We start from the raw sequence: 72,089 nt of genomic DNA, 5'->3' as shown, positions 1-72,089 counted from the left end.
TCTTTTTAAGATGTCCAGTAGAGACAACTGCAGCAAAACTCTGCCCGTACCAGACACCCCGAAGGTGATGCAGGCTGCCACAAGCTGCCTTTGATCTGTGTTAGCTCTGGTGAACACCAAAACAAGTGTACCAAACCCAACCACAAGCAAACCACGAAAAGCAGCGTGCCAGGGCAGAAAGGGTAACATCAAACCATGATGGCGGCCTCTAGTGGGCCTGCAGCACAGGGGCCAACTGATTTTGCCATTGTCCCCTTTTATCCAAGGGAAAGGAAGAGTTGGTACTGAAGGGGATGCAGAGGGAGTCCTGGGGGCCAGGCACGAAGCTGGAAGAAACATTACCCCCCGCTGGCAGCCACTGATGCCATGGGAGTGTTTCAAGGCCGTGGTCACCAGCCAGCCCTCCCTCCCCTTCCCTGACTTGGGGACACCAAGGGCACAAGGTGCTGGCTGTCCGGAGGGGCCTGCTGTTGCCTCCTCCAGCTTTTCCTCCAGCCTGCCAAGGAGCAACTTGTCCCACTGGCAGCCAAAGGCCTGGGACTTTAGAAAGGCACTCCAAGTCTGTCTTCCCTGCTGCCACAGGGCAGAGCCGGAGCCTCCTGTGCCCCCAGGCTGAGCTAGCTGCTGAGCAAACTGCTCCATCCCCCGGGCTTTCTCGGGAAAGCAGCATCTGACGTGTCACAACAGGAATCAGGACCATCGTTTTGAGACTGGCTTCCTCATCTAGATTTAAACATCGCAGTGATGTTGCATTTTAGTTCCTCTTCTGTGCTCTTCCCCCTTCCCTCCCTTCCCCATTATCCCAGATGTTCCCAGGAGTTCAACCATGCAGGAATTGCCTTTATTTCTTCCCTCCACCCCATGTTTGACCACTTCCTGATTCTTAACAGGAATCAGGATTCCTGTTAACATCACAGACCTGATTCTTAACAAATTCCCCAGCTGCTGAAATACTGGGATTGCTGGCAGTGGTAAAGCACGTCCTGGTTGCTGTCATTTCCAGCTCTGTGTAGGAGTTATCACTTGCTGGAGCCGCAAGTATTGGCAGAGGAAAAAAAATCCAAACCATAAAAAGCTCAAGTCTTTAAATCCTGCAGCCTGCCACGTTCCTGTACGAATCCCCTTCTAACATTCAGCATCACCTTAGCTAGAAAACAGATACATTTACAGTCTTGTGTTTTTTTCATCTTCAAGCTGTTCACTCTCTGTTAAAATCCTTTCCTGGCCATGTTTCTGTTCTTCAAAACATTGTAGCCTCTGCACTCCCGTCTTCCACAACATTCTTTGTGCTCTGCATCTCTGGCCAGCGCTGGAAGAGCACAAATAGACAAAATTCTGGTGGCAGGAAGCATTGCTTCCTGAAGCACCTCGTTTTCCTGATACTAGTTGTCTAGTGCAGACCTGTGTGTTCTCCAGCCAGAAACAAGCCTGTCCGATGTCAGTGTCTCCCATGAACTGCAAAAACCACCAGCGGTTAAAATTGCTTTAAAAAGCATCAGCTGCAAATCAGAGGTGGGATCTAGAGAAGCCCAAGAGGCAGCAGATGCCTGGTATGGCATTACAGGTTATGGTGATGGGGGGTTGTTTTAACATATCCTGGTGTTAAAAGACAGACACAGCTCATGCTGTGACCGGTCAGCTTCTGGGACATTTCCATCTGAAGAGCTGGTGTTTTATGTGTGCTGTTGTAAAGCAGGGGCTGGGTAAGACACAAGATACGGCATGAAACATCCAGTTGCTTCTCAGCCCATTAAAGCTGGATCAATGGCACAACAACGCAGCTTTGCTGCAGCTCTGGCTCAGCTGCCTGTGGCACAAATAATTCATCGCCTCACTTTGTCATTTACATCTGCAGTTGACCATACTGTTGCACGTGGACCCTCCCTGCCAGAAAAGGGAGGTGATCTCAGCTGCCCTTGCCCCATTTTTCAGCAGCCTGCCCATGCCATGAAGGTGGGTGAAAGGCTGCTGAGGTCACCTGAGCTTCTGCCATGTCTGTGAAAATGGACTGAAGTAACATTCAATAAGCTGTCATCTGATGTTTGTGGTCAAGAGAAAATCATTTCCCCAGATTACAAAGATTTCTTTTATGCTACAGTGTTGAAAAAGGAAAAAGCTTGCAGCCTTATAATCAAGTTGTCCCTAAAAGCAGCCAGGCTGCTGGGGACACCAGCTCTGAGGAAAGCCTCCTCGGGCTTGGCAAACCTACTGCTGCCCTGAGAAGCTCCCACTACCAGAGTGGTTCCTGGGAGCAGTGATGAGCTGGTGTGATGCATGGGGGGTGTAGGGCTGCACCATATCTCCAGGCCCCATGAGCCTTCAAATAGAGACAGACAAAAAAAATTCTGCTGTGTCCAGTGCTGAAACACTAGAAGGATTTTTGGTGCTGAGAGTCTGGGGAAAATACTTCAGTTTCCATGTCGGAAACAATTTATGAAGATAATCTGTGAAATGAAACAAAGGCTAGACAGCTGTCAGGCAGAGAAGGACCTGGGGGTGTTGGTTGACTGCAGGCTGAATATGAGTCAGCAGTGTGTCCAGGCAGCCAAGAAGGCCAATGGCACCCTGGCTTGTATCAAAAACAGTGTGGCCAGTAGGTCTGGGGAGGTGATTGTGCCCCTGCACTCAGCATTGGTGAGGCTGTACCTTGAGTACTGTGTCCAGTTCTGGGCTCCTCACCATAAGAAGGACATTGAGGTCCTTGAGCAAGTGCAGAGAAGGGCAACCAGGCTGGTGAAGGGGCTGGAGGGCAAATCCTATGAGGAGCGGCTGAGGGAGCTGGGGGTGTTTAGCTTGGAGAAGAGGAGGCTGAGGGGAGACCTTATCACCACCTACAACTACCTGAAGGGAGGTTGTAGAGAGGTGGTTGATGGTCTCTTCAGCCAGGTGCCAGGTGATAAGCACAAAGCTGTGCCAGGGCAGGGTCAGATTAGATGTTAGAAACACAATTTTTACTGAAAGAGCTGTCAGGGCCTGGAACAGGCTGCCCAGGGAGGGGGTTGAGTCACCTGTGTTTAAAAAAAAGGTAGATGAGGTACTGAGGGATATGGTTTAGCTTAGGATGGGAACGGTTGGACTCGATGATCTTAAGAGTCTTTTCTAACCTTGTGATTCTGTGAAAGGTTTTCAGATTAAAGTTTATAAAAATGCCAGGTATTGGCATTGGAGCACTGATGGTCAGGGCAGGGAGGGATGGGGGAGGGAACTGTGCACAGGGTGGACACTCTTCCTCAAAGTGGACGAGGAGAAGTGGAAAACCACTCCGATATGAAAAGCTTGGTTTTGAAATGCTGAAAATATTCCACCTGAAGGGATACTCCTGTGTCCTTACCAAGTATAGAGCAGAGACAGGTAGCCAGGAACTGTGATCTATTAAATAGTTAAAGGAAAAAAACCTTTAAACCCTCCTTTCATTTCCTTATGGAGCCATGTATTTCCCAAGTGACTGTGAGGTTAAAAGTACTCATATAAATTGAAGACCTACTACAAATTTTAGACAAAATAACATGGAACCAGAGAAAGCTAAAGCTGGGTGATGTTTTTCCTGAGAAAAAGCAACACTTTGTTTAAAAAACATTTCCACTGTCATTATAAGAATTGCTGTTTAAACAACAACAACAAAACCAACAAAAACCCCACCAAAAGCTGCACTCCACTTGCTAAAGGTAAAATTAGATTTGTTCTATCAAATCATCTGTGACAATAGATGAGCGGAGGAGGAGAAGGAGGAGGAGGAGGAAACGCCACATTTGCTTAGAGCTTTATTTTAACTCCTGAGCTGCAGAGGAAAACAACAGGGAGCTGTGTGGGGAGGGAGCTGTTAGCCTGGTGATTGCAGAGGCTGTGAACCAGAGGCTTATTTTGAGCAGGAAAATGGGGCTTTGGCAGCTCAGGCTTTGCAGACCTGTGCCCAGGGTGTGTGTAAGGTCAGAAATTACCAATGTGGGCAGCGGTTCACAGCTGGACCCCGTCGGTGTCCAGTTGCTTTGTTGTTCCCGAGGCTCCCGAGTCAGCTTCTGCCCAAAGGCTCCAAGGTGTGGGAATGAACCAGAGACAGTACCGGGGTGGGGACAATGTGTGAGATGTGATCAAAGCAGCCAGACACGGGCAGATTTGGGACAACGCCGCGAGGTCCAGCAGGCAGGGGCACCTCAAGTAAAAGCAGCGCGCGTAGGCGTATGTTAAGCATCCTCTCACAGCTGGAACCCAAAGGATTAAACGCAACTTCCTTCCCAGCTGGGTTCAAAGTCACAGTTTTTATTGAAAAAAAGAAAAAAAAAAGAACAAAAAGCAGCCTTTCCCACAGTCCAAGTGTTCCAGAAGGCTCTGTGCCATCTAGCCCTGTTCTGGCTGAGAAAGATCTCCAGTGTGCTCCTGCGGGTGCCAGCCAGGAGCAAGCTCTTCAGAACACTCTCACTCAAGAGAATGATGCCAATTAATTACTTTTCCAGGGCTGGCCTGTTCCTGCCCAGTTTGTGTGATCTCCGTTTCGTCAGTGCTCTGCTAATGCCTGAACTGGGCAAATCCGGCATGTTTTAGCATGTGGGACACCCTGGTAAAGATTTGGGATGGGATGGAGGGGTTACTGGTGCTGATATATTTATTTAAATCGCCCCAGGAGCAAAATCTGGAAAATCAAAGAGGCTGGGAGTAAGGTTGTGGTGCCTTCCCTTAAAAGTGAAGGTATGAGAAGCACTGGTGTAGAACAGTGGCACAGGCTGATCTTCTGTTCATCGCTGTCACAGAATCACAGCATCAGAAGGTTGGAAAAGACCTTTCAAGATCAAGTCCAACCACTCCCATCCTAAGCTAAACCATATCCCTAAGTACCTCATCTACACTTTTTAAAAACACATCCAGGGAAGGTGACTCAACCCCCTTCCTGGGCAGCCTGTTCCAGGCCCTGACAACTCTTTCAGTGAAGGATTTTTTTCCCTAATATCCAATCTGAACCTGCCCTGGCACAGCTTTGTGCCATTTCCCCTTGTCCTGTCTCCTGTCACCTGGCTGAAGAGACTGTCAACCACCTCTCTACAACCTCCCTTCAGGTAGCTGTAGGCAGTGATAAGGTCTCCCCTCAGTCTTTGATTTGCCCTCCAGCCCCTTCACCAGCCTGGTTGCCCTTCTCTGCACTTGTTCAAGGATCTCCGTGTCTTTCTTATGGTGCCCAGAACTGCACACAGTGCTCAAGATGTGGCTTCACCAATGCCGAGTACAGCGGCACAATCACCTCCCCAGACTTACTGGCCACACTGTTTTTGACACAAGCCAAGATGCCATTGGCCTTCTTAGCTGCCCAGGCACCCTGCTGGCTCATACTCAGCCTGCAGTCAACCAACACCCCCAGGTCCTTCTCTGCCTGACAGTTCTCCAGCCAGTCTCCCCCAAGCCTGTAGCGCTGCATGGGGTTGTTATGTCCCAAGTGCAAAACTCTGCACTTGGCCATGTTAAACCTCATCCCATTGGTCTCCTCTAATCTGTTGATTACAAGCAGAGCCGTACGGTGCTATATTTAGATTTGCAAAACCACAACGACGTTCACATTCAAGAAAACCAAACCCAAAGAACAAAACCCAACCCCAAGCCCTGGCACTCCCAGCTCAGCTGTCTCCACTGGAATTAGATTCTGCATACAGGATCCAGTTCCTAATAACTCCATTTAAAACTTTTAAAATGTTTAGAGCTTTAAAATGTCTGAAAGGTTCCTCGTAGTGTTAAATCAAACTATGCAGACATAAACAGGTTTTCAAACAATTACATCTGCTCCAAAACCCACTAGTGACAGGTTGGCCCTATTATTTTTAAAACCATTTCCTTGTACAAGCTTTGCGAACTCAACTATGGCCTCTCAGGTCATAGCATGATGCAGGCAACATCTTCATCATAGGACCAAAAGTTCCAGGAAACTGTGGGACAGGGAAAAAAACCCCACCCAAACCCCAGGGAAAATGAAATTCCTTTTAAAATTCCTTTTTTTGAACTTATTTTGGTTAACTGGGGAGCCCTGCCACTGGCAGAGGAAGGTAAGAAGTGTCTGAGGACACTGTGTATGTACATCGAGGAGCAGAGAGCGGCTCGCAAATGCCAACAGCGGAGGCAAATGTGGGTGCATGAGGCCTGTCCTGCCACACTGCCAACACGAGAGCTGGGAGAAGATGGGGAACCTTTCTGGTACCTTTTGGAGGGACTCTGGGTTTGTCTCATGGCAAACTTAAAATCCTCCTTTGCCCGTGCAGGACTTCAGCAGCAAGTAATGTTTCACCAAAGATGAACCAAGGAATCCTGCAGAGTGATCTGCTGCTGCTGTCCGAAAACTGACCTCTCTGAAATGATAACCTGAGATCACTGGGGAGGGTTGAGGTACCTTCTCAGACAGCCTCTCCTGCTCTTCTGGGACACTTGAAGCCGCTTTATTAATTCCTGCTCTGTTTAATTTGCTGGCACAGAGATCAAGCGCCCTCACAGCTCTTCTTGTGATCCACCTGCCTCCTCCTGCTCATGGACAGGAGCATCTGCCTCCTCCTGCACAAGGACAACCCAAGCTGATGACCTGTCTGAGGCACAAGGAGGAGAACAGAACAGGCAACACCAGCCCGGTTGTGGGAAGGGTGCTCCAGCACCTAGGGCTGGGAGAGTGGCCATGGGGAGGGGGAAGGAAGGAAGCAGCTGGTGACAGTCCCTCTGCCCAGCCTGTGGCGGGTCCTCTCCAAGGTGGCGGAGATCCCATGGCCAGCCTGTGCTACACTTCTCCCTCTTGGTCTCTCCACTCCTCCCTGCCTTTAAGCTGTGTCTTTAGAGGAGAGCTGTGGCCAGGTGGATTTTGTTGTTGTTCTTGCAGGAGAACAAATCGAGATGCTTCTAAAATCATGACAGAACAGGTGCTGCCTGACTGGTCCTTACCACCAAAGGGACTGGAGCTCAGAAGATGGAAAAGGGGCATTTTTCTTTCTTCCTTGGACATTTACAAATATCATCTGACACTCACCACTTTCCCTGTGTGGCTGACATAACCTTCCTAGTGCTCCACAGAGCTCAGAGCAGTGAGGATCTCCAAGAGCCTCCCCGGGGGGTACCCAGCAGGCTCCTGCGTTACAGCAATGGCACGTAACTTAGAGATGGAGCCTGACAGGTTCATAAAGAGCATTTGCAGTGTGTTTGCCTGCAGTGGATCTGGGTTTGGAGATACAGGCGGCCACTGCCAGTCCTGTATTTCTCACTAAATGCCAAGCAGAACCCCTTGCTGAACCTTTCTTTATAGCTGTACGAGCGGCCAGACCTTGGGTACCACATGTGCACAGAGATTCTTGGGTCTCTTTCTCGAACCCCTTCAGCCAGGAGGAAGAAGAAGGCTATTTCTGCAGAGTGCATCGCTTCATCGTGTCCTCCAAGGAGAAGGTGAAGAGCAGCAGCAGTGCCACCACAGGGCCATGACTGTTCTGCCCCCAGCACCGGGTACTGCTGCCCACAGACACCTTGTGCGATGCAGGGTGGTGCAGTACTGCCATTCTGAAGGAAAGGAGGAGTCACTGGAAACCCTCCAGTGCAGATGGCCTCTGGGACGCTCTGCCAGCGTACGTCTGTTCCCACCACAGCCGTGAACGTTAAAAATACGGAGGAGCGCTGCTGCATGGCACCAATCTGGACTAAAGCCTTTCTTCTTCACACAAACTGGGTAAACCTTAAAAAAAACCCCCACACAGCTGATGGGTCGCCTTGGGTAAAACCTTAAAACAAAACCCACATGACTGATGGAGTCGCCTTGGGCTTCAGCCGCGCGCTCCGGCCAGTGTCACTACCTGCTCGTGACCGCCACCCATGTTTCAAGGTCGTATCGCCTGAAGTAAGCGGGACAAACTGGAATGTTCCTCTCCCAGGACGCCCAGAATGTGGGGGTCCCTAGTGAACAGCAGGTTTGGGTTCCTTCAGGCTTACACCTTTCCCTGTTTGAGCTGCTGACTCTTCAGCAGGTGTTGAATGCAGATGGGATCTTGCCGTGCCAGACTGTGCGTGCGGTGAGCCAGAGCAGGAGGTTGTCCAGGCAAACCCCTTTTTTGCAAAGCACCCACCTGCAAGAAAACCAACACAGCAGCCTGCAGAGGAAAGCTACACAGGAATCTGTTTTCAGGCCCGAAGAGTGTGCTTTCAAATTTGAGGTGAATTCATGTTGACTATGGCCAACTATGTCAATGCCTGGGTACCTGCAGCATAGAAAGGAATGGATTTATTTCTAAAGCTTGCCCTGCTCCCCACCTGTGAGATACCACAGGAGAGACACTACCCAGCCCTGCAGTCACTCCCAAGGGAAATTCCAGCTCAGAGAAAGCAAGAGGAATTTAACATTTTTGAGCATCCAGACCTACCCCAAACCCTCAAATGTGCACATTATACCCGGGCATTCCACATGGAGCTAGGTGATAGTGAGGGGCTGCACCTCTCACTGCTACGTGAGAGGAACAGGACCCATCACGAGCCCTTTGGACAAGTGGCCCCAACTGACTCACACCCACACACGTCCACACCCACTCTGAGCCCGGGCAAACCCCATCCTGAGTGCATCAAACCCAGCGTAACCAGGTGGTCAAGAGAGGTGCTTGTCCCCCTGTATTCGGCATTGGGGCAGCTTCACCTGGAGCAGTGTGTGTGCAGTTCAGGGGCCCACTGTTTCAGAAGGATGTGAAGGACCTTGAATGTGTCCAGAGGAGGGCAACAGGGCTGGTGAAAGGGCTGGGAGGAATGTTCTGTGGGGAGCAGCCGAGGACTTCAGAGAGAAAGAGGCTGAGGGGTGATGTCATGGTGCCCTACAGCTTCCTGAGGGGATATGGAAAGGGAGGTGCTGAGCTCTTCTCTCTGGGATCCAGTGACAGGATGTGTGGGAACAGTTCAAAGCTGCACTGGGGACGCTTAGCCTGGATATTTGGAAGTGTTTCTTTACCCAGAGTGTGGTCAAACACTGGAATGGGCTTCCTAGAGAGGTGGTTGGTGCCCCGGGCCCATCAGAGGTTACGAGGCATTTGGACAGTGCCCCTAACAACGTGCTTTGACTTGGTCAGCCCTGAAGTGGCCAGGCTGCTGGACTAGGCGATCCTTGTAGGTCCCTTCCAAGTGAAATACTCTGTTCTGTGTAACCTGGAGGAGCATGGCAGTGAGCTCCAGGGCAGCACAGCACCAGAGACACCGCTGGCAGCTGCCAGCCCTGCTTTCAGCATTGACATCACACAGAACTTCGCTGAAAGCACAGCAGGGCCCCAGCTGACATCACACAGCCTCCCCCAAGCCACCCCGTCCCTCCTTCCCTCTGCTGCACAATCAGCTTCCCAGAGCAGGAGTGCTTTCCTGTGTTTCTTTTAAATGCAGCACTTGGGGCGGGCTGGCTGCCTTGCCAGCTGCCTTCAGGGCTGCGTTCGTCATGGATGACGCCTCAAAAATAAAGATGCAGGAAGAAAGGAGCACACTGCCTGATCAGAGAGCAGCCCTTGCTGCAGCAGGCAGCACCAACAGGACAGGGAGGGTGGGTGGTGGGTGGGCTGCTGGGAAACCGGTGCTGGCCTGGGGGTCTTTGCCAGTGGGGCACCACTGGGCTGTGGGCAGGAGTACTCGGGGAGGCAGGTGCATCCCCAGGCATGGCAGAGGAGAGGGAAGGAAGGGACCCCTTCTCACCTGGGCCTGCTCTGCCCTGTGAGCTGCCTGCATTAACGAGGGGCAAGGATCTCAGCAAAACCCTTCCCCACCTCTGAGTGAACTATTAGTGTGCAGCTTTCAGGTAGTTTGACAAATTCCACCCTTAGCCTTTTGCTCCCCAAAAGAAACCCTCAGGTGGAGGGAAGGCAGTGGAGACAGAGCTCCCAGAGCGGGACTGTGTAGAGCCCCCCTGCACCCAGCCTTGAGCAACTGGTGTAAGTAAGTGCTGTGAGGAAAATGGTCTCTGCTCTGTGAAACGAGGGTCACAGGGGTGCGAAAGCACGGTGCTCTGGGAGCTCTGTCTCCACTGCCTTCCCTTTTTTTGGGCAGGAATCCAAGCTGCCCGGCCTCAGGCTACCGTGGCTGTCTGTATCCGTGCTGTCTTGCACAGCCCTTCCTCACTCAGCACCTCTTATCTTTCAGAGCAGCAGCTGGATGCTTCCTGCAAAAGCCATTAACACTGGGTCATTTCCCAAAGTTGTTAATTACAGCTCTGGAAAAACGTGAGGGGCTGGGAGCACACGGGGAGGGAAGGGGCAGCTCAGCGCTGCTTCCCGGGCTTGCTACGCTCCCCAGGGCACAGTCAGGTCTTAAAAACATTCCACCAGGAATCATGACCTGCTCACTGAACAGCCACCAGCACCTCAGTCCCTCAGGAAAAGCCTCGTGGAGTGCAAGTCCGCGTGGTTTAACCTGAGTACTTGAACTCCCTCGATGAGGTGGCTGTTTTGTCGTTACACAGCAGCTGCAGCTGCTACGTAGGGTGAATCCATCTCAATTACACACTGAATTATTGAAATACATCCTTACCTTAAAAAAAAAAAAAAAAAGGAATTTCTGTGGTACATGGAAAATTTGGGCCATGGGAACAGCTCCAACCACTTGAGCTGAAACAATCAGCATGGCACAGCTTCCGAAGCGGCGCCTTTGACAGTTTAATCATAAATCTGATTAAAACGACTCAAATCCTCGCCTGCTATTTTTCATACAGAAGATTTTGCTTTAAAATGCTAACTAGATTGACTGTCACCTAACAGCCAAAACTGAGCACGTGCCTAGAGACAGACTGCAGCTTCTGGTTTTACGGCGCCTTAGTGTGCCTCAGCTACTTACTATCAGAACTTGCTTTCTGTGGTCTTTGTAAACTCAGCTAAAACATCCGCAGTCTCAAAGGCAACCAGCAGGACGCTCAAGTGTTAAGGAGAGCAAGTAACATAAACTTAGTTCCAAGGGAGAAAAAACAACCAAACCCAAACAACTCACAACCGCTAACACCTCACCTCAATTCAGCTCTTTGGCTGAGTGTTTTCAGGGCTGAGAAAAGCTGCCCCCCCCCCCTTTTCTATATTAAGGAAACCTTTAACATGATCACTGCTCGTTAACTGGAAAGCCACAAAGTCTATTGCTGTCATCTGGGATGGCTTTTTGGATAGCTGAAAAGTTGTGTGCTCTTATCTGACACCGGCTAACATCACTCCGCCAGATCTGTGCACCAGGTCAGCCCTGGGGTGTTTCTCTGGATGATTCAGCTTCTCTCATGCTCACCCCACAGGCAGGTTTATCAGGACACAGTCTGCAAGTACCACAGGATGTGGAGTCACCGTGGCACTTTCAGGGAAGGGGAGACATCCCCCTCTCAAGCAGGGAGCCCCTGCGCCTGCCAGCAGAGTCACCGGCCCCTCAGCGCAAAGAATCTTCTCTGAGCTGCCAGGAAGCTGCTTCTGAGCACAGGATTGCTCACTCAGCTCTGGAACCCAGACTGGTGGCCAGCACAACACCCAGCCTTCATCAGACGTGCTCCTATCACCTCCTACGGCCTCTCAGTTTTAAAACATTCATTTACTTGGGAAGAGACAGAAATACAGACCCATCACAATCTAGATCAGCGGGGTTTCCACTCCAGCAAGTGAGTTTTGTATTTCAGAAGCAGAACCTCCACACCCACCTGTGTGTGTGGTACTTCCCGGGGGGCAGAGAAGTGCCATGACAGTACCAGTACCCAAGGGGATCTGAAGGGGACACCAGCCAACCAACCAATCAACCAAGCAGTTATTTCTAATGGCACGAGCTTTGAGAGACCCATTCTCTCACTCCTTTGCACACTGTGACAGCAGCAGGGGCAAGGGGCAGCCTTAGAGCCAGCACGGCAGGCTGGAATACACCCACCCCGTGGGTTTTAAAGGGAGCTTAAAACATCCCTCAGCTGAGCAGGGAGCGGACAGAGGGCTGCAGTGGGGAGCGAGGCAGCACTGCACAAAGCTGCCTGAAGTCAGCAAACCAACTTGAACTCAGTAAAAATGAAGAGAATACTGAGCCACGAGGACAAAGGGGTAGATGACGGAGTAACTCCTCAGGGTGGAAATTTTGCTCAGTTAGAAGAGGCTTCAGACATCACAAGGTTATCTACATACTCACAAACCAAAGAGCTAAGTGTGAGATGGTTTCTCTTTTGGATCAGACTCTCCCCTTTCATGGTACAGAGTGCAAGCTGCCACCTTACCTGCCTTTACAGAAAGCCAAGTAAGAGTTTATTACGTGTCTATATCGACAACCTCAGCGAGAGATGAAAAAAAGGTGGTTTCTTCTGCTAGACTTTGCTTTTGGGACAGAACAGATGTTGTTCCTTATGACTGAGAAATGAAGCATTGCTTTAAGGAATTGCTGGTTACTTATACAATCAGGAAAATTAACAAACTCTCTTTTCCTGTGACTTGGAAAAAATCAAACACACAGGAAAAAAGTTTGGGTTTTTTTTTTTTGTTTGTTTTTTTGGGTTTTTTTTTTTTCAAGTTCACAGCAAGTGGGGAAAATAGATTGTGTGGAGAGATAGCCCTCCTGAGGCCCCATCTGGAGTCCTGTGTCCAGATCTGGGGCCCCCAATACAAGAAAGATGTAAAACTGTTGGAGAGAGTTCAGAGGAGGGCCATGTAGATGATTAGAGGGCTGGAGCACCTCCCCTACGAAGAGAGGCTGAGGGAGCTGGGCTTTTTCAGCCTGGAGAAGAGAAGGCTGCAGGGGGACCTCATTGCAGCCTTCCAGTACCTGAAGGGAGCATACAAACAGGAGGGGAATCAACTTTTTAAAAGGGTAGATAACGGCAGGACAAGGAGGGATGGACTAAAGCTAAAGGAGGGAAGGTTTAGATTAGGTATTAGGGGGAAGTTCTTTACAGAGAGAGTGGTGAGGTGCTGGAATGGGCTGCCCAGAGAAGTAGTGGATGCCCCGTCCCCGGAAGTGTTCAAGGCCAGGTTGGATGGGGCCCTGGGCAACCTTGTGTAGATCCAGGCCTGGAGGTTGCTGGCCCTGCAGGGCCCCCTGTGGCAGGGGGGGTTGGAACTGTGTGATCTTTGGGGTCCCTTCTAACCCAGGCCACTCTATGATTCTATGGTTCTATAGTCAAGTAAGTGTGAAAACAAGAGACCTAGCCAGTGGCCATAGCGGAGAGGAATAAAGTTTAAGATGATACAAGGTTTAAAGTATTTTTTTTTAATCCAGTTTATTAAATATTGCTTTTTGGGGACATGTTTACAACAAGCCCAAATAAATTGTTTAAGGATTCAAAGCAGTCATATTAAAATACAGCTTCAATATAAAGTTTGTCACAGTTTTACAGTATTCAAAAATGACAGACCTGCCTTAAAAAAAGACTATTACACCAAAACATAAGAAAAAACAGAAAAAAACAAACGAGTTTGGCATTTTCATAATCTTTATAGTATAAAACAGAATATTAAATCTATTACCAGCAAGCTGATACTTCGATCTATTACCTAGTCTGAAGTGTCTCCCATTAAAACACACTATACAACAGCACTATACAAAAGTCGTGGTGATACTCATTTGATGAAAGTGCATCCCTGAAAGTTTGCCAGTTTATTATAGTTAGCTCTTGGGGGGGTGGGGGGTTTGGGGAAGGGGGGTGGGGGGAACACAACAAAAAAAAAAAGGTAAAAACCAAAAGGTGAAATTAAAATGTCCTCTTTTAACCGAAGGCTTTACTGTTTTGTATTGTGGGGTGGGATTTTTTTGAGGGGGTGGGGAGGGGGGAGGTGGGGGTGGGTTTTTTTTGTGTGTGTTTGTGGTTTCTGTCTCCCTTTCAGCCTCCTTTTAAAAGTGTCTAAGGACGCCCACCAGGGGGCAGCGTAAGATTAACCATCAAATCCCGAACGGCTGCAAATATTGTGCATTCACCTGGAACAGGGAAAAGAGACAGGTTAGCATCGCTCCCCCCACAGCCTTCACACAAACCTCCCGAGACCGCGCCGGGCACGGCTGCTAACCCCCCCTGAATGCTCGGGGGCTTGGTGGTACATACATACATACATACATACATATATATATATATATGTGGTGAACTGTGAGTGGTACATCCCAGTGACCTTCGAGGTCGGTGATTTTTAAGCAGAGTGGTTCTGGCTTTCCCAGCAGGACCGCTCTTGGTGGTTGTGAAATGGCAAGAAGCTCTCAAGTACTGGCAGCTTCTGAGGGCCGGGCTGAAACTGCGCGAGGATTTCGCGCACGCGGCCCTGCGGTCCCCCTTTCCCCTCATTTTAGTTAATTTAAAAGCCCCACCCCTTATTTCTCAAGTTCTGCTTGTGTCCATTAACAGCAGAAATGAAGCACTTCAAGAGGCTCAAGCCCGGAGCAGCTGGGAGATGGTTTCTGTCCTAAGCCTAGTGTGGGGAACACTTCCCATTCCAAGACCGGGCGTAAGTCAGAAACCTCTTTCTTTGGACCAAACGGCTCCGGCTCTACCCCTGACATCTGAACTGTGGCACCAAACACAGAGCAAATGGACTTTTGTTTCAAACAGCCGAGATCTAGGACAGGGAGGCGGCCACAGACACCGCTGTCTCAAGCTTTGAGTACCCTCATTTTTGGACCAAACCCACGCACACACACATTCTGAAACAGCTTAAAAAAAGGTTAAAACCAACAGAATCGAAAGGGTTTCATTAGAACAAGGAAAGATGAAGTGTTAGGCGGCTGCGACTTTCATCTACTGTTTCCTGGTAAGAGAACACAGTTAATAGCCACTATCATACCCTGGTCACTGCAGGCTGAACCCCTCCTACATGCTTCAAGAAACATCAGTTAGAAGACACCGAATTTTGCTGCTGAAGGAGCGACAGCGCGAGCACAGAGGGAAGAGCAGAGCCTGTCGGGATGCGTGAGTCCTAACTGCCGAACTAGGGATTCCCAAGATTATTTTGGACACATCTTTGTCACGTCAAAGTGACAAATCTGGGCTAAACACCATCCCCTGTGTCACTGAAAACCAGGCACTGAAAAATGCTGAGTCATGAAGCACCTTAAGTACCACCACGGGTCCCTTGAGCTCCCCTCTAAGGGCCAGCCTCCAGCATCTGTAGGGGCCTCTGTTTCCTTACCAGACTGATGCCCACTATGTAATGCAGGTTGCAGACTTACAGCTCAAGCTGAGCCCTGTTATCCCAGGGCACTGGTTCCATCTCAGTTCAGGTAATTGTTTCCCCAAAATAAATTTGTTAGGTGGTTTGGGTTTTTTTTTTCCCCCCCATGGAGGCACAGGCAAAGCGATCTCCGAAAGACAGTGTACTCACAAGGAGTCAACATCTTACTGTTAAACACAGCAGAATGTGTTTGCCCACAGATCTGAAAAGAAAACTCTTCCAAGAGAACTTACTTTTCAGGCACTACCATTTTATTAAGAGGAAAATAAAGCTGAGTACAAAATACTTTCTCACAGAGAGAGAGAAAGGTAAAAAAAGATACAGCCAAAACGAGGCAACACCGATTACGGGTTACAACGAGAGTGCCGGTGGTATCGTACGTGCATGATGGGAAGCCCTGGTCCTTTCTGACTGAAGCAGTGACAAAGTCACTTCTCCAAGCAGATTGCAGTTAGTGCAGCAGAAGAGCTAACACAGGTCGGAACATCCTGGGTACAGCACAAAGGACAGGCATCTGGTATCTCCCATGCACTGCTCTCCTAAAGGAAGTTTCCCAACTATCTCCTTTCAATCTCTCCTATCACTTCTTGGCTCTCCTATCACCTTTCAATGGCAAAGAAAAGAAGCTATCTCCTTCTCTCTTATCAGATACAACAACTTAAGTTTTGCCAGTAAGAACACAGGAAATTGCATTTCAAGCGTCCTCAGGGAAGACCTGACTTTGGCTGGGTGGCAGGAATAAATAAGCCATAAATAAATCCATACAGACCCCACACAGTCAGAGGAAGGACTACCAGAAATGTCCTGTGCTCAGCTAGGTACGTTCTTTGCCTGGATAAGGTCCTGCTTGGAGTCACAAGCTCTTCTTCTGTGCATTTATTTCCCCAAGGTATACATTGCTCCCTGCACGACGTTCCCAAAGCACTTCAAAACTTGCATGACAAAACAAAACTCGCCTATCTTGGTCTACCTAATCATCATCAGAAGACATCTCACCTGGGATGCTCAAGAGCAGCTTTGGCAGTTACTGCCTATGCTGCAGTACTTTGTGGAGGCTCCACCATAAACCACAGCTTAGCGCAGTAACAAGCAGCCAAACAAGCAGGGCTGGGGGAACTCAGCAGGGAAGCACCTTCCAGAAGGAACACCTGAAGCTTGAAATAAAAGCCTGTACAACCATCGGCTCCGTACCACAGACAGAACTCTTACGGGTAACCCTGCGTGCCCTCAGGGCTATTCTCTCCCCTATGTACCCACACTACATGTTACACAGAAAAGGCCTGTTAACTTAAATCCCACCACAGTTTTCAGAAGCGTATGCACAGCCACACCGATTTAAAGAGAAACACTGCTCGTCTTCCAGCAATCAAAATAAACCACCAAGCACAGCCAAAAGTACCCCCTAACACCGAGGTGAGGAACCAAACAGACGTGCAGCTCAGCCTCTGGATTCACAACTTCTACCCAGTCACCGGGTTATCAGGAAGAGGCTTTGTTTTGGTCAGTGTGTAACCACACACTGCGGAGCTGAACGTTACCGTTCTTACGAGCCATCTGCGCACGGGCACCCCAAACACCGCCCACGGACAACGTGCTGCCCAAGGAACCTGCTGCTGTCCAGTGTTCCCAGTATTAAAAAATATATATAGATCAGTGAGAAGCGCGACAGAGGAGAGGGAAAGCAAAGCACAACAACGCTCACAGGGCGCTACCTACGGGCCAACGAACATCCAGAACAAGGAAATCAGCTCAAACACTTCACAGCACATTTGGTGGACAGGACTGTAGGCGCCTCTGTTAGTGTGCACACTGACAAAGGAGTGTATAGTCGCTCCCGTTACTTTTTAATCATTCACAGCACGTGGACAAGTTCTGATAACTATTTTAACATCCCTTTATATTCTACTGCTAAGCTCAACAACTTCATAATTAAGCCATGAAAACTGACACTCGCCCATAGCGTCTCTCTCTTGACCCTGGGCCCGTGCATTAAAAAAAGCATGCCTCCTACTGCGCAGCAAGAGCTGGGCCCACAAGACAAGCATCAGTCAGGCAGAACAGCAAAATCCAGCCTGAATCATCAGGGCAAACTTCTGCTGTGTTGCCAGTACGTGCTATTAAGTTACGTACTGCCTGTCATCACGTCAGGAGTTTGTAACCGCTAAAGAAGCATGATAGAAAACAAGAAGAATTCAGACTTAAGAGAGGTTTAGTTTTACACTGGAGATTTGTCACAGATGTCTGGGTGAAGAGAATATATCTACTGGACATGTACAGTACCTGGTCGTGGTGAATTCAGTTCAGCAAACCTCTTTAGAATATTGCTAACCATCATTGGAGCAGCAACAGAAGAGTTCTGCTGCCTGGGAATGTCAGCCTGTTGCGTTGTACCCGAAGCCATGTCATAAATAATTGGGACAATAATACTAACAGCTTCCTGTGGGACTGTTGTTTTCTGTGTTAGCTGGAGCTGCAGGGAAAAAAAACAACCAAGAAGTGTGTTGAATTGAATGACCATGTACTTCGCCGCACCTTCCGATGGAGTTAAATGCTCGAGGCCTACAGACAGCATGCACCTCCCCCCCCTCCACCACCCCAGTTTCCAGACACCAATTCTGCAACAGAGAAGTTATCAACTGGGTGTAGAGTGTTTTCTTCTCAGGAGTACCCTGCCATGAGCACTGCCTCACAGACGAGGCTAATATAGATTTGCTCCAACCGCCTCATCCCTGCGATCCTTCCCCAGCGCCACCACCGCGTGTATCGCTTAATCTAGGTGGCTAGTGCCCCAAAGAAGAACAAAACACCCAGGGGCTGAGCATCTGAAGATGCCCGCAGGCCCAGAGGGAACTGGACTTCATGTATATTGCCAACATCTCTCCAAGAATGCAAAACACAGGAGGGAGAGCAGGAGCACTGACTGAGCTTGTTACAGGAGAGACACAGGCAAACCCAGGCCTCCGAACAGCAGACCGCTTTTAGCTACTGCAGGTGTCAGATACAGCAGGCTCGTGTTTTGCTACTAACCCGTGACTGTTTTGAAGACATGCAGCCCACAAAAATGTTTCTGAAGAAACAGATAGCTCTACTCACAAAAAACAACATTTTGGATTTCAGCACAACAGCAGGTGTTCCTGGAGGCGCGATTGGCGGTGCGCTGGGGGGAATTGTTAAACAAAACTGCACGTTCCATTTCAGCTGACTTGCCTGATCAGGGAACTGTTTAGAAAGAGCAGCAGAGAGAAAGAACACCAAAGGTCTCACGTCAGCTATGAACTAGGGAAGTGTAAGAAAGCAGAATGTGCCTCTCCAGCTACATTTGCAAATGTTGCCAGGTTTAGCACAGGTCAGAATAACTCTGAAAGAATGGACAACAAGGTAAACAAGAACACAACTGGAAAGACTCCAGCCAGTCTCTGCACGTGCCCTTCGTGCAGCTACGTGCTGCAGTTCTGCACATCTGTCAGTTCACAGGAGAAATTTCTGGAGTTTCCAGAGGAGCTTGTAGCAAAAGGGGAACTTCTTTATTAACACTAAATAGCATATATATAAATTTAGTGTAATTTTTGTGTTTATAGATAAAAATACAGAACTCTTTTTAAAAAAATACAGTAATCAAAGTTGGGTGAACTAAATGGGAGGGTTAACTTACCAGCTCAAGTTTCATGATGTGTACGCAGTCCCTGAGGATATGCGTTGGAGCCCCTAGTAACTTTGTGAAGGCTATTAGGGTGTTTGCTTTAAAAGGTGGCCCTGCAACCTGAAGAAAGATATTATTTAGTACTGCCTAGTTAAGATAGTTAATGACATCATTTAGCAGGGTAACCAACATGCACGGCTGTTAATTTGACATGTTGCAGCCCTTACACGTATCAGTGAGAGTCACCGGTGTACTGCTCAAAGCACCACCAGAGATTAAAGGCAATGCACAAAAATTTAAGCACTAATGATTGGAGTACATACCCTCGTTTCAAAGAACTTCTCCAAAACTTGTAACTCCTCCGATTTCCACTGTCCTGTATTTTCAGGTGTTACTTTCAGTTGCAAGGTCTGGTTGGTTTTGGGATTGAGAGCAACCCTGCACTTCAGTGCCTCCGTCTTAAACATAATTACACCTGGTTCATTGGAGTTTATTAACTGTAGCTGCATGAAAAGAAGGATCACATTCAATCAGTCATTCGTTAAATGGCACGAATGCACACACTGACTTCTGAGACTGCAGCGACTGATCTGCCCTCTTTCCAGAAAGAAACACGTGCTATTTGCACACAGCTAAAGCTGCCCTGAGAATGAAGCTTATGCAAGATCTGGCATCTTTCTCTGCCACTGAATCAATGCCAAAGCGGAGGAGAGGTGCACATTGTCTGACCCAGACCCTAAAGCAACAGTCACGACTGAATAGTTCAGTTACTGTCAACTAGCAAGTAGTTTCTTGGGCATGTTTGCCAAGTAGCAGCATCCACAGTAACCATGTGGCTGTTCCAGTTCACTCCCAATAGTCACACATTACTCATCAACGCCATGGCACCTGAAAATCTGGTCACAGCCTTGCCATCAAAACAGTTCATCAATTTTCAGCTCACCAAACAGGCTTTCCAATTCTAATCTCTTTTTAAAAGTAGCGGAATGAAATGCTTTTTCTAAACTGGACACTTTAGATGGCAAGATTGAGAAGGATAGCCCAAGTCCAACAGGAAATACTATGCCTGACTTCAGACACATGGGAGTGCAGAAGCATGAAAAAGAACAGTTGTGAAGTCATACTCGCAGGTCAACATTAAAAGCACCTAAACCTTACCGTTTCCTGTTGTATGATCCTCTGAAGATGCCTCCTCATAATAACCGATCCAAGGAATCGCTCAAGAGGGGAGCAAAGATAGCTGCCAGCTAGTCCCGGCACAAGCCCGGGGGTAGGAGAGGGCAACAGCAGAACATTCAAGGCACTGTGGGTGAGGATTGTAGGTATGGATGCAGCCCAAGAGCGCTGAGGTAGTTTACGAGGTGGAGGCATGCTAGTCGGCATTGCTTGGGAACCTACGGATAGGGAGAAAGCACTTGTCAGGAAGGATTTAAGCTGAAACATCAGGTATGTGTTCAATTTATTTGTTGCCACTATACAAGCAATGAATTCTCTGGGCCAAAGCTTAACCCTTCTTATTTAAGAATCTGGCTGCCCAGCAATACGCAACAGACAGACCAAGTCAAAGAATTAGTGTGTCAACCCTCCACCCATGCAAAGAGCCTCAGTCACATTAAAATCCTACTCCCTTTTCCTCTTCCTGCAGCATGCCAGCAGACAGCAGGCTTGTACAACACACTCAAGGAGACACGAAGATGGCGAAATCAGTCGTGCAAGAGCAGCATGACAACCCCACGACGTGAAAAGTTAGTACTTGGGTAGGCAGATATGCCCATCATTGCTTTCATCGCCAAGAACTTTCTTGGTCATGGAACTCAATAGTTTCAGGCTAACAGGAGGTACCAATCCTGCTGAAGTTTACCCTGTAATAATTTCAGTCATTTTCCAGATTTGAACTAGGACAGAATAAAGGCTTCAGGTATTCTACTGCACAAGGGCAGTAAGGGCTGTCAGGCTGACACACAAAAGAGAGAACTAAAAACGTTAAACACGAGTGTTTCAGAGTTGTAACACTGAGAAAGAAGCCTACTTGTTCCAGCTCGTGGGGAATGAGAGGCGTCTGGGACAGGTGAATGAAGGGAAGGGTTGGCTGGTGACATTCCAGGCATCCGTGCTGCTGGTGATGGACCAGAGACCTGGGGAGATCCTGGCCAGTTCCCTGCACGCTGACCGGGTGACATCATGGTGTATGGTGAGCTTGGGTCTATGGTACCTACAGATGTTACAAGACTGTTGTTATTATTTTTTTTTTTTTAAAGGATGAGGTTTTCTAATCTAGGAATCTGGAAAAGGCTTACCAAAACCTGTAAAGCATGAAAAGTGCCTGCAAGCTTTTAGACTACATTTTAAAAACACATAAAAAATGTCAGGGGGCAACAGAGATAGAGATGTCAAGGTTTTCTGGTTGTATTTTTTAAAAAAGTAAAGTAAAATCGACAAATTGACAGGCAAGTCAACATGTTCAACACCATGTGGTCTAAACTATAAAGAGCTCTTGCCTATAGACTTGGACTTCTGCTGCTCCTTAGCAAATGAAAGCCGCAGCTAGACTGTTCCTTATCTATTCAGTATCTTGCCGTTATCTCTGCAGAAGTATCCGGTTTTGTACTCTTATAAAGAGATCAGAACAAGCTCCTTAAACAGTCCGTTGTGTACCTGCCTTGCTTCATTTATCTTGACAGTTAAATGGATGTGCTGAAGTTACAACCCGAGCTGTTCTTTTATTGCGATCCATGGAGCGGTTTCCAATGCTCTGTGATTACAACAATTGTTTTGGCAGCTTTCAGAAACAACTGAACAAAGGAAACAACTGAAAGGCGCCTTGTTTGCATGTGTTGTTTGCACACAGGTACGTCAAGCCTGCAAGACTCAGACACCTGAATTCCTATTTAGCCCGTTCCAGTTATTTTTTCTGGGAAATGTAAGCAGTGAAAACGCATTAACTAATCTAAGAAAAGATGATGCTTGTTAAAAGCTGCAGCTACAAGACCACACTGAATTTCCCCACATTAGTAAGCAGGAAAGAGTGACTGACAGTCAATTTTTAAAATGTTAGGAACACCTCCACGTGCCATGCAGCTACTCTTCACTACTGTTAAAGAGTTACACCCACATGTATGAAAACAGCTACTTAAGACAATTACAAACCACAGGTTTTTCCTCAATTATCTTAGGTCTGCTCTGGAAGAGCCAAATTCAAGAAAGAGACGTGCTCCCCCCATCACTAGATGTATATACACACCCGCCACTAAGGAACTCACCATGTGGGCTGGCAAAGTTAGCTGTTTGTCCCATTGTGATTCCAAGAGAGGAAGGCGAAGGAGTTGGACCAAAGGATGCTGGTGATGGTGCTCTCAAAGCTCCGCTGGGTGAGCTTGCAGCATGCAGATTTCCTAATCAAAAGACACCATCAAATCACTTCACACACGCATCTCCCATTTTTCTATCAACTGCTACAGCTATCTCCTTTTTATAGGGAGACAGCAAACAAGATTCCTGAGAAATTGCTTTAGCACTCAAAGGCTTTATTTTGTACATGCATGAGCATTATATTTTCCAGATGGATTCACCACACAAACAAAACTTTCCCAGGTATTTGGCCTGAAGACTAGCATTTTCCCCCTGCCTGGCCCTTCCCCAAATTTAAATATTTTCAGCTGCCATGCTATGACAGTTGAGAGCAGAAAGCAGAGCTCCAGTGATGACAAGTTTTCTGAAGAAGCAGGTATTTAAAATTAACAGGTTTTGATCTGAACAAGTTGTAAGCTGTAAGAATGAAACAGTCCTAAATATGACACAGCTAAAGATGCCGGTTTCACCCAATGGTTTTTTTTGAAAGTACATTTACTTTCAAAATGTACTTTTCCAAAGTGCATGACAGGGATTTTCCCTGCTATTTTCCCCCAATATAAGGTGCATTCTCTCAGCTAACTTGGAGCTAAACACAGCTCAGATGACAGAAAAAGCACGCATGCAGAGAGCGCTGCGGGTGTATTTCCAGCACATCATTAGCACACAAACGCTCGGCCACCTTACCTGGTGACTGTGTGTGCATCATAGATGGAGAGGGCGTCACTGTGTTGTGATAGGAGGTGGGTGGTGAAGTTAGAGGATATGCTCCTGATGCTCCAGCCTGCTTTGCAAATGGCTGAAATTGTCAACACAGGAGAATGAAAAGTTTTCATCATTTTGTACTAAAACCCAAGTATGTGCAGGAGAATATCAATGAGAGTTTGGTCCCCACTTAAAAGTCTTACAGGCCCATAGTTGTTTGATTCTCTGTATCACCTTGTGCAGCACTCGCTATTTTTGCCAGTGAGTTTTTGCAGTTTCTCCTCAAGACGGAATACCTCCACACCTCATTGCTTTTCATCTGCCATCCTGTAACAGCAAAGCCTCCTGACTCCCCCTCTCATCTCTTATCTTAAACAGACACTTTCCCTCCCTCAATCCTTCGCTTCTAAGGCAGCAATTCTCATGTGACCTTCCCTAGCTGCTGTTCCTACACTATGGGCTGTTTACACTGCAGAGAGAAATGGCAAAATAAATTAACATATTTTGTCCCAAGGGGAATTCTACATCAGAGCAGTTTTATAGTCACCCTTTCCATTTTTTTTTTTTTTTAGAAACTGAGTTCTTAGAAGCCTACAGTTGTGGAAGATAATAAACATTTCTTATTTTGTCTGGAGGGTACCTGTTGTTGTGGTTGCTGCAGTGGCTGCTGGGGTTGAAGCTGTGATATCAAGGAATCCATCATGTCTCCTCCAATAGGAGAAGGGGGATTATCATCTTCGTTGACAGACCGTCTCCGTGCATCCTGATTGCTGTCAACAAACATGTTCAGGAATGTCTGTGGGAAGATCAGTTTTGTTAGTAACGTCTCTGTTTAAATTTTTTTACATAGATGAGCACAGTATTTGCTGAGCTTTAATACTACCCTCATCTGCTGAAATAAAGGCGGGTCTCTAGTAGGGAATCATTATGTATAGGCAAATAGTTTGCAAAATTTATCAATTCAGAAACAGACCATCTCAGTGGGTACTGAAGCTTAATATCAACTAAATAACAAGCTAAACCCTCTTGAATTACTTTCTCCTGTACCTTCCAGATTTTTCTCTTATGCTTTTACCACTACAATCCCCTTCCTCTTCTCTTCAGCTTTCTGCTTGGAATTTATGAAGGAGGTAGATGCTTAGGATTAGCTAAATGCAGTGCCAGAGAATCACTGTGTGGTTGCAACTGTCAGAAGGAAAAAAATCTGCCTAACTACCCCGTTTCACAGTGGGTACCTCTTTCTGGTACTTCGGCAGAAGCTGCCCTCAGCTGACCAATTCTGTCAGTGTGCACAGATTCAGTTTTTCAGGAAGAGGAAACCAGTGCTGTAGCCAGAGGCAAAAAGCAACAGGGTCCTGGCCACACACTGATGGAAACTATTTTAAAAGAGAAGTTTCTGTCTAGAGCCATCTGACACGAAGCATTTCCTCATCTGCAACGTATGAGCATCGTCCTGCCACACCATGTAGATTGTGAGGAGCAGTCATTGTTAATTGTGCAGAATACATCCAGCCTAGTCACAAAGCTTCAGCAAGTTTTAAGAAAAGGATGCCTGAAGTAGCCCCTGCATCATTTTACTCCATAGATAAGGAAAAAACCCAACCCAAACCTGGCACTTGATGCTCATTTTCGTAAAGCAAACGTTTTAATTCAAACCAATTAATGAATCTACTGATAAACCACAAAAAAATCCCTCCAGCGCTGGGAATTTTGGAAGGACCGCAGCTCTTGCTCCACAAAGCTTGTCACCACCAGGCTGATACTTGCAGTCAGAAGGTCACCTATACACACCACGCCAGAAAACACCGGAACTGTCACCTTTAATCCCGGCGCAGGGTAAAACCCTTCGACGATCTTGCTGTTGTCGAAGAGGCTGTAGGCCCCGTCGCGAATGGCCACCACCCCCCGGCTCCGGCAGTAGATGTCGATGCAGTACATGTTCCGGAAGGCCAGCCGGATGTGCGTGGGGGACTGCGGCAGGATGGAGAAGCACTGGTAGGCAGTGTTGGTGCGTTGAGTCAGACCCAGCATGGGCACAGTGGGGAGTTTGTTGATGGCATTTAATGGAGCCTGAGTGTCAAACAAAACCTGAGAGAGAGCAGATATTGAGAGATCAGGTAGCTTCCCTTTAAGGAAAGGTCAGGGCAAAGGGGGCTTAGGGGTGGTACAATCTTCCCCAAGCCACCGTCTGCCAATGAGATCCATCAACAATCACCACACACACACACACACGTAACTCTGAAGAGAACAGCTTAATCAGAATTCAGATCCTGCTGAATTATCTTATCACAGAATCACAGAATCGTAGCGGTTGGAAGGGACCTTGAGAGATCATCAGGTCCAACCCCCCTGCCAAAGCAGCTCCCTAGGACAGGTCGCACAGGGAGGCGTCCAGACAGGTCTTGAACATCTCCAGAGAAGGAGACTCCACACCCCCCTGGGCAGCCTGTCCCAGGGCTCTGTCACCCTCACTGTGAAAAAGTTCTTCCACATGTTGGTGCGGAACTTCCTGTGCTCCAACTTGCAGCCATTGCCCCTTGTCCTGTCCCCACAGACCACTGAAAAGGGGCTGGCCATTTCCCCCTGTGTCCCACACTTCAGGTACTTATAAACACTAATGAGATCCCCTCTCACTCTTCTTTTCTCCAGGCTGAACAGCCCCAGCTCACTCAGCCTTTCCTCATAGGGGAGATGCTCCAGGCCCTTAATCATCTTCGTAGCCCTCCTCTGGACTCCCTCCAGGAGATCCCTGTCTTTTTTATACCAGGGAGCCCAGAACTGGACACAATACTCCAGGTGGGGCCTGACCAGGGCAGAGCAGAGGGGGAGGATCACCTCCTTTGACCTGCTGGCCATACTCCTCCTGATGCACCCCAGGATCCCATTGGCTCTCTTACCCACCAGGGCACACTGCTGGCTCATGGCCAACCTGCCATCAACCAGGACCCCCAGGTCCTTCTCTGCAGAGCTCCTCTCCAGCAGGTCATCCCCCAGCCCGTACAGCCTTGCACTTCTCTTGAGAGAAGTTTTTAAAACATTACCTGCAACAACTGCACCACATTCGGTGTTTTGTTAAACATCTCCTGGAGCTGGTGCAGAATTGTGTTGTGACAGTTACTGCAACCTGAGTTTGGGCCAACAGTTCCCAGTGAAATGTGGAACTTTTGGAGTATGGAGTTCCACTGAATGCTGATCTGCAATGTCAAGAACATAAAACGGTTTTGGAAACTGGAACAACAACAAGGTAATAACAAGAACACTGGTCTACTTTAATTTTTTGCCCCACTTTTCATCAAACCTCAACATCAAACCTAACTCACCTACCTCAAAAGTTGCTGAGGTGGAAGGGGTAGGGGAGGGAAGGCATAAAAAAAGGCACCATTAGGTTTAACATTTATTTAGCTAGCTCAGTTGTTTGGAACCACAAAACTGAGGAATCATTTTCAGCAAGTCAACTGAAAAGAAAAGCCTTTTCTGCCAAAGAAAACTAAACTGGAGAGATTCATGCTGCAGAGAACTGATTAATGAGTTGCTGGTGGTGGGCTGTTTTTTTCAGTCACATCATGTAAAAAGGAGAACCAGACATGCCACGGTAGTGACGTTCAAGATCCACACTGCTGCTCTAACTGTCCCAATAAAACACACATAGAAATACTCATAAAAATTCAGCTTAGAACATCAACACAAAACCTTCCAGGAAGCAAATTTCAAGTGCAGCAGCTACTTTGCTAACAGCAGCACACAAAAAGACATTCTTGGTCTGTAACAAAGGTGCACTTACTTCCTCCTCTACCTTGCATTTTAGGCAAGGGCATGAGCAAGTTGTCAATCAGTTATCAAAGTAATTATTAAGCTGTGAAGTCATAACTGGAGAGCAAGCTAGACTTCTGAGGAAGGGAACAGCACTGCGACAAAATACTTAATGACAACTTCATTTGAAAGCACAGTGCTGCACTTAAAACTTTGTCAGAGTTCTTTCTTCTAAGGCAGGATCAGGCTTGCAGCTTGCATATATCCCAGCAGAGTGGTGATCAGCAGTAACACTTATCCAGAGTTTGCCTGAAAAAGGCTGCCACACCTGCCTTCACTACTCAGGAGCACACAACCGTCCTTCCCACAACCCAGAGCATCTTACACAAAGTCTAAGAAATTGCTAATTTCCTCGGTTCCTAGATATCCAGAATCTGGCACCCTCTAATTCTGTCTTTTCTACATTCATCAGTATTAATTCCACAATAAGGTAACACAATGAAATATTCTGAAGCCAAATTCTGAGACCTCTAAGCTTACCCATTCTGTTTTCAAACACATGGTTTGAGTGCACTCAGGAGTTACTTACTGAGCTCCCCTTGGTAGTTCCATAACAAAGGATAAGTTTTCGGTAATTGTAGATACGAACTTCTGAAAAAACGTTTAAGTGGTTGGGTATGTCTTTGGAGAGAGGAGGGAAAAGAGTTAGAGTGAGAGAACCATAGCAGTCACCTGCAAACAACGTCATTTCAACAACAGGGAGGCGGTTTCTGTACCTGGTAAGGATCGTGCAAACTCCAAGACGCATTCATACAGCCGAGCGATACTGTTCCAGTCGTTAAGGAACATCTCTACCACTTTGCGACCTCCGACCGGTTCAGATAACTGGTTTTCATACGTCAGGTACACGTGACGGGTTGGTCCTGTGGCATTAGGAGAGGGGAAACACCAATTAAATTAGTGGTTCCCACACTGAGGTTTACAGATGACGAGTGAGCCCTAGCAAGTGACTAGGAAGCACAGTTAAATTGTAACAGCGGTCAACTCAGCAGTCAGAGTTTTGATTCAGGTAGACTGTGGCTTATCAGAAATTTTAAGAGCAGACAGTTGTCCGGTGACATCAAAGCATCTGCAAGCCCACAAGCCTACCTTGCTCCCTGGATGAAGTGCTATTGAGTGGACAGTTTGCAAACACCAGCTCGGCCACCCACGTGCGATTATTTCTGCCTTGTAATCGGAAAGTGCAGTCGAGAAGAGATCGGTCCAGCGCCTTCTGCGTCTCCTCGTTCACACCTTTACAGGGAGGAATTCTGTTCATGGTGAAAAAAACAAATAAAGAAAGATCTCAATCATACACAGTACAGTTTCAAAACTAAAACTACTACCTTGTAACATCTCCCTGAAGGACTTCAAAGTCTGCACATGAAAGAATGAGCAAATCAACAGCGCAGACAGCCGGACTGCACAGCAAGATACCCCATTCCTCTTGAAGGGCTGTAATAAGTGTGTTGCAGGAGCACTCTGAGTTAAGACCAATTCTTATATGGATTCAACACCTGGAAATTACAGACTGCTGAAGGATCTGACAAATTGCCCAGATCTCCTGGTGAAGTAAGAGCTCACCGATACAAAGCTTTTATAACAGAGAAACAAGCCAAAGAAGACAAAAATAAATAAGTTTAGTGGCAACCTCAGTTAACGAATCAGTTTGCCTTCTAGAGCAAGCTCACTCTAAATTCAATGCACAACCTGACAGTTGGCTTAATACCCACTAATCTATTCATATCCTGATGTGCAAATTAAACTCAGGGGAGACTAAATAAAGCTTAAAGTAAAAAACATGCCCAACTTTTTCAAATCCCTTGAAAGCCTATTCTGAAATCTCATGTACCACTCAACTTCAGCTCACAAGTTCCCAGCACTTCCTCTGCGCATATGCCAAGTTAAAATGTTAGGGCCTGATGCATTTAGAGACCGATGCCTTTATACCACTACAAATTTCTGCAGCATAAGAGAAGCTAAGGTTTTACTCTAGAAGGTGTCTTTGGGGGTTGCATTTTTATGTTTCAAACAGGTATTATCTGATTTACTTCATAACATGATCCAACATTTAAGTGGTGAGTCTCGATGGCGACTCCTGGAAGTGTGAAAAACTGTCTGGGCTGCCAGGTAGAAAGCACTGTGGTCAACAGTTGCAGCTTCAATTAGGGGCTGGTCGTGGCTGGCATTCCTCAGGGCAGAAAGAGAGGCCAGTGCTATTTAATAATTTCAATAATCTGCATGATGCTCAAGGGAGTGCTTAACATGCATGGGAATCTCATGAAGTTTATCAGAAACATATGCCCAGTCCTGTGCTTGGGCCTAAATAAGCTCAGGCAACAGCAAAGAGTAGGGACTGACTGGCAGAAAAAGAACTTGGTGGTCTGGGAGACAGGCTGAGCAATCACAGACCTTTGCATTCTGGGCTGTGCAATTACACCTTCACAAATCACCACCATATCTTCCTTAGCACTGCCCTCATTTTAGGACTGAAGACTGTCAGGCTGTTTTCAGAGTTTCCCCAATTTAGGCTAATAAAGGAATTATAACTGGCTCTGTGTCTACTCTTCTATTATCCTCTTTCTCCAGTACTGCCTTCAACATGTGTGCAAGATACACAATAATAAAAAAGCCAATCAAAAAAAGCAAAAGTAAAAAAAAAAACAAAACCCTGCCCTGCTATTTTTAGTGTTACTCTCCAAACAATCCTTTTTTTCTCTGGAGCATATATACAGTACAGTACTGAAATGAAGCATGGGTGCACATCCTCTTACTTTAACAAACGAATTGCATGGCTGAATCCATCTCCTTCTACTTGTACTCCTTGGTGAGGAATGTCCATATTAGATAACTAGGAATGAACAAGAAAGAAGTTATCCCAAGCGAAATGTCAATCAATACAACTCACTTCCCCTCCCCCCCCCCCCCAAGGGTGACAGCTGTTTCACATCCTCAAGCACTGGAAAGGCAACACATAGGCTGTGCAAAGCTGATGTGGAGGTGTCTCCCTCCTGCTCCCACAAGCATGACTTATCATCCTCTCATTTTCCCTTTTCCCCTCAGCTTTTTCAAGCTTTTTGCAGCCCTTGGTATCAGAGAGTCAGCTCTACCAAGGCTACAGCAACCCGGTGTAGAACATTAGTCAGGGGGGCTCAGATGGTAGGGGAACTCCAAAGTGAACACATGACTGCAAGTTTCCTGAACAGTCACACCCAGATGACAGAATCAGGAATAGCAGAGGGGAATAAGGACTCCAAATCTGTTTTCATCCTCACCTCCATACGAAGCCCTATAAACGGCATGTTTGTATCGCACATGGCTACAATATGAGCGAGCACTTTATTGAAGGCACACATTTCTCCAGACCGTTTTGGTTTCTTGGGTTCTATGGAACATGGATCACCAGAAAACTGGAATTAAAAATAAAGACAAATGTACTTTCACATTTGGAGCACACAATGTGAAAATATGTCAGAAAATCATCTAATTCAGCCAAGTTTTACATGAATCACACCCTGAGTACGAGCTCCTGGGAGAATCAGGTCCTCTCCAGGACTGAAGCAATTCAGTTAATTTTATCATCACCTCCTTCCTTAAAACAGTATTTGCATGCCAGGTCAGCCATGTCAGCCTGACCCCTAGAAGTAACTCTTATAACCCCCACAAAGTCTTCTGAAGACTGCACCTTCATGGCACAAAGCGTATCACACAGTGTAAACAAGCTAGTTGAGCCACCTCAGACGTGGCTCTGTACCAGAGCTGAGAAGGCCTGGCATGGATTAAAGACAGCTGCTGCAACAGAAGTTTCCCAACAACTCCCTAGGAAGCGTCCAGGGAACCAAGCCCCCACACCAGTACGCTGCTGGCCATACAAAGTTCTGCAACAGCACTGCTCAGAAGCTGGTACTGATGCTCAGAACACGTGTTTAGCTTTCGTGCCCTGTGACCAGCCCAATGGCTTCTGGAGCACACACCTTGCGCTTGACACCACTTTTCATTTGCTTCCCACTTTTCGTGTCTAGTACCAACTCTTCAATGTTTGGCTTGAACTGCTGTAATAAAAGTGCAGTAGCAGGGTTGTCATCTCCTTCAGCGTAGCTCACAGAGAGAAAATGGTACTTGTACTCCAGTTCTGTGGGGTTTCCGGGAACATCAAACATCTCTACCACCTACATTGAAACAAAACAACAATTTGAGAAGACCCTCAAGCTAAGAATATGTCTATGTCAGTTCCTATCCTCTCCCCCTCAAAAATCCCAAATCGCCCAAAACAACCCACATTAGTCTTTTTTCAAGACATTGATACTGTGGTTAGGAAAGGGATGCAAGAAAAAAAGGAAGACTAAACTTCCAGGAAACATGAAGAGCATGGGAAGGTTGCCGAGTAATAAACCTTTACGTCCCCTCCTCTATAAGCCTGACCACTTAACAAATGCGCTGAACAAGGGAAGGGAGGGAGAGGGGACTAGAGGATTATGTCAATCACTTGGCTCCTAATGTTACAGTTAACAATGCAACAGACAAACTGCCTGGTATATCCAGGACTGGTAGAAGACAGAAGCATTTCTCAAGTACTTACAATGTAGTACTGTGGAAGGCGAGTGAGTTTGATGAACAGCTTATGTTTGGAAAGGTTTCCCACTGGATGGTTAGCATAATTAGCTAGCTGTAGAGTTTCACTGCTCACTGTAGGCAGATGCTTTATAGACTGTTTGCAACGCTGCTGTCCAAGCCAGAACCTTGCATTGAAATAGAGGTATTAGTACCCTGAAACTGTTCTGTGTTATTCTAGTGCACTGCTGTTTAGAGAATTAGTGTCAAATTAAGAGTCAGTTGTATTCTAAGTCAACATCTATCATCGCCGCACAAGTTATATACAGAAAATCACACAGAAAGTTTAATGAGTTTATATTTTCTTATTACTATCTTTACATATAGGCCTCAGCTTGAGTAACACAGCTGTTAATCTAAGAACAAAACCCCTGAAATTATTTGCTGAAAGGAATGCACAAAAAATAAACCTTTGTATGCCACTGAATGAAATTATAATATAGAGAAGGGACAAATTTAAAAACATGCAAATTACAGTTATTTTACATTTTAGAAACTTGAATATTTTTGATAGAAAAGAAAAGCTTTACTTCTGTATGCTGGTAAGGAATACAGTAAAAAACAGTCACCAAAACTGGATGTCACTCCAGATTATGTTATAAACGAACTCATTCACCTGAAGAAGTTTGGAGATGAAGAACCATATGCAAGACACCAAAGTTTTTCTAGCATTTAGAATTAAACTTTGTCCTACTCCAATGGATTTTGGATGTAGTAGCAAGGCCAGAAAGCCGAGCTAGGCTCGGAAGGAGCTCAGAAACGTGTATCATGGATTTTCAGTCAAGCTTCCACTGAAAACAGCAGTGGAAACTGAGGGTACACAGCATGTCTCCATCACAACACACCATGTTTGTTCTCACAGATATGCGTTAGATGTAGCTGTCCTAAAAGACATACTGTGGGCCTGCCTAGCTTCCTCAAAGACTGCAGCACTACCCCAGCCATTATCTCCAGTACATTATTTATAACAAAGGGAGGTTGATTAGTTTCTCCAGGGTGCCAGTGCTTCATGCGTCATCGTGCTCCTTTTAGAAGCAAAATTCCTCAAATAGAGGTTTCACCCTGCAATTAGCTCAGAGTACTGGGAATTTCCAAAATGACAGAGCAGGTGGGACTTAGTTTTCATGCAAATGCAAACTGTATTTGTATTTGCTACCACCTCTTATGGAAGCCAAATGCATCTTGTGCTTAAATCTCAGGGCTTTATGGAAGGAAGGTTAGAGATTTAAACCAGCAAGGGCTGAAGTGTTAGAAGGTAAACAGATATTATTTAAATGGTCCTAGGCCACTTCCTGGTTTTTCCTCTGTACTGTGAGAAGGGAGATCGTTCTTGCTGAGAAACAAGCAGAGTTCAGCTGTAGAAACAGAGTGGAATAAAGGAGATAGAAAATGAACATGAACAAAAAAAGAGTGAGACCCTCAGGAAGCAAGTGGTCTGCTACTGACTTAAAGGGAAACAACTTCCAGCATAGCATGCACACAGCAATGCATGAGGCCATGTGTAAAGGGGCAGACTAAAGGAGGACTATGGAATCAACTCCAAGCCAAAGCAGGAGATCCTCCACCTATTTAGAGGAGATGGCAAGTATTCCAGGTTGCTTACAACAGCGAGAAAGTATACCACCTACTGTGGTAAAACACAAAGCCATGCAAGCAACATACAAACATGGTGAATATTCTATGCAAACTAAGTCAATCGTCCAAGTTACTTACTTGAGTTGCTGGAGCCAAGGAATGATGCGCTTCATATCATCATTAACAGATTTCTCTATGTCATCAAGTGTCAGCTGATCTGCAAGAACATGAGGTGAGTGAATGGCCTTAACATCTGCTCTTCAAACAGAATTTTGAACTTTCATTAAAAGTGCCTCATCTAATTTAACAAACAATTAATGACAGAATCAGAGAGCAGCCCAGGTTGGAAGGGATCTTAAAAGATCACCTGGTTCAACCTTTCATGGGAAAAGGAGCCTAGATGAGATTATCTAACACCCTGTCCAATTTGCATCTTCAAAAACCTCCAGTGATGGCGACTCCACCACATCCCTGGGGAGGTTGTTCCAGCAAATAATTGTTTTCATTGTAGAAGCAAATTTTCTTTCTTATACTGAGATGAAACCTCTCCTGGCACAACTTGTAATTGCTGCCCCGTGTCTTCTCTATCTGGCTCATTGTTAAGTGAGATATCAAGATACACAAGTAATCCATAGAGCTTGTAAAACCACAGCAGTAGGTTAACAAGCAAATAATCTAAAAGAACTCACTTTCCTTCTTTTCTTAAGCAATCTGAGACCTGAAGTTAAGACTTGAACAGGAACTTAAGATGTACAAGGTCACATAAGACAATTCTTGAATGGGTCCATATGAAAAGACTGCATCCATTAACAGCACAACCTAGGAATCATGAGCCATAAAGAATATGCATTGCAATAATGCATAACAATATTTAGTCTAGTGTTGTCTTAAAATATACCTAACTGAACTGCTACTCTTAAGCACAAAGATCCTGTTCTCTGTTCCTCACACTTAACTACTAAGATAATGACCAAGTGTGGTGTTCATTTCCATTACCTTCATTCACTTACAGAATTGTTCATCCAAAATTACCTCAAAATGCAGGGTTCTTGCAAGGTATGAAATACAACCTGTTACTGCACCTACTTACCAACACCATACAGCATCAGTTGAAACATTCCAGAGTGGAGGTCAACAAACACATGCAGGCACTCTGATCGACCACATGGTTCCAAAATCGGAATGACAAGAGTTGGAAGCGCCGTCTCAATGAATGCTAAACAACAACTGATGTTAATAATCTGACACAAAATTCAAGCTCATCACATTAAAACACAGCCCATTACATTCGCAAAACCTGTTTGTTTTTATAGAAGCAATCTTCACTGGCATTGTTATTACACTGTTAGCATAGAGAGGGATCTGAATGTAAGACTTTCTCTGTGAAAACTGTGCTAGTACCAAAGCAATGGAAAAAGGACAGACCACATTTGAAAATTATTAAGCCTTGAATATCTTTAAACCCACTGCTTCATGATTATAAGCACCATTCAAATCCCAATAGTTTCAACAACAGTTTAAGCAGTCTCATCCAAAGCTAGCTCAAGATAGTGAATAATTTGCTTTCCATTCTGAATACGTGCAAGTTTTATGGAAGACAATTTTTAACCCTTCAACCCAGTCTATAATGCTCTATCAGCTTCACCTATTACGCTGCATTTAGATGTACGAGTAGTTTACAGTTACCACTGCAGAAAGATTTAAAGCTTAGTCTTCTTATTTCTGATCACATCTTCTTTAACTTTTTGCATTTTTAAAATTTAAATTAATGAAAACAAGAAACACCAAGAAGAAAGAAAAACATTCCTAGGTACAAATGGATTTTAACTCAAAACAAACTTGAGTAGAAAACACATACAATTGTCATTAGTGTTGTAGCTCTTTAGAATGGCTTTCAGCTCCTGGAGTTTTTGATGAGATCTTGCATGGACACTGTCTATTAGCAGTTTTTCTATTGATAGGTGGTCAATCTGTACAAAAACAGCGAGCAAGTTAAACATCTGATGTGTAAACTTTATGCATTAGCACACTGGAACAAAGCTACTTAACAGAACAATCACCTCAGAAAGAACGCTCTTAGAACTGTGGTGGACCAAAGGAACCATTAATTTGACTGTATGGATCACTATAAAATATGAACTAATATAAGATTCTGTCTGTGCAGCAGGAAGTGGGAGGGTTTTTGAGAGAAGACTAGAAGAAAATGTAAGAGAAAAGAAGTTTCACCAATTATGCCATTACTTATGCAGTTAGCTTAAAGTAAGAAAAAGAACCCCAAATCCATAAACTCCCCCAAACCAGCACTCTTAGAATATGTTTGCCTCTACATAAACAAATAGCAGTAGCATGAAAGACAACACACTAGTTTTTACTCCTGCTGATGGGGTAACAATGCAGTGAAGATTCAGTGACAGACACTGAATATGAGCAACCCTACTGAACCTAGAAGTATCTGGAGCCTTACATCTGCAGGCTGCTGCACTGCCAGTGCCAAAGCTTATGCCACCACTTATATACTCTGTAGTTTACCTGCACATCCTAATCTGAAGTACTTGCATGTCTATCCATTCACGTTACAGTCATGTTGTTTGCATATTTTTGCATTAACTAAAGCTACAGATTACTGCAAACCTTTTTTCTAGTTAACCTCACATTAATTCACCTTGAACTGAGCAAACTCCATTTTTATTCCAGCATAAGAGATAAATGCACTTAAGATTTAGACCAGCACAGAATTATAAAGAATTTCAGTACATGCCTTCATATATACCAGACTGCCCTTCCCCTAAAGACTAGCTTTCCAAGGCAAGGTCTTAAAAATCAAGTGTTTATCCATCCACAAGAGCATTCCACTTAGCCTTTGCTATGAGTTAAACCTCCCTCCCAAACAAGCGACTACAGGTTCTATAGCTACAGCCAGTTTTCAGTAGGTTAATGTACAATAACCTTCCTCAACAAACATTTGTTCATGCCACTGTATTATAGAGTATCTTAAATAAACAGAAACACAGTGTGCTATCTACGTCATTGCAGCTGAGAATTCCTCAAACACCAGAACAGCAGTGTATATACCATAGCTGATAGTTTATTTTTTTAAGCTCAGAGCAAGCAGTTATAAAGAGAGTCAGCATTAACTCTGATAAATCTCAAATTCACAGTGGCATCATATCTTCATCTACAGTCTGTAGACCTGATTCAGTGAGCTCAGATTGCATCAGCTCCACTGGAACTTTAGCAGATGTTCTAGGCAAAGCACATTTTTCTGGATTTAGGCATAAACACAGTACCTTTGCTAAATTAACTGTATATTTAGTAGCCTAAATATGCTAATTTAGGCTACTAAATGAGTAAATTCAGTATATAATTACTATATTAATAGTAGAATTCCTGCTCTAGTAGTAGAGGTCTACTATGCTGTGCTACATTTCTCCCATCCCTCTGCAGCCCAAACATAGGAAGTTCTTGACATTCACCATATACAGACTTGGTAAAAAGACTGGCCAAGAGCCTTAATACAAAGTACAGGTTGTAGGTGAAGGCTGTCATCAGTAGAGAGCTCTGTAAGACAGGTTACGAGTCTGAGCCGGGGAGTTTTTCCCTGTGGAAAAACCGTACCGAACGTTTGAAACCCACACCATCCACTCCAGTTTATCAAGTCTCTTAAACTACCCAAACACTGCAAGAAATAATGACAAAAAAACATTCTGATATATCACAGCCAGACTTGCTGAGGAGCTTACAGAAGACTACCAATACTTAAAGGGGTCCTACAGGAAGATGGGAAAAGGATTGTTCAACAGGGAGTATATTGACAGGACAAGGGGCAATGGCTTCAAGCTGAAAGAGGGCAGATTTAGGTTAGATGTTAGGAAGAAATTCTTTACTGTGAGGGTGGTGAGGCCCTGGCCCAGGCTGCCCAAAGAAGCTGTGGAAGCCTGGTCCCTGGAAATGTTTAAGGCCAGGCTGGATTGGGCTTTGGGCAACCTGGGCTAGTAGAGGGTATCCCTGCCCATGGCAGAGGGGTTGGAACTAGATGATCCTTGAGGTCCCTTTCAACCCAAACCATTCTATGACTAATTATAAAACTTAAAAAGCAGTTTCTCTTAACTATCATTAACCAAGGTCTAGAACTATCACCAGTGAAGCCTTATCCAAGTAGGAAGTTGACTGAAGTTACTCATTTTGGATCATTTTGTCCATCCCACCTTCAACACAAAGGAAACTGAACAATACAAAGACAGGGTGGAACAGGCCACGTGACAATCTGATTAGTGAGAACGTAAAACCAAGTTTCACCTAACACTTGTAACAAGCAAACCACTTTTTGCACAAGATTTCCAAATCACACTGTAAGATTTTCTAAAGTGAATAGCACTGTTGGGTAGCCAACTCAAGTGACATGGGGATTTTCCAAGGAAGTTCAGGCAGCTTCTCCAAGACAAGAAAGGGAAGAGCTGGCTCTCTACAAAGCATTTCAAGCCAAACGCTAACCGTAACAGCCTTTGCTGTTGTCTTCCCCCCAGACTCAGCATTCCATCTCATAGGTGGTATATAATGCACCTTAAAGTACATGTAATTTTAAGATGAAGTCATGGTCAGTAATTTGTAACAATAATTTTAGGTCCCAACATAAACACAACACAGCCTAGAGTAACTGCTGACTAGAAATCTTGGAAACAGCTCTTTCTAAGCATTTAGAACAGCCAAGCATTTTTACATTGATTTATAAAACTAGATGCCTACTGCAAAGTTAATCTTTACCTTCATGGCTCTTTCCATCAGTTTGGAATCACAGGCTGGCAGTGGAGGCTCATGAGATATTTGTAAGGGTTTTGAGACATCAGTCTCATCAATCTTAATAGTGACCTTATGAACAGATGCAGTCCCTGTTTTCCTGCCAAGCACCTGTTGACTTAAAATGAAAAGAATAATTAAACCATCTCGTTGGGACAGTAGAAAATATGCATTTCAGTAGCTAAACCTTGATTCTGAGAGTTCTGGTAAAAATAAGATTAAGTCAGATGAACTGAGAAAAACATGTTATTTCAAGCTTCCATTTTAACACAGAACTGTTTGTAAACTATAACTATAGAGAGTTTTAGAACACAAATTGGATTGATTTTTAAACGTTTACCTAGTGCAAGTCAAGCAGTAACTGCAGTAAAAGACTGACAAATTATTTAGATATCTGCAAAAACATGAGCTAATTTCTAACTGTCTCCATTATTCTCCTGCACATTAATGTACATCCCTCACTTTGCAAGGTAAGCGACAGGTTAGGCACTTAGTTATGAGAATTTAGGAGCCTCCCATCAAAAAAAGTACAATTCCAACCCCCCTCCCATTATTCCACTTATTGTCTGCTAACAGCCCTTTTAAAATGAGCTTACTTCCAAACAGACAGCGAGAGGCACTTCCCTGCGTGGTACCGCTCCACTTGCACAAGGTCCCCCCAGCGCTCCCGGATCAGCATTAGTGTTTGTGAGTGCAGGACTTCCAGCTGCAGCGCCAAGCAGAAGGAGTCTGACGGATCGGGTTAAGGAGTATGACCTCCAAAAAGTCTGCAGACTACATAAACTCCTCACAAAAAGCCAGTCAGGACAACACCTGAAAACACACTCATGTTCTAATCCAGAGATGAAAACATACAAACAGCATCAAATACTTCCCAGAGGTTGTGCTTAGGGATTTGTTGGGTTTTTTCCACCTTATCTAGCGGCAGGGTGTTAGAGAAGAGTGTCCCAGTAGCTTTGTTTTATAGATTTTAATTCTTATCAGCATTTGTGGAAAAGATCACTAACAAAAAAAATGAAATCATGGTATAGTTACCACTAACCCCATCTCCCACAGTCACCCTAAAAATAACACGGTTCTGTTTGCTTGACAGTGTTGCACCGTTTTCTGCAGAACCTTGTTTCACTGAAAACTGTTTCACACTGACAAGCAATCTGCCCTCTGCACGTCAAAAATCAGCGCACTACTTCCTGCACTTGCTGTGTCACCTTTTATTATTCACACAGGTTCAACAGAGTTAATACACCATCATCATCTTACAGCAGTTCCTGACAGCAGGAATCATCAGCTCCCATACCTTCCAGGTCAGCACTGTATTCTGTCTCAGAAATCAGCAGATGCAGCCAGCTGCTGTCTTGAGTACCTCACCTTTACCTTTGCTGATTGTTTAAAATCAAATCTGACATGCTGGCACCTGAGAATAACTGTTTCCAAGGCCGTAATTTGTAGTCCACATCCAGACGTTTCTCCCTAGTTTAACAGAGAATCCATCTTTCTTGACCTCCAGCTACCAGGAAGAGCAAGGCTACGTTAAACAGCTCGTTCAGAAACAACTCTCAGAAGGATACGTAGACAGCTGTACATGTCCTGAAGTGGCTTTTCATCAGCAAACAGCCGTGACTGCACCAACTGATGGATGAAGTTGATCTGCATGCTGTGAACCAAGGCTCGGCCATCTTTCATGAAATAAAAATAATTCACATTAGACATCAGGAAACTAGGTATTTAAAATATTTTAAAAAAACAAGAAATAGAAAAACAGAAAAAGAAATTGCAGTTCTGAGCAGTTTCCGTACCAGAATTTCTAACAAAATCCTTGGTTTACCCTGGAAACTTGAGTCAGTCTACTACACCGTCACAACCTACCATTTTTTAAGGTATTAAAAGCATACAGAGGTAAGTGAAAACAGGCCAAGTATAGACAGCTTCATTATCTTGTTTTGACATGCAAAAGACCTAGCATAAACACGACTTATACAGAATCAGAGATGAACATCATGTTAAAATGAAACTGTAAAGGTTTGAATATTTTACCACCAGTTTCTTTGTCTTCAACCAAAATTTCCAGTTTGAGAAGGCGCCAGGGGATGTCGGGGTCATCACCCATCACTGTCAAGGTGGCCTCAAACTCACCCTCAACTCGGAACTTCACACGGCCATTGGCTAAGGAAGAAAAAAAAAGCTCTGTTTCACTCAGTCTCCTGAGATGCCTGAGAGTATCAGTGTGGTAGCTCCTGGCACTCACACTGGATTATTTCCCTATGGTTTCTGCTCTGTTATCTATGTTTCTGTTCAACTCTGAAGACTTCACAACAGTTGGTTCTGCAACAGAACCAGGGTCAATAAGCAGCACGGACAGAAGCACTGAACTGTCCCATACAGGTTTGCTCTAGCACTAAAGCAATAATTTTAAACCAGCCTGCAATAATGTATTCTTCAAAAAGTAATTCCATTTCTTACCCACAGTAAGATTTGCCAGCTGTGGAGGGAGATCTGTAGTCACTAGTCGATGTCGAAGAATCTGGTTTAGCTGATGAAGTGTGGTTTGCTTCTCACTCTTTGTTATTGGGTCAGGAGGGATTATTTTATCCTGTTAAAATAAACACAAACAAGTCTATATATCTCAGACATGCATAATACACTGACAGCAGCAATGGTGAAAACTAACCAGGCCAGAAGTGCAAATATAAACACTATGGACCATTACTCACAAGTGAAGTTTTACATCTTACACTCAGATTTGTTTTCCAGATGATTACATTTTACCTGAGGCTGATGAACGAATAAAATTGCTCAACTTGTATCAACTAAATAAATTCAGGGCCACACACCAGGCTAAACTTGTTTTTAAATACTAAGATTTGAAAGTCAATCCTTATCTGTAGCTATAGATCTGAGTCACAGGTAGCACTGTTCATATTACTTCACAAAATCCTGTTACTCTGCATTTTAGCAGTAAAAAAAGGCAGCAGCATTAGAGAGTGTTGGGAAGCATTTCAGTACATTTCCAAATACAGGCAAAGCCTCTGAGAACAACAGATGTCAGTATCTCCTTTTTGCGCTTCATTTTCCTAGGATGGTGGCTCAGCATGTGCTGGGAACCAAGGAAGAAGCACTGCTACTATGCTCATCCCAGAGCAGAACTAGTTTAAAAGGAGAGAACGATTTACTGGGAGAGCAGAACTTGTTCAAACAAGGAAGCGCTTGCATGAGAAACTGACGCTGGAGAGGCCTGGCACTAAGCCTCTGCTACAACTACAGTTCCAACTGCACACACACCATTAGTTTCATAAGCATGCACTTGATGCTGTGCAGGGGATTCCACCCCTCCCATTATTTACCCTAATGCAGGTAGGCAGACGTGGGTACGATCCAGTTGTCAGGACATCGATAGCGTACGGGATAGCAAAACTAGGCAGCCGAGCGTGAACCAAGGCATCTCTAGCTAGCGATGCCAGGCGATCAGCTGTGTCCACAAACAGAATGGCTTGCTGATCTAAAAAACTTGATATCATCTGTAGAGGACAAGGAGAAGGAAAGAAAAAGAAGGTATGTGTTCAAAAAATGCACAAATCAGTGCCCCTTTATATTCAGTTATCCAGTGCACATGACTGAGATGACTTTATCTGTCACTTCCAATTCAACTAATCACTTCTAGAAAACAAAAAAAAAGAATGAATGTTTTGGCCATTCCTTACATTGGCATGCAAGGACACTTCAAATCTGCATGCCATTTCAGATGCTATGGAGGATCTGTCAGGCCTCACAGCTCTGTCTCATGCTCGCTACTGGAATGCAACCATACTTGTTTGTAATCACTCCAGGCTTTTGGTTTTTGTTTTTTTGCAACGTTCTGGATTTTGATCTTATTTAACCAAGGGCAGGACGAAAGGGATAATAAAAACACACTGAGATCACCATCTTGCTTGTCCTATCACCTAATCCCAAAGCACTCCTGAAGCTATGTGCAGACAAGCCTTCCCCACTCTAATGAGTATTTGGGAATACGTACTGCTGAAAGACATTATACAAATTCTAAATAGGAAGAAATTTATTATAATTTAGTATTAAGTCACCTATGAAATAGGCTTTTTAAAAAAAAATCTTGCTACAGTAAGGAGAAGTTAAGAGTGTACCAAAATCCTGCATCACTCAGAGGTTATTGAATACCGACCTGTTGGTAACTTACCGCACATTTTTCCACCTTTCCAGCGTTATTCGCCCACTTAACCAAGGCCAACAAGCGCACAAACAGCTGGCGAGTACGACTTGCAAACTGCACTATTTCTATTTTCCTGGGAAAAAAAACCCCACAAAGGTACATTAAGCCAGTGTGCAGATATACAATAAAGCTGCAATTTAACTCTGTGCCAATCAAAAAGAAAAAAAACACCCAAAGCTGTAATGATAACTTCTAATTGTGTTAATGGAGGCATCACTAATATATGGCTTGACTTGATTAGAACATGGAAAAAAAAGAGCTTGCTGTTCTGAAAACCTAAATGCTAACAACAGAAATGGATTCTAACCAAGACTGCTTGGGGAAGCAAAAAAAGCACACTTGAATGAATCAGTCCTTGATTTTAAGGGAAACAATTCCACTGTGAACACAATTTAATTTTTCATAAGGTATAAAGTTATAAAGGATTTCCCCAGAGCTTATGATTAAGTTCAAAGTAGACACATACAGAGATACAGGACCTGGCAGTAACATTACACACACATTCACCAAAAAAAAATAAATAAATCAGGTGCTAAAAAAAAGTACCACACTCGTAATTTTAAGACATCTTTACTCAGTATGTCACAACATGCTACCATTTTGCCAGGAAACAAGGTGGTAGTGGGGAAGGCCACCAAAATCCCCCCACCCTTTTACTTTCTTCTCCACTCCTGCTCTGCAAAGAAATTGGGGTAAGGAGAAATTACTGACAGTATTTCTCCCATCGTGCTTTATATGAGACAGTCAAAATGAGGCCGTGTATGTTGGCATGTTTCAAGAGTTATTTTTCATAAAAGGGAATGTAATAAGGGCAGACACTGATTTTCCCCCTTCACTACAGATCTACATTGTAGATGCCTTAAAAAAGAAACACATCTACACTGTAGATATGTAATACCATACACTCTGAAATACCATTTCATCTTCTGTTTCTAGAGGTTGCTCTCCCTCTCTACACACTCAATTCATTAATTTCGCTGAAGTTTTCTAGTTACTTTGGGAAAAAAACCCCAACAGCCCACCCCAGAAACAAAACCCAAAACCAAGATGTTTTCCCGATACAGTTTTCTGAAGTAACAAAAGCACTTGGACTAAAAGAATATTAATTGGTGCAAGAGATACTGGCATCTACCAAACCAAAGTGGCACAGTGTTCTGACCCTAATCTGTACAACACATACTCAAAATATGGATAGGGCTTGTTTCAAGCGTTCCTGTAGCAAGGTTAACTCTTCTGTGCTGTAAGTAAAGCATAATCTGCTTGTAGCAGATGAACATTTAGGCCAGAAGCACAACTCAAACCATCTGGCTCAGCTTCTTGCATCTCATACTACAAACCTCATCCAAGAGCCTGGGCATTAAGCCAGTAACTTCTCGGCGTCCTGTAGCGCATGTTTTAGCATGGCGCTCAAACTGATAGGAAGGTTTCAAGTGGTGGACAAGCCACTGTATTTACATACTGCTCCAGTCGTAACTGTGTGATGAGAACAAGATGTTGAGAATTTTGAAAGGTTCAGAAAAACTTTATGGGATTTGAAAGATGTCCACGGTGAGACCTCAGAAAGCCAGTAGCAGAAGTTGCTAAAATCTAGTAATTATGTCAGTAAAACTCTGTGGTGAAAGCAGCACAATAGCAAGAGGAAAATCAAACTGATGTACTGTGACTGGAAATCAAAGGTAGGAACTGCACCCCCAACAAAACAGACAAAAGCACAGCAATTTAATGGTTAGAATCATTGATAAAACTAGACACAGTATTATAGTAGTTGTTTTATTAAAACCACATGTATGAAGTTACAGAAGACTTGTTACTTGTACTTGATGGAATCCTGCTTCCAGACTGACCACCATCATCCCTGAATGACGGCTTCACACACATCTACTTCTCTACTAAAACCCTAAAGTCTCAAATTTGCTGTGCTCCTTTACCCTTCATTATAGATACAGACCTTATGCTGGGCTCTACAAAAGGAAATTATTCAAGGAAGATCATAGAATCTCCTGGGTTGGAAGAGACCCTTTAGATCATTGGTCCAACCACAGCCTAACTCTGACTAGTCCATCTCTAGATCATGTCCTTAAGCACTTCATCTACATGCCTTTTAAATACCTCCAGGGATGGTGACCCCACCACCTCCCTGGGCAGCCTGTTCCAGTGCCTGACAACCCTTTCAGTAAAGAAATTCTTCCTGATATCCAACCTAAATCTCCCCTGGTGCCATTTCAAGCCATTTCCTCTTGTCCTATTGCTCATCACCCGAGAGAAGAAACTGACCCTGACATCTCTGCAATGGCCTTGCAGGTAGTTGTAGAGAGCAATAGGGTCTGCCCTCAGCCTCCTTTTCTCAAGACTAAAAAGCCCCAGCTCCTTCAGCCGCTCCTCACAGGACTCATGCTTAAGTCCCTTCACCGGCTTCGTTGCCCTCCTCTGGATGAGCTCCAGCATCTCAACATCCTTCTTGTAGTGAGGGGCCCAAAGCTGGACACACTACTCGAGATGTGGCCTCACAAAGACAAAGCAAAGCACATTGAAAAGCCTTCTAATGACCATGGCACTCCATGTTTTACCTTGGTCTTACTGGTTTTTGATCTCAGATCCTTCAGACTAGTAGCTGAGTCTGGGGGAGGGAAGCATTGGCTACAGCAGGACAACTGAAGCAAGCCTGACACATGGATGCATCCAAGGATGCTGAGAGAGCTGATCCATGCCACCGTGAAGTTGCTCTCCATCATTTTCAAAAGGTCTCAGTGATCAAAGCCTTCACAACCAGAAAAAGGCAAACATTATGCCCTTCAAGGAGGCCAAGAAGGATCCAGGGACCTACAGGCCAGTTGTCCTAAGCTCAATTAAGAAGAGAATTCACAGAACAAATCTTTCTGGAAGCTATATCCAGATAAATAGCAAACGTGAAAGTAGCATGGGAATGGCCAGCACAGATGAACCAGGGCAAACCATCCCTGACCAGTGCAATTGCCTTCTCCAGGATGAACACATTTACACTGACTTTTGCACAACATTCAACAAGATCTCCCACAGTATCCTTGCAGTTAAGCTGGCAAGATACGGCACAGGTAAATGGACTACAAGGTAGGTGTAGTGCCAGGAAAAAAGGGCTGTGACTGGATTCCAGCTGGATTTCTTTAATGCTGGTTACTAGTGGTGTTCCTTAAGTCTCAATACAATTTAACATCTCCATCATGATGTGAAGAAATGCACTCTTTGGAAGTTGGCAGGTGATACCAAACTGGTAGGAGCAAACAGAGGGGCCTCAGCTGGTTGGAAGAATGCTAACAGGAACCTCAGGAAGTTCAGCAAAACCACAAAGTCCTGCATCTGGAAACATGACAATCTCATGTAACAGCACAGCTGGGCAGCAGCTCTGCAGAAGTTGACCTAGGAGTTCTGGTGGACAGACATCACCAACGTGCTCTTGGAACAGCGACAGGCTATATTAGCACCAGGGCAGCCTGGGCCAATGAGTCAGTAGTTCATCTTGAGTCAGTATTTTTGAGACTAGATGTGAAGTACTACACCCAGCTTTATACTCCCTTGCCAACAAAGAGCACTGCACAGAAGTGGGCTACGAGATGTACGTGATGTAGGAGGAGGGGCTGAGAAAGCCATGTTTGCTTCTGTTTAAGAACAGACTATGGTGAGATCCTGCTGCTAGCTTCAAATAACAGGTGTTACAGAGAAGATGGAACTAGACTCTTCTCAAGTGCAAAAGGCTGATGGAGAACAGCCACAAACTAAAATAGTGAAAGAAACAGTTATAAATTAGGAAAACAAATTAATATGTGCTGAGACAGTCCAAGACTGAAGCACGATGCCTAGAAATGCTGCAGGGCTTCCATTCTTCATGCTATTTAAAACTCAACTGTTTGTGACCCTGAGAAACCCAAACTGACTTTGAAACTGTCTTTTATTTCAAGCAGAGGGCTGGACCGAGTATCTCTAAGGTACCACTGCAACCAAAATTACTATCCATGTCTATGAAAGGGGTAAAGTAACGGTCATTTTGTCACTAGAAAAGAACAGAACTCGATGTTTCACACAAGTTAGGTGTGCAGTCTCACTGTTGCTGAAGTCACAAATAACATGCTTTTACAACAGTTCTGAAGGTTTGGATTTTTTTTTTTTTTAAATCTCATGTAGATGACAGATTTTGCTGCAAGTTTGAGGAGTAACAGTCTTGTTCATCAACTAGTGCAAAACCAGCTGGAAAACTGCCTGATTTTAGGAAAAGAGTATGTTTACATAGTTCTCAGAAGCATTTTAAGAACACTTGTCTTTTAAATAATTCTCAGCAGGACCTGTTTATTCAGGAATGCAGGTATAATATTTTATCACTTCACCATTTCCCCACAAGAGAAGATGGATTATAATGACTTTGCATGGCTCTAAGTTCCAGTTAAGTTTTACATCACCATTACTGTATTTAGGTAAGTTTCCCAAATATAATACTTTACTGGAAGATAAAATGGAAAAGATAAAAAATACTAAGTTTAAAAAAAAAAATGCTGTGGTGTACAACAAAAGCCAATCACTTTTTTTGTTGCAGAAGTTATTTATTCCTATCACTGCTAACTAATAAATGACCCTTTACAAAGAAAGCCAATATTAAAGTATGATGCATAATTTCCTATCAGCTTTTTTTATCACAGCATCTTTTAGCTAGGCATTGTAGTAATGAACTTAGATTTTTATATGAACTTTATTAGAGGATAGTAGTACCACCACATCTTCAACAAGTTATGCATGCAATGTCATCAAGAAACAGAGCTTGAAGCCCAACTACTGCTGCCATTACAGCTCTCAAGGTTCAGAAAAATAGAATAATCTGGATAATTAAACCACACATTTACTCCAAGAGCTGTAAAGCTACTTCATGGAAAAGAGGAGACCTTATCACCACCTACAACTACCTGAAGGGAGGCTGTAGAAAGGTGGGCGATGGTCTCTTCAGCCAGGTGACAGGATGTAGGACAAGGGGAAATGGCACAAAGCTGCACCAGGGCAGGTTCAGATTAGATGTTAGGAAAAAATTCTTCACTGAAAGAGTTGTCAGGGCCTGGATCAGGCTGCCCAGGGAGGGGGCTGAGTCACCATCCCTGGATGTGTTTAAACAAAGGGTAGCTGAGGTATTTAGGGATATGGTTTAGCATGGGACAGGAACGGTTGGACTTGATGATTTTAAAGGTCTTTTCCAACCTTGTGATTCTGTGAAGGACACGATCGTTTAACTTCAAGACAATTTCAACTGCAGGACATTCTTTGTGACCATTGAAGGCTGTCTTCTTTCATCTGTAATCCATTAGGATTTCACATGTTGCTCCAGACCTGTAAGTCCCACAAAGTCGATTCCAGCTCTAGCAAGGAATGCTGAATATCCAGACAGGAGAAGCACCCCCACCAGTATGAGGGAGCTCTGGACCAGAGCTGAATGCAATTTCCTCAGCAAATAGAGTGATAATTAAAAACAACAAACAAAAAAAACCCAACAAAACCAAGGTTATTTCTCTTCATAAAATATTATGCATAAGAACAGGGGCACAGGGAATCATCCCAGGTTATGATTCCCCAAAAACAGGATTAATGCTAGCACATGTTATGAGAGTTTTGGAAAATTTGAGATAATAAACAAACATACTGGTACACAAAATTCTTCAACAACATTCTTGGGAATATCATAGCTGCTATAGGTCTCCAAAGAAAATTAAGGCAATTAGCATGTCAGCACAAGTAAAGGAAACAATTTTTGGCTAACTTCCATAAAATGTATTAAAAGAAACAAACTAAGCCAAGTTCTTTCATCTTGGGGAAGGGGGTTGGGGAATGGTGGTGGTGGGGTGAGCCAGTGGGGGCAGAGGGCAGCAGCAAAGAAGCCTGCTCTGGTCCCTTACAATTGTTCTCTAATAATCTTCACATTTCAAAACTACAGAGACCAGAAGGAGAAAGTGATGCTCACGATAAAAAAGGTCAGACAACACAGGGAAAAAAGGCAACCCCAAACAGGAAAGAGGTTCTTACCTTGTTTTAATTGTTGAACTTCTGAACAAAAAGATTCTTTATCATACTAACCAGAATCTGTTTAGGTTCTCACAATTCCCTTTAACATCAGCTTTACCATCACTTCATTGCTTCAAGATTCATGAAGAGAAAAAAGCCCTTAACAGAGTTCACCTACTATAACAGCAACAGTTTGTCCAAACAGTTTGTCCAAACAACAACAAAACCAAAACTCAACAAAAACTAACACTGCCAATGACGCTGAAAAAAATCTTGAAGCTATGTAGTAACAGCAAGGCAGACGAGGCTTCTTTTCTTGCATAAAATTTAAATGAAGAGAGAATTTTATTTAATTTAAGCATTTCTATATTAACCTTAGCACCCTAACCAAAGTTCTATATTTTGACATGCTTTACAGGTTGACTTATTGTAACTCACCTTTCCATATCAGTCTTTCTTGGTAACCTACATTAAAAAAGAAAGAAATCCATATTATATATAGTTTTATTACATTTTAGGCTACTACAAATTGTTAGTAACCTTGAACTAAGTACAAGAACTTCTAGATGCCTATAAAGAGCACTTCAAAATTTCTATGATTGTTAATGTTTCCTCAAGACAATGAAATTACATGTTCCTTGAAGGAAGCAGTTTGACAGCTCTAGAAAGCAGCCTAGTTAAGGGGGGGGGGGGGGGAATAAATAAAATCAAGTGTAACAGCACTGCAGGGCACCTGCCACTACTCTGTGCCAGGTATGCTGGAACTGGTCACAGTAATTTAAAAGCCTGATGAAGGCTGCTGAGAACTCAAGATATCTGCTAGCCTAGTGAGCCAGGAAGCATCACTGCCTGTGCTTTGCAACTGATGACTTTCACAGAGCAGCCATGACTACAGTTAATTAACTCAAGAGCAGCAACCCAAGAACATCTGCAGCAGGTGTTAAAATCAACTCTTTCCTGCTTTGCCTGAAACGATGGGGATTTTTCTTCCCTTTTAAACCAGACTCAAAGTGGAGAAATGCCATACTCCAGAACTTCATCAACAACCTGCATGACAGCTGCTACTGCAGAGAGGGGATTTCCTTCTGTAGTCTTCTACAAGCACCTCATTTTAAAAGGTTTGGTTGTTTGGGGGGTTTTCTCCCCGTCATTCTAGGACTAGACTGGTGCTGGTGAAAGAATGACAGATCACTTTGTTGGAGGAAAGGAGTAGAATACTTTCCAGCTGGGCTTTCTACTAGCCAAATCCATACTTTATGGGGAAACACAGTGAAAAACTCTAGCTCTCCCTGCTTCTGGTGGGGGCATCACAGAGCTTATAAACTACATGGGTGAATCAAAGTGCTCAGAGCATTCTCCAGGTGTCGTTCACACCACCCATTTTATTTTGCACCTGAATTATGTATTCAAGTCAAAAGGACCTGTTCTACACCTTAAAACAAGAATAAAAGGCACAACAGGCACATGCCCCTACAAGAACAGGTAAGGTATCAGTTACTGCCTACATGGACCAGAAATCTATGGGAGAGACTTCTTGACTGACATTCTGGAAGCTCTTCCAAAGCAGACTACAATTGTAAACCCCCCTTTGTCCTTTCCAGAGTTTGAATGCTCTTAACCCCAAATCAAGCAAAACTCTGTTTACACACTTACCAGGTACAGGATCTTACAAGAACTATACCTACTCTATGTCGCTTCTTAAAACAAACAGGTTCCCCACAAGAACCCCTAAGGTTAAAGTAAAAGATAAATAGGCTTGGCTTATTCAGAGTCCAGATGCTTTCAGAGAAGTTTTTCTTGGCCCAAAAAACACTCCCTTGCTTTGTCACTTCAAGCACAACATCATCAACACAGCAGCTCATAAGGTAAACGTAAGTAACTTACTTTATTTCTCCAAAATCTTTAAATGACAGTACTCAGGAGGTGCAGCATCTGAAAACACCCCAGTATCGCCTGTTTCGGTTTTACTTACTTCAACATCAGTACTAACACTAGAGCTGGGGGGTCTGACAACAGCGTGGGGTGAACCTAAGCGTTTAACAAGACCACCCCCTGCTCCGTGTTGCCCACAATCATTTTCTCTACGACAGATCACTCAGCAACTGTTGCCAGACCCCGGAATACAGCCCGATGCAGAGACAAACTGGCACGAGCAGGGCGCTTCCCCCAGGTGGGACAAGGAGTAACCGCCTCACCCCACTCTGGTCCCGGCCGGGGTCCGAGACAGATCCACGGCGAGGCCTCGGCATCCTCTTGGGATGCTGGGAGGCGCCAGCCCCGGGAGCCCGGCAGGGAGAGGCACGGGAGCGGGCCGGGGGGGGGGGAATTTGGGGCACTCACAGGTCAGCCAGCACGGTGAGCTCGGCGTAGGTCCGGTGCAGGAGGAAGTCGATGAGGGTGCTGAGCCGGTACCCGGGGCTGGCGGCGGCTGTCACGGCCCCGGGGGCCGGCGGGGCTGGGGCTGACGCGGGGCCCCCACCGGCCGGCACCAGCTGGTTGCTCTCCAGCTGCACCGGCGCCATGGCGGCGGCAGCGCCTCAACCCCGGGCAGAAACCGCTCGGGGGCCCGGGGCGGCCGGCGGCACCGGCACCCGGCCCGACTCGCCCCCGCACGGAGGGAGCGGGGAGGCCAGCGGCGCGCGCAGGCTCTTGCGCGGGGGCGGGCGGCGGCGGCGGCAACCCAGGAGGTTCCGCAGCGCTCACAACCCGCTCGGCGCAGGGGCCGCCGCCATGTTGGGGGCACGGAACCGGAAGCGAACAGCTGTGGCGGACCGGAAAGAGAACCTTTCCGGGAGAGCCTGCCTGGGGGTGGGGGGCGGGCTGGCCGGCCGGCCGGTCGGGCGGCGTGGGCCCTGGGCCCGGCCCGGCTCGGGCAGGGGGAGGAGCAGTGCGCGGGCGGGGCCGGCAGGTGGCGGCGGCCGCGCAGCCGTTGGGGCGGGGAGCTGCCCGAGGGCCAGGCGGGAGCGGTGGCGGGTTGGCGCGTCGCCCGGCCGGGCGCGCCTCTCCTGCAGGCCCCGGGCGGGCCTGTGGCTGGGAGTCCGGTTTGCGCGCCGGTCTGGTGTTGGTTAGGGAAGTTGGAGGGGCCGAGCCTGTGTGGCTCGTCGTGGGGTACGGCGTGTGGGAGGCGGTTAGGCGCGGCCGGGACGGGAAATGGCGCCGCCTTCGAGAAGGAGCTCTGGGGAGAAGGGCTGGAGCCGGCGGCCTTCCCTGAAGCGCTTCCCGGCACCGCCCGATTGAAGCGGCTCTTGGAAGATAACTGAGGAGGGGGGAGAATTGTATCCCATTGTATCAGGCCGCGTTAATGAAATAGGGGGTGAAGGAGAACCAGATTACGGGCTTAGCGACTCAAAGAGCCTTTGATGGGGTTCCTCAGGCTGTCAGTGAAACAACGGCCTGTGTTAGGCGCTGGCTGGGCTAATCCCTTTCTAATGACTTGGGAAATGTGAAGCATTTGTGAGGGGTGCGGAGCAATGCCGGGCGATGGAGTGGAGGTGAGGGGTAGCTAGCTGTATGGCCTCCTTGACCACCGCTGTTAGAGCTCGGAAAAAGGAGGGAGGAGTGGCCAGTGGCATCTCTAAACTATGGCAGCTTCTGCCTATTTCCTTATTGCAGGTTAACTGAGGCTTCTGAAAAGAGAGGGGAAGATGAAAGGTCTCTAAACAATTGAAGATGAACTTTTTTTTCGTGGACTGGTTACTAGTGGACTGTGTAAGGGAAGGAACTGCATTAACCCCAAGAGTTTTCTGTCACAATTCACCTGAGTGTTAAATCATAACTTCTTGCCTTACGAAGAAATCCCTGAAATAAGCACATCATAGACAATAAATATCCAACTTTTCAAAGTTTAATAAAGAGAAGAAAATGCCTTACTTGTAGCAAATGTAGACTTCTAAAAACCTCTTATCCACCTATTTCCAAGGGGAAAGTAAATGATAAAGGGAAACATTTTTCAGCATGAGAAGTGTGTAACCAGCAGTTTAACAGTACTGACAAGGCAAAAGGCATCTACGCCAGCCACAAGAGCAGTTGGCTGCGTCCTACATGTGAGTGTGTTTCTTGCTCCAGGTTATGAGCCGGTTGCCAGCTGACAGAGCCTTGGCTGGCAGGCAAGCTCTCCCATAATCCCTGTGGAGCATAAAACAGTGTATTGAGCTGTTGACTGATAACTCCACGCTGGCATGCCAGCTCCACTGTACAGGCTGCCAGCAGAGGAGACCCCCCTGTTGTGGAAGGCTGTGTTCGCTCATCCAGGTGGGAAGGGGCTGGGTCACTACATCCAGGAGCAGTGCTTGCTGGCTGTTTTGCTAGCTGCTCCATGGACAGTGAGTTGAACTTGGGACCCTTAGAGCAGGTGGTGAATGCTGGTGGTTAGTAGGGAGTTTGTTCACAGAATCACAGAATTGTAGGGGTTGGAAGGGACCTCGAGAGATCATTGGGTCCAACCCCCCTGCCAAAGCAGCTCCCCAGCTCATATTGCACAGGGAGGCATCCAGACGGGTCTTGAATATCTCCAGAGAAGGAGACTCCACAGCCCCCTGGGCAGCCTGTCCCAGGGCTCTGTCACCCTCACTGTGAAAAAGTTCTTCCCCATGTTGGTGCGGAACTTCCTGTGCTCCAACTTGCAGCCATTGCCCCTTGTCCTGTCCCCACAGACCACTGAAAAGGGGCTGGCCAATTCCCCCTGCATCCCATACTTAAGATACTTATAAACATTAACAAGGTCCCCCCTCGTTCTTCTTTTCCAAAGGCTGAACAGTCCCAGCTCACTCAGCCTTTCCTCATAGGGGAGATGCTCCAGGCCCTTAATCACCTTCATAGCCTCCTCTGGACTCTCTCCAGGAGATCCCTGTCTTTTTTATCCCAGGGAGCCCAGAACTGGACACAATACTCCATGTGGGGCCTGACCAGGGCAGAGTAGAGGGGGAGGATCACCTCCTTCGACCTGGTGGCCACACTCCTCCTGATGCACCCCAGGATCCCATTGGCTCTCTCAGCCACCAGGGCACATTGCTGGCTCATGGCCAACCTGTCATCTACCAGGACCCCCAGGTCCTTCTCCACAGAGCTCTTCTCCAGCAGGTCCTAAACTCACTAGTCCTGAACTCACCAAATTGTGTTTAGACCCAAGTTTCACTTTTTCAGTTTGCTTTTTTTTGGGCTTTTTTTTTTTCCATTTTGGTTAATGGTGGGGTTTTTTTTTCAATACAGGTGAAATGCCTGCTTTGTGCTGTTCATAATCTGTAAAGGATAGAATGACAAATGCTGGCTGGATCATATGTTGCTACAAACAAGTTATTGGCCCAGTGAATTACTAATTTCTTGCCTCCCCATTGCAAAGATGCATTTTTCCAGATGTATGAGAATATATTTTTTCCCTTTATGGATAAATGCAGTCAACCCATTCAGTGGCCAACTAGTTGCTCTGTTGAAGAAAATGCGAACTGGAATGCAATTAGGCTGACTATGAGACGTGTAACTTAGAAATACGGGGGGAGGTTATTATTCTTTTCCCTTCTTCCTATCTCTCTTCTCCCAATTTTGTCTGTAATAAAATTCCAATTGATTTCAGTGTCCCAGGCTCAGACTTTGTTGATGAAAAGGCAGGTGGGAAATTGTCGTGATACAATTTGACTTTGCCCCTGTTAGAGCTGTTCTTGCTTGAAGAAGCTCTGCTCTTGGTGAGTTTTTCAGCCTTAGCTGGGGAGGGGGGGAATCTCCTCAGCTCGGCTGCCTTTCTCCACCCCTCTTGAGAGGCGAGTAGGGGCTGCAGCAGGGACCACGCTGAGCTCCCTCCTCAACCTGCTGCACCGGAGAGCAGCTCGTGGTGCTGTGCTCAGAGAACAGAGGAGCAGCCGCAGAGCGATCCCAGGAGCTCAAGGCTCACGCTTGTGTGCACACAACCATCACGCTGTTGGGAGACCTGGCAAGATGTGTTGTGTTAACACTAAGCTGGGGATGAATGTTAGGACTTTGGAAACCAGGTGACTGGCCTACATAATGCTCATGTTAGAAGAGATCCATGCGTTTGCTGCTGATTTTTGCCTCTCTGAGGCTGGCAGCGCTGCCACTCGATAATACGAGTGCTTTTATGAAGGGTGAGCGTTGTGTCTAAAACCAAACCCTCAGCTTGAAGGAGTTGGAAATGGTTTTCAGAAGCCTGTTGGGGTGGCGAAGGTGAAACCATGGGAGGCAGAAAGCTGGGGCAGTGGGTTTTCTGGGAAGAGTAACAGGACTTTTGGGGTAGAGAGGGCTCCCCATAGTGCTCACATGTGGACCTGATGAATTGCATGGTGGTTAGGTAGGGTCTAGATAAGCCCTGTATAATCACAGAATCATAGAATGGCCTGGGTTGGAAGGAACCCCAAGGATCACAGAGCTCCACCCCCCCTGCCACAGGCAGGGCCACCAACCTCCAGGCCTAGATCTACACAAGGTTGCCCAGGGCCCCATCCAACCTGGCCTTGAACACCTCCAGGGACAGGGCATCCACCGCCTCTCTGGGCAGCCCGTTACAGCACCTCACCACTCTCTCTCTGTAAAGAACTTCCCCCTAATATCTAATCTAAACCTTCAATGTGTCATTCTCCCTAAGGGTGGTGAACCGAGTTGGAATTGTCAAGCTATAAAGAAGGCTGATGAAGCTCCAGTTCTGATTGGAGCTGTTGGCTCCTGCAATCTTTCAAATCCCCGATTTCTTAATATTTAAAGTGCATAGATGCAGAGTGGTGTATCTGACTGTGGACTGCTGTTGAGGACTGTGGGTCAGGCCTGTGGTTATTACATAGGGAAATACGTAGCATGTACGTAAGAGGATGTCTTAATACTTCAAGGTAAATAGTGTTCTCTAAATGCAGTTCTCCAAATAACAAACCAGACTCCAGGTACAATACAACGATGCATGTCAGGGGAATAGTCAAGCAGAAATAATGAATAATGCTGGAATGTAATCCAAATTGTGCTCTTTCCTTCAGTAGTGTATGTCACTGAATTATGTGCCCTGGGAGATTCCTTGTGAGTTACAGAATTTTGCAGTTTGCAAGGATAAAAGGGTAATTCAGCATAAAATACAATCTGATTTTGTTTGATAGGTGTGCTTTGTTTTTCTGTTTATAGTCAATCAACTATAGCTGATCTGTTTCTGTGTTATCTAGTTACTGTGACTCTGATATTTTATCAAAACTCTTCAGTCTGCTGTTGAGCGTTTTTTAGAGGCAGTGACATTTTAACAGCGGTGAGATTGCTGTTGTGCTTTCCTGATGACTCTTTGCTAAGAGGTAGGCAGTGCCCATTTGTGGGGCAAAGAAGATCAGCTGTGTTTGTGTGGGGTTTTCAGGCTACTTAAATGCAGATTTCTACTGCATTTTCATTTGTGTTTGTCTCAATTCAGGGCTTTTCAATCTTCTGCTATTTAAGGCTGATGGCAAATTTTCTAGCAGCAATGGGAAGAGAGCAGGCCTGGTAAGCATCGTGCATGCAGTTGATTCTTGCCTCAGGCTTTTCTGCAGACAGAAAAGCACACGCACACTGTGTGGTGTGCGGACCCCTGTCCAGCTGAGTGACCCAATGAGTGGAGCATGGCTGGCCTGTATTATATATAGAGAGAGTTTGATAACCAGCTCTACCTGGCTCGTCTCATCATGGACCATAGAAGGTCTTAAAGCCACAGGGGGGACAGGGAAGTGCTTGACAGGAGGATCTATGGTGGATGAGAAACTTCACATGAGCCAGCAGTGTGCTCTTGCAGCTCGCAAGGCCAGTGGTAACCTGGGCTCCATCAGAAGAGGGGTGGCCAGCAGGGACAGGGGGGTGATTGTCCCTCTCTACTCTGCCCTTGTGAGGCCCCATCTGGAGTACTGTGTCAGATCTGGGGCTCCCAATACAAGAAAGATGGAGAACTGTTGGAGGGGGTTCAGAGGAGGCCACAAAGATGATTAGAGGGCTGGAGCACTTTCCCTACCAAGAGAGGCTGCGAGGGAGCTGGGCTTGTTCAGCCTGGAGAAGAGAAGGCTGCGGGGGGACCTCATTGCAGCCTTCCAGTACCTGAAGGGAACATACAAACAGGAGGGGAATCAACTTTTTAAAAGGGTAGATAATGTCAGGACAAAGGGGAATGGACTAAAGCTAAAGGAGGGAAGGTTTAGATTAGATATTAGGGGGAAGTTTTTTACAGAGAGTAGTGAGGTGCTGGAACAGGCTGCCCAGAGAGGTGGTGGATGCCCCATCCCTGGAGGTGTTCAAGGACAGGTTGGATGGGGCCCTGGGCAGCCTTGTGTAGATCCAGTCCTGGAGGTTGGTGTCTCTTCCTGTGGCAGGGGGGTGGAACTCTATGATCCTTGGGGTCCCTTCCAACCCAGACCGTTCTATGATTCTGTGATCTGGATGATGCCCTAATGGGGGCTGCCCAGCATTGCAGCCTGTCTTCAGACCAGCTCCTGCTATGTGCATCCTGTCCTCTGCCATGCGTTAGATGTCTGTCAGATTACCCAAGCAGCATGGAGGTCTGTTAGGTTAGGACTGTACTGCTGTTGCAAGGCACTGCTTAAGTCTGGCTTAAAAGACATTTGTGCTGAAGAAAGCCTTGGCATTCCCAGCCCAGGAGTACTGCCAAATCGTTCCAGCGCAGATGGTGCTGAGGAATTAGAACATCAGCTTCTACTTCCAACATTGTTATTAGTGTTCTTTGTGACGCCAGACAAGCCATTTCTTCTCCGTGCTTCAGCTTCCCCACTTGTGAAATAGCTCCAGTAGTGATTGCACTCCTCTGTAGATTAATATTTATCCAAGCAAGCAGCCAAATGCTTGGAATTGGCTCCTGTTTGTTACCATAACAAGGAGCCTACAAGCCTACCTATAGATAGGGATTTGTCTGTCAATCACAACCTGTTGGTACTTAGCCGTGGAGCTGACTGTGTTCTGGAGCTAATGGGAAGGACAGCAGGTGACTTTCTGTTTCCAGAGGAGTTAAACATTTACAACTTTTTGGAGCTGTGGGTACAAATGCTTGTTAGGAGGGAGGTAGACCATAGCATGCTCTACAAGACAGCCTCCTAGCTAGCCTGTGTTTGTGTGTTTGACAGCTTCATCATTCCATTTCTCTGTCAGGGTCCTTTTTTATCAAGGGAGCTGTTTCATCACACAGGCACCACTCAGACTGGACATTTCAGTGTTCTTTTTAATTAAGAAAAAAATAGCACACAACTATAACGCAAGAACTTCTTGCTAATCACTCAACATATAAAGTGTTGTGACATTTAGCAACATTATATCCAAATGCCTACATGAATTCTGAGTAATGAGAGTTTGATATCTTTCATCCTTTTCCGAAGACGTCGGAGAATCAGCGATGGTGTGGGAGAGTTCCCACACACAGTCTCGGTATAGGGCAGTACTGCGTATTATTATGAATTCACAAAGCTGCAGCGTTGTGTTCAATAGAAGTTAAGGTATGTATTTCAATTCTGAGGAGAATATTATGTATTGCTATGCATCACACACATATGAATAGCCAAACACCAGCTAGACGCTTCCATTGTAGCACTTGCATGAACATGAGACTTTTTCACTGATATTATAATAAAAGTCCAGCTGAAAAATATTGATGACCTTTTAATCACAACTTATTTGATGGCCTCTGTTAGTGATCACATTATTTCTTGACAATTCAGTGCTTGATGACACAAATGGCTGGTTTGTGAATTGTACAGCAGCTGTACCTACAGTAGAGTGTTCTTTGCAAAAGTGTATGTGTGTTAGGGGAAAGGTGTTCGTAGCTGGTCACTGCACAAGTGCACTGCTTTTTCCCCTTTATTAAAAGGAATGCAGAGGGAACCAATTACAACCCCCAAATGAGAAAGTTCACAGAATCGTAGGGGTTGGAAGGTGCCTCCAGATATCATTGAGTCCAACCCCCCTGCCAAAGCAGGCTTCCTAGGACAGGTCACACAAGTAGGCATCCAGATGGGTCTGGAATATCTCCAGAGAAGGAGACTCCACACCTCCCTGGGCAGCCTGTCCCAGGGCTCTGTCACCCTCACTGTGAAAAAGTTCTTCTGCATGTTGGTGCGGAACTTCCTGTGCTCCAACTTGCAGCCATTGCCCCTTGTCCTATCCCCACAGACCACTGAAAAGAGCCTGGCCATTGCCCCTTGTGTCCCACACAAGTTTTAAAATTATCAGTTATGTCTCTGTTTTAATCTACATTTGTTCATAGGACTCAATTTGGCACCTATTTTTTTTGGAAGCGTAGAAAATGTGTAGCAGCAGGTTGAGAGTTCTGTGTCACGGCTTGTGAGAGTGTGCCCCTGCGAGACAGAGCGTCTCTTGTGCAGCGCATAGCAAAGTGCACTGCGGTTCTAATTATACATTATGAACAACTTAAGAAAAGAAACATTCTCCAAGTCATAAAATAGAATCTTTGATTTGATTTGAATTTACAAAAGTCCCCTTTTTCTTATGGTAATGCAAAATGGATTATGTTTTAGATGCCGAACATAACCGTGTTAGTGTGAGCTTCTTTTGGGCCTTCTTTACTAACGATGTTGATACCCACTGCAAATTTTAAATCGGTTTGTCTCTGTCAGACTGGAACTAAAGCTGGCTGGCTAAAGGCCTTGCTATCCTCAAAAGAGTGTATTTTCATTATTATTGTAATTAAGTTAATTACAACTCAATTTACGGTCTCAACCATACAAGCGGCATTTTTTTTTTCTCTGTGGGCAAGAACTGCTTTGTTCAGAAGTAATTCTGAAATAGGAGCGAAACAGTAACATCCTTTCTGGACCCCATGTCTTTGTAAAGCTAACAAAGGAGAAAGAATCCCTGATCTGGTGCATGGCAGTGAAGTGATGAGTAGCACTGCTCAGTCACTGACTTGAGCAACTTGACAATATCCTCCATAACCTGTGATTTCTCCCTGTCTAACACTCACTGAGTGTTATTCACAGAATTTAAAAAAAAATACACATATGCAGGGAAATACAAAGTGAGCATTTATTTCAACATGAAATTACTTTCAGCCAAAAGGATTTCTCTCTGCAAACACCTAAAGAGATGGAGAGTAAATCGGGGAAGTAGATCTGATTAGTCATACCCAGTGGGAGAAGGACTGCAGCTGTGAAGTATTCTGTCCTAAACTTAGGCAGTTTGATTGTATTTAACTATTGCTGGCTAATACATTCCGGCAGTGCAAACTCTCAGGTCCTTCTGTAGCAAGGCCAGGTACCAGAATGTGCTTAATTGCAAACACTTTGTAGATCTGCAGCTGTGGTTGGATAATGTTTAAATGCTGACACTCACTCACAAAATCACAGAACTTTAGGAGTTGGAAGGGACCTCGAAAGATCATCTCGTCCAACCCCCCTGCCTGAGCAGGGTCACCTAGACTAAATCACACAGGAACACATCCAGACAGGTTTTGAATGTCTCCAGAGAAGGAGACTCCACAGCCTCTCTGGGCAGCCTGTCCCAGTGCTCCATCACCCTCGTAGTGAAAAAGTTCTTCCTTATGTTCACATGGAACTTCCTATGCTCTGGCTTGCACACACTGCCCCTTGTCCTGTCGCTGGCGGTCACTGAGAAGAGCCTGGCTTTGTCCTCCTGACTCTCACCCTTTATGTATTTATAAACATTAATATGGTCACCCCTCAGTCTCCTCCAGGCTAAAGAGGCCCAGCTCCCTCAGCCTTTCCTCATAAGGAAGGTGTTCCACTCTCTTAATCATCTTGGTGGCCCTGTGCTGGACTCTTTCAAGGAGCTCCATGTCTGTCTTGAACTGAGGGGCCCAAAACTGGACACAATATTCCAGGTGCAGTCTCACTAGAGCAGAGTAGAGGGGGAGAAGGACCTCTCTTGACCTACTAACCAACCTCCTTCTAATACACCCCAGGATGCCCTCAGCCTTCTTAGCCATGAGGGCACATTGCTGGCTCGTGGTCATCCTGCTGCCCACCAGGATCCCAGGTCCCTCACCTACACTGCTCTCCAAAAGTAGACACACACACAAATTCTGCCTGAGCTGTCACCTGGATTTTGGATGTGAAGGAATTGTTTGGGCTAAATCTCTGGGCTAAGATGCTATCCAAGAAGTTTCCTTCTTGCACAGCTTCTAGAATGGGGTATTTACACAAATATATATATATATATATATATAAAATTACTTTTCCCAGAAAGAACGAACCAGCACTTTTTGTAGCTTTTACCCATGTGACAAAGCTCCAAGATGTCAGCTTTAACAAAAAGGGTTAAGCCAGAACAGGGGGACTGAAGAGCTGATGGCATGTTTGTCTGTGTGACTGCAAACTTGGTTGCCTTAGCAAATTCCAGCGACTGTGTGACCTAATCTAGTGGTCCTGCTCTGGCAGGTGGGTTGGACTAGATGATCTTTTGAGGTCCCTTCCAACCCCTAATGCTCTGTGATTCTGTGACTCCTCACTGTCCATTAAAATGGAAAGAGAAGTGCGTTGGAAAGGCGGCAGAATGTCCCATCTGTAGCAATGCAGGAATACTGGTCCTCACTGTCAGGCAGCACCTGGCTGAGCAGGCTGGAGATTTTTCTGGGGCACAGACCCTGCCCTGAGATCTGCCTGTAGACCAGAACTCACACATCTTACGTTTTAGCTTACAAGAAGAAGGTTACCAGCCCCACTGCTTGCACAGAGGCCGACTGACAGTCTGTGGCTTGTTGTAGTGCTGTCCGAATCTAAAACTATTACCTTTCCGCACGGCTGTAGCATGCAGAAGACATAGCAGAGTCTCAGCAAATCCTAGCAACGTTTTAAGTTGTGGTTCAGCTGGGAAAGCTGTATCCCCTTCTTTGTCTGTTTAGGAAGTGACACGATCCTGAAAGTGGTCACTTCTTGTGAGGACACGCTGTCTCAACAGAAAATCCAGCGCCGTACAATGGCGCCGTAGCGCACACTGAATAAATCATGAGGGGAAATGACTGAGCTTCACCTCTGGACGTCACTTATTAAAATCGTTTCCTTCAGGCTTGAGAGCATGATTGGAGAGAAGAGCAACAGCAAAGCTATCTCTCTCCCTCTAGTGCCTACAGAGCCAGACTTTCCACAGTGCCTACAAGAGCCAGACTTTTCAGAGTACGACAGCTCAAAGACTGAGAGAGATGGGGGGAAAAAAGGAAGTCTCATTCTGCAGTCTATTTAGGGCAAGCAGAAGAATGTTCACAGCTGATTTTCAGCAGCCTTCAGAATGCAGTATAACACCTTATTAACTCACTTGTACTTAATCCTCGCGTTCTGGTATTTTTAGAAGCCATCATGCAATTCAGCAGTACTCAGCCTGGGTCTCCTCTGTAATGGATGACGCTGCTCTAGTTCTCGTTTTAATTTAGAATTAGCTTTCTGACAATAACCCTTGCTCACACACACAAGTTACACCAATTTAACTGAGTTCCTGTAGAAATGGAATTAGTTAAAACATGGGCACGCTTCCTTCCCCTCTCTCTAATGTGGTCTTTTTAATTTGGCTAGAGTGCCCTTTGTGGCAGTCGAGGTGGAACTGGTAGAGGTCTGCCTTCACCACTTGCCCCTGTCCGAACCTCTGCAACATGGTGAGAGTTTGGTCCAGTTGAACCTCTTGCCATCTGAAACTGGAGAAGGGTAAAGTCACCTTCACAGATACAGGGTGCTTTGCCAGGGGGTTACCCCCCTTGACCAGTTTTGTAGTGCAAGGACCAGATTGCCATTTGCATGGATGGGGTTTGAGGCTTTTGAAGACCTTTTGAAGTGCCTCTTCCTTTGGAGGCTTATTATTCTTTTGATCACGTGGGAACTCAGCGTACAGCTGTATCAAGTGCAAACAGTCCTATTTTGTCTGTGCTTGGTTTTATCTCCGTCCAGTATCACCCAGCCAGAAGGCTTAAGTTAGCTTTGGGCTGCCCCTAATGAGCTACAAATGAAAACAAAGTCCTCTAAACCACGGTTCCTCTCTGTTATGTATTATCTAATCAGGGCTCTCCGGAACAGGCCTTTGGAAACCTGTTCTTTGCACAAACATAGGAACCAGGCTTAGCAGATAGTTTGTGTTAAGGCTGCTCCGGGGCAGAGAGAAACTTACAGAAGTCTTTTTCATTTTTTTTTTTTTCCTAAATGTGTAGTGTGCACAAACCCCCTCTTTGTCTCTTTAGCATCTTGTAGAGTGCTGCTAGTCAGAGGTATAAAATACAACTCAATACCCGTACAGCAAGAAGTTAGAGCAAGGGACAGCGATGCACCACTAAACGTTTTCTGGAGAAAAGCAAGGAATGCAAACCAAAAGCAATTCCTATTCCTTCGGCTTGGTAGAATGTAGGTAAGAAGAAAACTAGCATTTCTAGGAATGGCAAAGCTGCTGTGAAATCAGTGAACGTATGTGCTTAAAACATGATTATTCTTCACCTTTTACTGTATAGATCCTTTACATTATGTGTGTCCTTTTGCAGCTTAACTTAATCTTCTTCTAAAAGGTGAAAAAAAAGAGACTTCCTGGTCCCCTAGTGCAGAATATCTGCTGGTCAGACCCATTTCTCAATGTAAAGAAGTTCTAGCTTAATTGCGTTTAATCCAGTCAGGAAATAGCAAGAAATCTCCGTGCCTGAGGTGTTTACCAGTCTAAAATCTGACAAGAAAACAATGAAAGCCTCTGCAGACAGTGCTGAGTCTGAACCCTCATCTGGACCTCTCCGTTTTACCTGAAGTTCGTCCATTAAAGTGATTCACAACTTATGTTTGTATTATATCACTGCTTTGTAATGTCACATTACATGAGGAAATCATTTCTAGGACTTCAGTGTGCTGGTAAATTATATACCCAACTATTGGAGAGGGAGGCAAAAGGATAAGCAGCAAGTGTTTGTCAGATGTAAGTATTTTACATGGGTGCTGGAGTATGGGAGAACTTGGAGTCTTCCCATGCTCTGAACTGCACCTGCTCTTGATGCCCAGAGGAGCTGATGTAAGTAGAGAGATGGGGAGTGGAGGTGGGTGTCTTTGTATGTAGCAGCAGGGAGGGTTGAACGTGACCAGGGTCGTTCCCTCCTGTGGTGAGAGATGGCGCAGGAGAAGTTTCAAAGAGCACTGAAGATGGCTGTCACAGTTCCCTCCTCCTGAAGTAGGAAAGCCTGTCTGTCCTACTGAGAACATTTTCACTCAATAGTCTGCTTAGTCCTTCCCTTCAGAGCAACACTTCATTTTCAGGCACAAAACTCTCAAACTCTCTTGAAGTGATGAACTCCCGTAAGCAGAGCAACCAGCAAACACATTCTGACTCCAGCATGTCAGGCAGCCTTCCCTACTCTCCTAATTTTTTAAGGGGTCAACTTTCCCCTCTTTTTTCCCCCATCTTTTAAGAGCCCTTTTCCTCAATGACTGGTAATCTACAACCCATGAATAACTGCTCTCAACAGGGTCCATCTCTGAGCAGGTGTGGTTTGCTTTAACATGTGTGATGCTGCAAAAGGAAACTGACTGGCTACAGCACCACTATTCAGAGCAGTCCTGGACCATGGGTAGAAACTTTGACTTTGCAACTTTGCCAAATTTTGACTCAGAATAAAAGTGTGTTAGTCATTGGAAAAAAAGGAGACAGAGAAATGAAGAAACTGGAGGAAGCCAGAGGAAGCCAAGCTGCTTTTAAATCAAGGGAGGAGAAATGTGATCCCTAACTTGTCATGGCTGATGGGAATGAGAGCTAACTAGGATGCTGATTAAGCCACTGGAGGACTGTGGTTTAAAGAGTCTTTACAAAAAGGTGCTTTTTATCAAACCTATTGCTAGGGCAGGCACCTACCCCTTCAGTATCTGTCGTTCTGACTTTTTCTGCATGCATTCTGAATGTCAAAAGTTCTAATGAAGAGAGGAAATTAATGTATTTCTGCTTAACCCGTGAAGAGAGGCTGGGCGCCTCACCAAAATAAAGTGTCTTCCAGAAATGTGATCAGAATAGAGACTACGTTTTGAGGGACTCAGAGGTCTCCACTTAGATGTAAACTTGCACCCTTTGGAGTGTGCCCTTTGTGTGTGCTTCTGCCACAGCCTGAGTGTGAAGAGATGGGGCAGAGCACACAATTTCTTGCTGTCTTGGGAGAAGCAGAAATGACAAAGCATTTCCAGTACATTGCTAAGCCAATACTGAGATGTTGTGTATACATTCAAAAATGATTCTTCTCAACAGAGGAAGAGGACCTGCAGTTTCTGTAATGGCTGGTTTGGTGTTTGTGTCCACAGAAGGGGAGCTCTTCTGCCGTTAGGTAAGGAAGAATGATGGTATCAGTAGGGACAAACCACTCATCCAAGCTGACAGGAATAGGGAGAAGTCCTCTTTGTTTTGAAGCACAATGAGAATTGGTTGTGCTTGTTACCCAAAAAGTCTTGCTTTAGATTTTTTCTTTCTTTGTGTATTCTGTACTTTACAGATTTATGGAACATAAGATTATCTCCTTTGACCTATATATATCACAGACCCTTCAGTTTCACTGAACTAACCCTGTTTCTAAGCATAACATGTTCAATGAAGTATACTTTGTCTTTGACATAGCGTATCTTGAAGGAAGTCTTGGTCTGAAGATACAAAAAGTTGGAGCAGCCAAGGTGTCACCTCAGAGATGAATCACTTCCACAGTCTGACGACTGTGCTGCTCTTAGCTCGACTCCTGTGCTCCTCCATGAGACTCCATAACAGGGCAGGTCATAGTGAATGTTTTTCAGTGTTTCACGTGTTTTCTGTAAGAGGTTTTCCTAGAGGTACAGAGCTCTGTGCTTAAGGGGATCTCTATAACGCTCGCATTGTAGTAGAACGTGCCAGATAGGCTTAGAAGGGAAAGAAAACGAAATACAGATTCATTACTGAATAGTTAGAACAGTGGGGGTAAATTTCCTCCATTTCCAGGCTTCTGTACTGTATTCTCAATGAGAGATACTATTAGTGGAGATGCACTAAGCTCTTTTGATCACTTTCTGCTGTGAAAAGGGTCAATCCTCCTTGCTCTTCACACTCCCTCCTACATGATCCTGACTCACCCTTGGGCTGACATTCAGATTCACTGAGCTGTTCCAGCTCATTAACCCATCAGAAAACCGGCCCTTTTTCACTTCTCTGGATTTATCTTCTACCAGTTCAGTGAGCTGAATCAGCTCAGCGTGGGGTCAGGTGAGCGTCAAAAGTGCTGTAAGGAAATGTGGGTGCGCAACAGAGGGCTGGAACTAGGGGAAGGAAGAGGAAAAAGACAGGGGAAAGCATGCAAGGGGAAGGAAAAAGACTTCTGCTTCCAAGGACAGAAAGCTTTAAGATCAGCTAATTTCACCTTGTCTGATCACATCTTTAGGAAGGTACTTTCCATAGAGTTCTTGTGGAGCCCATGTAGAAAAGGGAGTTTCTTTAGAGGGTGGTTAAAAAGGGCATAAAGGGAAGTAATCTAATTTAGATGCATAGGTTAGGCAATGTAAATACGCCTGTTCTTTACTGCAAGGGCCCCTGTGGATTAAGACTTTAAAACACGCTTAATGACTAAACGCTGGGAAAACCAAAATAATGGTCCTTAACTGCAGAAGTAGTCTTCTGAGGGCTCTAAAAGGCCTCAAGTACAGTCAGAAAGACCACGTAAGCCCAGAGAGCAGAGCACCTGCACCGGGTGAATCGGCTGCGAGAAGTCAGCATCGAGCAAAGGTTGGTGAAGCTGATTTCACTTGGAGTTCGCTTGGGCTCTGCCTGAGGAGTAAATCAGGAGCAATACTCTAGCATACATCTTGTTTTCAGTAGAGCAGAGTTTCCCCCGCCGTTCCCTGCGTGCCGCCAGCTCTCTCCCTAACTTTGTTTTTCTCTTGCTCTTTTTTTTTTTCCCCACTTCCGCTGTTATTTGTAAAACTACTACTGAAAATGACCTACATAAATAAATAAATTGAATGAATAAATGATGAGGGAAGAGAATGAATGTGTGTGTAGGTGGATGACACAGAGAACCAGGCTGGTGGGAGCAGCAGGAGCCATCGGTTCGTTTGCTGTCAGCTGCAGAGCCCCGGGGAGGGTAAGGACATTAAGTACCTGATTGTGCAAGGTGCAAGTGCCTTTATCTTCTGCCATTTTTGGAGATAATTGAAAGCATTTCCATACCTTGCCAGTAGAGGCTTCAAGGAAGGAAGAAGAGGGCTGCAGTCCAAACCTGTGATTTTAAGACTTTTTTTCCAGTTTGCAAATCCCTGAGGGTTTCTCCCCTGTAAAAAATCTTTTCATAATTACCTTTCCTGGAGCCTTTTAAAATAATCAATGGACCCTCAGGGGCCTCTGCGACGGAGACTGCAGCTTTTAGATAAAGCAACACAGGAGAAACTTCCCTTTTGCTAGAGTAAGGCGTTGCTACTAGTTGTATCCACTCAGGTACAGTAGGGTCCTGCCTTTGGGTCACAATAACCCCAGGCAACGCTACAGGGTTGGGCAGAGCAGCTGGAGAGCTCCCTGGAGGAAAAGGACCTGGGGGTGTTAGTAGACAGCCAGCTGAACATGAGCCAGCAGTGTGCCCAGGCGGCCAAGAAGGCCAACAGCATCCTGGCTTGTATCAGGAATGATGTGACCAGCAGGAGCAGGGAAGTGGTTGTTCCATTATACTCAGGTCTGGTGAGGCCGCACCTCGAGTACTGTGTCCAACTTTGGGCCCCTCACTACAAGAAGGATGTTGAGATGCTGGAGCGCATCCAGAGGAGGGCAAGGAAGCTGGTGAAGGGACTTGAGCATGAGTCCTATGAGGAGCGGCTGAGGGAGCTGGGGCTTTTTAGTCTTGAGAAAAGGAGGCTGAGAGGAGACCTTGTTGCTCTCTGCAGCTGCCGGCAAGGCCATTGAAGAGATTTTGGGGTTGGTCTCTTCTCTCGGGTGACAAGCGATAGGACGAGAGGAAATGGCTTGAAATGGCACCAGGGGAGATTTAGGTTGGATATCAGGAAGAATTTCTTTACTGAAAGGGTTGTCAGGCACTGGGACAGGCTGCCCAGGGAGGTGGTGGGGTCACCATCCCTGGAGGTATTTAAAAGGTGTGTAGATGAAGTGCTTAAGGACATGATCTAGAGATGGACCGGTCAGGGTTAGGCTGTGGTTGGACCAATGATCTAAAGGGTCTCTTCCAACCCAGGAGATTCTATGATTCTGTGATTCTCCATGGGAGACACTCGCCATTGCCTTTGTCAGATAGCAAAACCCACTGGCCCCTTTCCACGCCACCGAACCCTGAGACATTTCCTATGCAAGAGCATGTGGTGAACCCCACAGTGTAGAAGGGATGAAATGTTTCTTTGAGATTTCCCCATCTTGTCCCAAGAGATCAAACGTGCCCATTACGCTGCATTGAAGAACCATGTGGGCTAACAGCTTTGCCCTTCAGGATGGGGCATGCACAGCTGTTATTCAACTGGTCACAGAAAAACATTTGTGTTATTAACTGGATAAATATAGGGGGGGGGAAGTTGTTTAATGATCCATGTGATTGTGTTGTTTAATTATCAGTAATAACACTGCAGCAGCCCTCTCTTATTTTTTTCTTAAGTAGTTCAAACCTTTGTATGATATTTCTAGAGTATTATTGTACCTGGAAGATTGAACAGGTTTTTAAAGAATCCTTGGAGATGTTGTCTTGTTTTGGCTGGGATAAGTGAATTTTCCTCCTAATAGCTGGCATAGTGCTGTGTTTCAGATTTAGGATGACAATAATGTTGACAGTGTGCTGATGTTTTAGTTGTTGCTGAGCAGTGCTTACACTAAGTCAAAAGGACTTTTCAGGTTCTCATATTGCCCTACCAGTGAGCAGGTGGGGGGTGCACAAGGAGCTGGGAGGGGACACAGCCAGGACAGCTGACCCCAACTGACTAAAGAGATACCCCATACCATATGATGACATGCTGATCAAAACACTGGGGGGGGTTGGCTGGGGAATGGTAGCTACTGCTCAGGACTGGGCTGGGTGTTGGTCAGTGGGTGGTGAGCAGTTGCATTGTCCATAACTTGGTTTGTATATTATTATTACTACTACTACTATTATTATTATTCTCCCTTCCTATTAAACTGTCTTCATTTTTTGTCCTGATTGTCTGCCTCATCCCACTGGGGTGGAGTAAGCAAATGGCTGTGTGGTGTTTAGCTGCCTGCCGAGTTAAATTGTGACAGCCGTGTGTCTAGGTCTGTGTATTTTGTGTGTGTACAATTTCCTCTTATCTTTTCTAACTGTATGGCTCTCTTGCACTCTTTGCAGGAGCCCAGGTATACCTCACAAATGGTAAATAATAGGATTAAGGCGAAAGAAAGCATCTTGAATTTCCTTTCAAAACAGGTGTTGCTTCTCCCCAAACAATTCTAAAAGATCCAGTTGTTGCCCTGACATGAACTTACTCTTTATGGTTGTCCATTGGAGCTGTTGTGGGAGATCTAAATGACCTGCTGTGTAGCCAGATCCTGGGGTAGGTTATCCGCTCCCCTGGAGAGCACTGGAAAGGAAAACGGGATTTTTCAATTGCTTGCAGTATTCAGGGTAGCAGTGGAGGAGAGAATAGGTTATAAAGGATGAGGTGTTGCTTATTCCAGGCTGTGTCTTTGAGAAGATGTGATGCTCTGAATCCATTTTCGCTTTAAACTTGGCAATCGTACATGCAGGAATAGGCAATTATAATAATAAAGCCTGGAATTCATAAATGCACTTATAACTCTGGTCAAGTGCAAATCCCTGGGACAGTAAGAAAGGGGCATAGGCCGCCTATCAGTCACAGGTAGAACAGTCTCTACAGATTGCTCTACAGTGATTGCTCTTAATCAACCCTTTATTCAGCTGCAAGATGCTGTTAACATATAAAGTAGGCCAGGCTGTCATCTGACTGTTATCGACAGCCAGTCCAGCAACTGAGCCTAGAGTTTGTTGCAAACACATGCCTACATCCAAGGTTACTCAAGTTAACACAACAACAAGAAGAAGGACAGAATTAAAATGAAAATGTGGGCAGCTGCACCAGAAACCTCATTATCGTGAATCCTGGAGCCTCCAGAATGACCTGTGAACATCCCTGCCAGGTCAAAGGACATTGCCCTGCATTCCTGTGGGAAATGGTGCTTTCTGTAGGACCCGATGGGTCGGTGTCACTGACTGAACTGCATGAGCTTCCTTTGTGCCAGGGCTGTGCAGCAGCATGGCCAGCCCTACCAAGTGGTTTTGCGCCTGTGACCACAGCCCTTCGCCAGTCCCGATGCTGTCCTGGACACGCCACTATCTTTCCTTTGTCTTTCCTTGCCTTCTGCATCTTCTCTTCATCCTCACAGCATAATGTCTTGCAGCAAAGGAAGAGGAAGCGAGTCTTGGCTATAGGCTGACACGGGCAAGAACAGAAATGCCGTCGTGTTAGAGACGATGTGTGTTTTCTTGGACTTGATCTCCTTTTCAGGTGCCTGGCAACAATAGGAATAATAAAAGAGTTCACGTGACACAGAACCCTCCATCCCATTTTCAGAGAGAATCGAGCCATACAAGTGCTTAAGGCCTCACTGGCAGCCAGTGAGACAGATCTTGTAGAATATTTAGGTGAAAGACCAAACACTGTGCTTAGTGGGATTTCTAGAAAGATTTCATTACTTGAGGTTCACACTGATTTAAGAGCAGGTGCCTCACTACATAAGCACTTCTGTAAACCTCTCAAGCGTGCATTTGTATGTGTAGATACCTAAATATTTATTTTTGTATGGCACTTAGTAACCCTGAAAATAAAGCTTACTTATCCGGAAGCCTGTCCAGTCGTGTGAACATGGCCTTGCCTCTCAGCAGTGGTTATGAAGCCTGACACCCCCTGGAGTGGATGCCGTATGACTTCTCAACCAGAACTGCACTTGGATGCTTTTGAAAATGCTACCTTATTCAGCTAGAGCAATGTAAGGGGTGTTAGAACATCACCTTACCTTCGGGTAAGGATTGTCGTCATGTCACTGTTAATTACAGCGCCTGGGAGAAACAACAGAGGTAGCTGCTCTGTGCACCTTCCCAGGTCTATCATTGGCAGCTTCCTTGCATGTTTCTCAATTCTTGAATCTAAAAAAAACCACCAAACCTATTAAAAAAAGCTTGCAAAGATCAGAGATAACATTTACTTGTTATTTAAACATCTCTTTGAAGTTAAATAATTCGCACTGCCTCAGCCACCTTGCCTGATAATCAGGACAGCAATATGGAATAGTATGTGCTTCTCCCCTTCTCTTCCACCCTCTCCATCAGTGCTGCAATCCGGTACCCAGAGCACCGTCCTGAATACAGATTTTCTTACTCCTGCTACGCTCATTTCCTTTAAGGCATTTTCCCCCCTTCTCGTGGATTGTCAGACTTATCAACACCAGCTAAGATTCATTTAATATTCCTCACGTAAGCCAAACAGTATCCTGCCTTGTCGCTCTGTATTATTTTCTCAGAAAGGATTTGGTTTAGCTGCAATTATTTGCGTTATCTGCTTAAATATTTAGCAAGCTCCATAGTTTTTGTAGTCAGGCACTGCTGTAATCTGTTTTGAATTTTAAGTCTGTAAGCCAATTCCTCCGCTGCCCGGTTAGATTCTTGCTTTGTTTTCCCTCCTGGCTATCTATCCTGAGACGGTAGCGTCCCTGGGAAGCTGGGAACACAGCAGCACCTGGGGCTGGGTGCTGCACTCCCAGTGCCTGCGGCGGGGGCAGAGATGCGGAGGGGGATCGGCACGCAGGCAGCAGGGCCTGCGGAATCCATCCCCCATGCCAAACCTGCAGAGCAGGACCGCACGGCACAGCTTTGGCTTTTCATTTTTCATTCATTAAAAGGCAGGCAAGAAAGAAAGAAAGGAGCTCCTGAAGTGCTGCCACGCTCACTCACACGAGCACATACACTGCCGCCCTTCGAGGTAATGGTAAGGGATGTAACAGCGCAGTCAGCAGAGAACCATACCAAATTTCCTGGGTTTATGGACTATACTTTTGTGGTCCCTGTTGCAAAAGGATCTTTGAGGGGTTTTTTTTTTTAGGTTTTAGTATCTTAGGAAAATATTTCTTCTTTCTCTGTCCATTTTAAAATCTCCCCTGGCACTGGGCAAAACGTTTCCCATATTAATCCCTTGGGGTGTAGTCCCAGTTTGCTGCTGGGTGTCTTGGCTTTTCCCAAAAAATCATCACAAACTCTTATTCTGACTGTTTATCTACCTGTATTCTGGCTGTGTTTATCTACTCTCCTAGGCTACCACAGTCTTCCTACAGGCAAGGCTCCACTGAGCAGCTAGCCCTGAGGCAACAACATGCACAGGCACTTCAGAGACATCCCTTTAATCTGAGGTCAGAGGCCACTTCCAAGTGCTGGTGGACAGAGTGCAGGCGAGACTGTCAGCGGTGCCAGCTGAATGCAGAGCAGTCACATGGATATCACCTCTTGATGATAACAGCAGAGGAAAAAAATGCCTTTACTCATTGTAAAGTCTGTGTCAAGGCAAGTCCGACTCTCCCACAGTTCTGAGATCCAATGGAAAAAAGGGAAGACCTGCATTTCTTTCCCCTTCTTGGTGTTTATCAAACCACCTCTAACACACTGTAAGGCTTCACGTTCCATTTCTGATAGGTACACTAAAGCCTGCACAGAGTAACTGGCCACCAAGCCAACGTAGGATGGTATCTGGGACATCCTGGGGTTTATGCCCTTGGTATTGGCACATCAGCATATGTGACATCAGAGGCTATCCTGTCTGCAGCTTCCCAGAGGTGCTGGGCAGGCTTTGTGGAAGAGTACGTCTTTTTATGGAGTGTGTCACCAATAAGACAGCGGTGACACGGCCGCTCTTAGGAAAGAGACAGTGCTCCTACTTCAACAGCACGTTCACCTGGGTGCACGTGGTCTGACTTAAACGTTAAAAAACACTTCTTAGAGAAATCCTCAGTGTCTAAGTGACACCAGCACATCAGGGGCACGATTAACATTCTGCTCACATGGAAGGGAAATGTTAAAAAAGGCTCTTCTACTCATTTCTAGTATCTTTTTATTAGTCCTTCACCAAAAGCACACTTTAAAAATTAAAGAACTTCCCTAATGGTTTTTAGATTGTTTTTAAAGCAGCAGGGGCTTTTTTCATGCCTCTAGTTAGCATATCCCAATTTGCAAACAAACTTTGGTTCATTCTGATGGACTATGCCCAAATTTAATGGGCATTGCCTGGGATGATGGAGCCTTTATCGATACATATACACGTATGTGTCACAGAATCACAGAATGTTAGGAGTTGGAAGGGACCTTGAAAGATCATCTCATCCAACCCCCCTGCCAGAGCAGCGTCAC

General features: G+C 45.5%; 1 protein-coding gene across 1 annotated transcript; it reads right to left on the bottom strand.

The window, feature by feature from the left end:
* Nucleotides 1-13,160: 13,160 nt before the first annotated feature.
* On the bottom strand, nucleotides 13,161-50,325 carry MED14 (mediator complex subunit 14; the record flags this gene model as incomplete). The annotated part of the gene is made up of 31 exons (XM_084273546.1): nucleotides 13,161-13,869; nucleotides 17,391-17,580; nucleotides 18,204-18,329; nucleotides 18,763-18,870; nucleotides 19,074-19,253; nucleotides 19,909-20,144; nucleotides 20,780-20,962; nucleotides 22,011-22,142; nucleotides 22,786-22,897; nucleotides 23,444-23,599; nucleotides 24,622-24,891; nucleotides 25,845-25,997; nucleotides 27,143-27,234; nucleotides 27,330-27,476; nucleotides 27,703-27,863; nucleotides 29,367-29,443; nucleotides 29,868-30,002; nucleotides 30,567-30,761; nucleotides 31,172-31,331; nucleotides 32,917-32,995; nucleotides 33,869-33,994; nucleotides 34,637-34,748; nucleotides 37,540-37,690; nucleotides 38,169-38,301; nucleotides 39,141-39,248; nucleotides 39,607-39,735; nucleotides 40,033-40,162; nucleotides 40,914-41,087; nucleotides 41,762-41,867; nucleotides 48,242-48,268; nucleotides 50,144-50,325. 31 exons carry the CDS (start codon nucleotides 50,323-50,325, stop codon nucleotides 13,796-13,798), a joined length of 4,344 nt encoding a protein of 1,447 aa, XP_084129672.1. The 3' UTR covers nucleotides 13,161-13,795.
* Between the last annotated feature and the right edge of the window lie 21,764 nt (nucleotides 50,326-72,089).

Source organism: Gallinula chloropus, assembly GCF_964237585.1.
Source record: "Gallinula chloropus genome assembly, chromosome: 1".
Taxonomy (NCBI): Eukaryota; Metazoa; Chordata; class Aves; order Gruiformes; family Rallidae; genus Gallinula; species Gallinula chloropus.
The sequence above is the reverse complement of the archived record's forward strand: the minus strand, read 5'-3'. Positions and strand labels throughout refer to the sequence as shown.